Genomic DNA, 71573 nt, shown 5'->3' with positions numbered 1-71573 from the left:
ACAAGGTCTTGTCAGAGCACTTGCCATCATTCCTTTATTATTACCAGGACAGACTGGAGAGATATGGGGACAGGAGTGGAGTCTCCCACCTTTTTCTAGGGAAGTCAGCCTTGCATTCTGGTGCATACTACATATGCATTTCCATATAGCCTGTTGAGCCATAGCAATACCTCATTTTAAAAGAAATAAAACCCTGCAAAATCTTTGTTTTCTCCCTGTGCCTGAGCTGAAATAGCACATCCAGGTTTAGCTCTTGTCCATCTTTCCTGGAAGCTGAAAACTACACTTGCTGGTTTCCTCTTTGAGCTCTCTCCTGGCTCTAAAACCCACAAAATTTCTATTTGCAAAACGAGACCATGCAAACCTCCTTTTTGTAGGCCCCCTGCCTGAGTCATTTTCCCTAACAGATCTTTAGCCCAGCCTGGGATATGATTCTTTGCCCTGGAGTTGAAGGTATGTAGAGAAAATGTTACACTTGCTCTCCAAGACCCAGGGAATTGATTACTCTGTCTACAGGGTAATTGGTTCTATTTAGAGCCACTGACCCTCCTGAAGTCGCAAAGGGCTTTAAGTGATGTCAAGATAAGCAATTCTGTGAGAAAAATATGTTTAATGTTAGATGGTGATACAAAAAGTGCCTTAAACACTAATAAATTAGATATTTTGCATATTCACTAAAATTATCAGACCAGGAAGAGAGGAATTGGTTGGGTTTCTGCATAGGGTTTTTGAGTAAATATAGAATTACATTCTTCAAAGTTTGAAAAATGCCAAAAAACATCACTATTTTCAAGAAAATGAGGAAGCAGACTGGCTAGAATAGATAATATTTCTGTGCTATCACCATCTATCACACTGTGGCCAGATGATTTCTAGATCTCCGCTGCTTGGCACTGTTAAGAGTACATCCTAAAGTTTTACTGTTGATAATTATTGCACAGAAACAAATTGATTGTTAAAATTATTCTCTACCTTTAGCTTTTTTTTTTTTTTTTAAACTCCTCCAGTAAACCAAAGCTCCCTCCTACCTGATGTATCTTGAAGAGTCTTAGAAGTGGGAAACATTCCTAAGCCATAATGATAATCAGGCTGGCCTGACCAGTCCCTTTATGGTTAGATCTTAGAGTATCAGAGGGCTGGAGGGAACCTCACAGACATCCTTCTAGGGATGAGGAGCCTCACAATGTAGATCTATGTGGTCTTCTGACCTCAGGGACTTTCCTTCCACAACCATGCTTGCTTTCTTCTACTCCCAGTACATGCAAGTAGGATTGGGTCCTAAACCCCAGCTTACTTGATTAATCTACTCATCTATGGGCACTCGACAATGTTCTGTAGTAGGTGTAGAAAAATGCTTGGAGTTTGGAGAATTCACTGCTCTCCAGTGGAAATATCCAGATGGTCATTCCTTGACGCGTGCATGCCTGGAGACATGTAAGGGAGGTCGCCTTGTTTTTGCACAAGTGGTGATGCACTGTGGTTGTTGAGGAGTCTGGAGATGACTGGGCAGTGTTGCAGCCATTTCTCTCTACCCCCGCCAACTGCACTGACTTGGTTTTATCTAGTACTTCACTTGATTTCAACTGTGTTTGTCATCTGTCTTCCCCCCGCTACAGCACCGTGGGGCAATAAGGACTGGATTTTTTTCTTTACATCTCTCAGTCCTCTGCACAATTACCAGCACATTTGAATGAACACTTTTTTTTTTGGAACTGTGCATGCAGCCAAATATTTTCAGTGGTGTTCAAGAGGTGAAATTTGTCATTGAAATTTTTCTGTCTAGTGGCTGGGCAGTGAGTGTTCCAGAATGCTCAGATTGGTAAGAAAATGCAAATCCATGATGGGTTGCATGGTATTCCTTGACAGCAGGCTCCAGCTGTCTAAGTAGTGACTAATGATTCTTGCTACAGCCAGGAAATCTAAGCAGGAGGAGAGGTAGCTGAATGGAAGAAAACAAATGTGGAAGTTTGGGAACTATTTAGCATTTTTCTTACAGGCTGGGTGCTAGGGTGATTCAGAAAATTGTCGGTCATATGATGAGGCTGTTCTTGCATGGAAAGGCTTCATGACTTTTTAGAATAAATTGTACAAAAATCTATATCTCCCCAGGAACGGGTTAGGTTAAGCTTTATGATAGGTAAGATTGAGAGTAATTTATACAATCCATTTTATGCCAAATTCAGGTAAAAGGCAGCATATGAAAAGAGGCCAGAGGGACTTAGGAGTGGGAACATAGAGTTCTGGAAAAAGAAAATATGACTTAGCAGAACTTAAAAAACATCTGGCAGGGTATAGTTAGTCATGGAAAAATTGGCAGTCATGACTGTGCATTTTATGAAAATAATTATATACTAGTTCAACATTTAACATTTAGAACGAAATTAAATAATAGAGAGCCTGTACAATGAAATCTATTATCCTCGTCATCCAAAAATATTTCTATTAGCTGTCTAAAATAGTTTACAGGAAGCTTTACCATATAAGTTATCACAAAGCGCCAGTATTTTAAAAAGCACAATTTTAGAGAAAAAGTTTCCAGTTCAAACCTTAGGCAGAATTAGTATTTTCAGCTCAAAACTCTCTTTATAAACCTAAGGCTTATCAAACAGTCTATCAACTTCCAATATGATGGACAGTAAATATTATTCTTATTCTGTACATACAATGTTGACAAAATAGATAATCATAAACATAAGTTGTAGATATTCTTTTGGTAACTAAAAGTCATTTAAAATGAAAACTACTGTATGGTCTCATGAATATAACACATATAATTTTAAAGTTTTAATTTGGTATCATTTTATGTAAGCATCCCTTAATTCCCAATTTCTATAGCTCTTTATACTTGACATATGCACTAACTTGATGGACAGAAGTCCATTCATTCAGTAAATACTTGAATATCTAGAGTTCTCTCTAGACTTTGGATATACAGGATAAAACAAGGAGTCCCTTTGCTCTTAAATATATCAGCACCCTGACTTACTGTCCTGATTTTAATTGCTTGAATGACTTCCTGTCAGTGTTTTGCAATGTTATTTATTAATAAATTTTGTTCCATGCCCCCAAAAATATATATAAGGTTAGGCATATCATGGTCAGTCCATCAAACAGGTATCTTCAACCCAGAAAATTAAGCTTGTGATACATGCACTGTATCAGTTTGAAAGTAGGGGTGATCTTTCAAAGTTCAGCACATGGGAAAAAAGTGAATCCCAATACAGAAAGTCAACTCGAGGGAAAGGCGAAAGATAACTATGTGTGGGTTTCCTCAGATGAAAAGTAACTGCAAATTAGTGAAATAACCAGTTTAAGAGTACTTATACCTGGAGGCCTTATTTCCATTTTGGATGATTCATTTGTCGACATTTTATAAACCGGCTTGGTTCACAGATGCTCTCACATCGCAGCCCCTAAGCACGCCTTTCCCGGCTGATGCTCCATCCTGTGACGCCCGCGCCTCCTTCCAGCAGAGCCTGCAGGCTGGGGAGTGATTGCTGACTAAGGTGGTTGTGTCTGCCCCGGACGCATGTTTGTAACGTTGGCTGGTGGCGATCGCCACCGTGAACCAGCACCCTCCTCTCTGTACTGCGCTATCTCAGATCTGAATCAGCTGCCAACCGACCACGGAATGCCTCGGATTCCCTGGCGTCAGGGAGCGCAGCAGGACACACGCTACAGAGGGGGCTTGTGGGACCCTGCCAGGGACTGGGTTTTCCGAGTTTGGTACGCTTCATAGACAGCTGTTGAAATGTCCAGATCGAATTGGTCTCGAGCCTGGTCTTTGATTTTAAGAATAGCATTTGTCGGGATCCCTGGGTGGCGCAGCGGTTTGGCGCCTGCCTTTGGCCCAGGGCGCGATCCTGGAGACCCGGAATCGAATCCCACGTCGGGCTCCCGGTACATGGAGCCTGCTTCTCCCTCTGCCTGTGTCTCTGCCTCTCTCTCTCTCTGTCTCTCTGTTACTATCATAAATAAATAAAAATTAAAAAAAAAAAAAAAAAAAAAAAAAAAAGAATAGCATTTGTCTTACACCTCCTTGATGGATTTGTCACCAAGGTCTTGCCTTATACAGGCTAATAAACACGTCCTGAAGGCCAATGCGCCAGGCACTCTCGTAGGAGTCCTTTTGCTAAGATATCTTGCAGCTAGTCGGAGAGCTGAGCCCAGTGTGTCAGCTTCCACCAGAGGAGGCGGGGGTCAGTGAAGTGGGACATGTTGTCATGCGTCTCACTAGTAGTTTGAGAGCTCTGTGCCAGCAGAGGCTGCTTTATCTTTACTAATATCCCAGCCTGGCCCAGTGCCCGGCGCGTAGTGTGTCCTCCGCATCCACAAAGCTTTGTTTAAAGACAGAGAAGGGGGCAGCCCCAGTGGCACAGCGGTTTGGCGCTGCCTGCAGCCCGGGGTGTGATCCTGGGGACCCGGGATCGAGTCCCACATCGGGCTTCCTGCATGGAGCCTGCTTCTCCCTCTGCCTGTGTCTCTGCCTCTCTCTCGCTCTCTCTGAATGAATAAATAAATAAATCTTAAAAAAAAATAAAGATAGAGAAGGTATTTGGGACCCCCAAAGGGAGAACTTACTTTCCACGGGGGTGATGAGAGAAGGTTCCCTGGAGGAAAGCACTGTCTGAGCTGGACCACAGGGGAATGGCTGAGGAGAGGAAGGATGAGCCAAGGGCTGAGGCCTGTGTGAGCAGAGTGGAGGGTTTAGGGATCCTGCAGGTGACAAGTGTTGTCAGAAGCTAGAACAGTGGCTCATGAGCAGCTCTGTTGGCTCCACCAAGGAGTCTGGATTTGACTCAGCAGACAGTACCCTCAGAAGCTTATTCTTCTGGTCATGGTTCATCAGAAGAATTGAGTCAGGGGGCGCAACAGGAACCTAGGCCCCTCACCCGCAGAGTGGCTGAGGAATAGAAAGGACAGATGGCTGCGGGGAGCAGCGTGAAGGAAGAAGTTGCAGGACTCAGTGACTGACCGTGGGTGGGGGCAGGAAGGATGCAGAGGGCTGAGGTCTTGGGGGCAGAGAAAGGTGGCAGCCATAATGGAGCCTGGAAGAGAAAGTTGGCCATTCAGAAATTGAATTTTACACATGTTGAAGGTGAGGTGGCCATAGACCTCTAGGAAAAATGCCCAGCATGAAGAGTTGGAAACGAGGCGCCAAGGCTTGCCAAGAGATGAGGCTAGAGCGAGAAATTGGGAGATATTGGCCTTGAGGCTTGGTCAAAGATGTCAAAGTAGACAAGGTCTCCAATGGAAGGTCTAGAGTGATGAGAAATCCATAGTGACCTGGTCAGCCTAGCTCCAGTTGGAGGAGCGTGTATATGTTTATGAGTCTGGGAAGCTTGTAGTCCGGTGGAAGGGCCATAGAAACCAGGGCCTCTGAGACCAGCTCTCTCTTTTGCTCTTGCCTGCTCTTTCTCCCATGTCTCATGAAGCTGGTCTCCACTTGCATCTGTTCCTGGACTCTGTTTGCATTGTTTGGTTACAGCCAATGGCACCGAGTGACATTCCCTAGGCTCCATTGCTTTGGGGTCCAGCCATCATGCCGGAGAAGGACTTTGTCTCTGTTTGGGGCACTTGCCCTCTCGTTAGCCAATCCCCGTTGCCAGAGAAATACCAGGTCTGGCTGTGTGTCCGCTCCTGGGGCCAGGGAGTGCGTCTGCTCTTGGAGGGAGCAGATGGATCAAGTTAGCAGTCAGACAGAAACTGTGGCCACCAGTGGCCCTAGGACTGAGACTGGGACATCACTGGAGGAGGAAGATGATGTAGGGGAAAAAGTAGAGGAAGGTTCAGAGAGATGAGGGAGGACAAATGGGACCCTAACACTAAGGAGGAGAGCTTTAGTAAGAAAGAGAGCTTTAGGTCATGGCAGCCAAGAGTGAGCAGAAAACCAGTGATGCATGTCACTTTAATGGGTGCTACAACACCCAACCCCTAAAATTAACGTGGCTACCAATCTTGACAAGTTTCTCACTTCTTTGGTCGAAGCTAGAAAGATCTGTGCCGTTGAATAGGGAAGAGACACATTAGGTTTTCTCAGTCATGCAGATCAATCGAGCAAACATTTGTTGCTGCTCACTGCCTCCCTATCCCCGAATGTGCGAGGCATGATGTCAGGTGCTGGGAGATGTAGTCTTGCCCCGAAGATTATGAGATAAAGGACAACATGAGATAAACAATAAAGCACCATATGCGCTGTGTCCATTAACCCCATGAGCGTTTATGGTACGTGCTGGGTACCGGGGAGGCCCAGCCTTTCGCCTGGTCAGTGGCCAGAATCCCATCCTCCTCCTCCTACCACAGTCCTTGCCCCGGATTGAAGTGAATTGTGACGTCATTGTCTGCTCTGGTGAAGCATCATGCAGGCAGGAATGTGTCTGCCTTCTTGCCGCTCTGAAGGCCAGTGCCTCCAATGCTTCGATGCTACTGTCAGATATTTGCCAAATGTAGGAACAACCATCCATAGCCCTGACATCATGCCATTTTCTTTTTATTTTTTTAATTTAAATTCAATTAATTAACATAGAGTGTACTATTAGTTTCAGAGGTAGAGGGCAGTGATTCCTCAGTGTTATCTAACACCCAATGCTCATTACATCACATGCCCTCCTCAATGTCCATCACCCAGTTACCCCGTCCCCCCACCCCTCACCCCTATCAATCAGCAGTTTGTTTCCTGTGGTTAAGAGTCTGTTGTGGTTTGTTTCTCTCTCTCTGATTTTGTCTTATTTTATTTTTCTATCCCTTCCCTTAATGATCCTCTGTTTTGTTTCTTACATTCCACATACATGTGAGATCATATGATAATTGTCTTTCTCCGATTTTTTTCCACTTAGCATAATACCCTCTAGCTCCATCCACATCATTGCAAATGGCTAGGTTTTATTCTTTTTTGATGACTGAGTAATATTCCATGGGACATATCTATATATCCCACATCTTCTTTATCCATTCATCTATCAATGGACATCTGGGCTCTTTCCACAGTTTGGATATTGTGGACATTGCTGCTATAAACATTGGAGTACAGAGGTCCCTTCGGATCACTACATTTATGTCTTTGGGGTAAGTACCTAGTAGTGCAATTGCTTCGTCATGGGGTTGCTCTATTTTCCACTTTTTGAGGAACCTCCATACTGAGTGGCTGCCCCCGCTGACATTCCCACCAACAGTATACGAAGGGTTCCCCTTTCTCCAGACATGATGCCATTTTCTGAGAATCTAGGAAATCTGCAAAATAACTTGTTCTTTCTACATTTAGCCTTTTATTTCTTCTTAGCTGATGACATGCTGCCAGTGGAAAAGCGAAAGATCATTTGGGAGCATTCAGCAGCTTTCTGTAGCTATTTCTATTATTTGCAGCCTATAAAAATAAACAGAAAATACTATTCTAGCATTCTCTAGGTATTAACTTATTTCATCCTCACAACAATCCTGGGAGAGGTAGGTAGGATTTTGTGCACCTGTGTTAACCCAAAGCCCAGTGAGGTTAATTAACTCGCCCAGCGTTGCACAACTGGGAGGTGACAAAGCTGGGATTTGAACACAGGCAGTTAGCTCCAGGGTGCCCTCCACAACCACTCTACCACCGTGCCACCTCTCCACAGTGGTAGCGTTAAGGAGGTACATTTCCCACTGCACAGAGTCAAGCCCATTTCCTTTTTCCCCAGTGTTTCCTGCCTTGTGAAGCTGGACCTCTCTAAAGTTCCTGGCTTCGGAATAAGGGGAATTTCCAATAGAAGACCAAGCCAAAACCAGCCCTCAATTGAGAATAAAGGGCTCCTTCTTCTGCTTTGTTTCCAATTCATTAAATCCTTAATGTTATTTGACATCCAGACTTTTTCCTTACCACAGCAGGACAAAAAAAAAAAAGGACACCCTAGCCTACAAATGCCTCCCCCGCCAACATGAAACAAAGGCTCTTCCATATTCCTGTCTTTCACTAAGAAATAGAGGTCTCATAACCTAGAGTTTAGGCTCGGAGGGCCCTTCTGATTCGCTTCTTGCTTATGCCATAACCGAGCTGATGAACTGGTTTAATCTAGAATCACTTCCACTGCTCTGTAACTTTCCATATGCCTTCTCGCACGTGTGAATTTACATCCTATTTGTCGTCATGATACACGTGTCCAGGCTCAAGATGGAACTTGTCATAGAGTCACATTTCCCCTGGTCTGTGTGACGATAATCCTGGATGCCCAGAAGGGATGCTCAGGCAGTTGCGCTCCCTCCCACAGGATTCGGGGGCCACCTCCACCACTGACCCGGCTCCTCTGTGGCCCCTCACTTCCCCAAACCTGCTGCGGGTTGCCCCATGCCAACCTCCGAGCCTGCCTCTGGAAATGGGTCAGGTGGCATCAGTGCCTGGGTAACTGGGGCCTTTCTTAGCTGAACTACTATCTCTGTGCCTGTCCTACGCTACAGGACGTGGTCATCTCCACGCTACCTTTAAAAGCAGCTTGGGGAAAAAAATTTAAAAAAAAATAAAGCAGCTTGGAAAAATGTCAGTGGTATCTGAGGACCCATGACTGAAGCTGATCCCAGAAAAAATCATCACAGACTCTTCTCCCTCCCACTGGGGACATTTGTATCGTTTGACACTCAGGCTCCAGTAATCATTAAGGCGCCCACAGGACAGAAAAGCCACAGGGGCAGCCGGAGTGGAGTGAGACAGCGGGTGTGATGTCAGGAGTTACGTGGGAAGATAAAGAGAACTCTTGTTTTTTGTAAGAGGGAGGGGTCAATCTGACCGTGTGACCTGAACCACGGGGTCCCTGCTGCCACCTCTGACACTCCAGGAGGTACTTCGGGGGACAGGAGCGCCTGGTCCCCTACCCGAGGAAGCCACTTAGCCCCTTTCTACGCAGGAAGAAAGGTCATGTCATAACTGGAGCGGTCGCTCGGATGCTACCAGCAGTACCCACAGACTCTGAGCCCCTGTTGCTGGGCCCAGTGGTGTGGGGACAGTTGCCACCGCGTCGGTGGTGGGTGCCAGGGTCATGGGTGTGGGAAAGGTGCCGTTTCTGGGATTCTGTGGGTCCTTCATAGAGACGCCTGGCCACTCTGAATGACCCAAGAGAAGGGCTTCCTGCAGCCCGGCCTACTTTCTCCCGATAGCATCTGGTGCTTCTCCAGATAGCCTCCATTTATCTCTGCCTCTGCTCGGGTCTCTAACCATGATATGCTGGATCTGACATAGGTTCCACGAAAAATCTGGTCCCGGATCTCTGACCAGGAACTTTGTGTCGCTAAAGAAGTGTGCATGCGGGCCCCTTGCTTCCTTCTGAGCCTCTGACCTGTTGGACAGGGCACTAATTCTTTAAGTCAGCATTTCAAAGAGAAGATTAAGAACAAGTTAAGCCTTTAGCTCAAATAGTTCAGTTAATCCAAGAGCAAAGCACACTGGTTTTTGAGGCCATGTGAAAGAACCAAGTCTTAAAATCAACAGTGGTTGTGGAAAAGTGGCGCATGCGCCTTCCACTAAGAGGGAAAAGCTGATATGGTGAGTGTGTGTGTGTGTGCGCGCCCGTGTGCACAAGTCATTTGATTTTTCAGAGTTTTCATTTTCCTATCTGTAGAATGGGCACAATGAATCAGTGATCCAGATCTCAAATTCTTTGTTTTGCTGTCTTAGAGACAGACAGATGGACCAGAGCTTATTTTCATGGCTGCAATATGTTTGTTGTATCAAATACTTACTATTTCTAATTTTTATTTTTTTATTTAATTTTATTTTTAAAAGATTTATTTATTTATTCCTGAGAGACAGAGAGAGAGAGAGAGAGAGAGAGGCAGAGACATAGGCAGAGGGAGAAGCAAGCTCCTCGCAGGGAGCCCGATACAGGACTACATCCCTGGTCCTGGGATCACTCCCTGGGCCGAAGGCAGATGCTAAACCACTGAGCCACCCAGGTGTCCCCTATTTCCAGTTTTAAAATAAGTTTTAAATTGACATTTATCTTCTTCTAAGGATTATAATTTATAGTTTCTGTGAATATACCTCTGAAACTGACTTGGTTCAAAGCATCCAATGGTTCCAGACCCAAACTGGTTGTAAGAATTTGAGACCAAATTCAGACCCACCATTTCTTTGTCATTGGCAAGCACTTAGATATTAAGGACCATTTCCCTGTGGGTCTGCATGTTTTATTTTAGCACTGGCACATGTGATATTATGGCCATCACGGTCTTAGTGTTGTTCATTATTTACTGAGACCCAGATGTGCAATTGGTGCACAATGGATGCACAGCTCTTGGAGGAAAAACACTTAACCAGGTACACCGGTAGGGCACATCACTCCCTAGGGGAGGGCTTGGCGGCAGCTGACTGCATGACAAGCTCTGCACCTGCTCCTCAGTGTCCATCTCCTTCCAAGATCAGCGGGGAGGTGCTGAGAACTTGAGAGTGAGACAACAGAGCAATTTTCTGAGATTCTCCTACTTGCCTGCGAGACTGTTCTGGGCAAACTCCCTAGGTTCTCCCTTCAACTAAGAGCTCCTGAAACCCCAATCCTTCAAAGCCTTCTTGATGACACTGGACAAGTCAGTGGTTTCTGCCCAATACCCACTAAACACTCCCATCTTCACCAAGTGCCATCTGAATGAGTGGGTTTTCTTTTGCCTGAACACTTCATAGATAAGCAATTGCTTTACCAGCATTGATGAACTTTCTGCCTAGATCATCATGATTTAGCCACAAAACCTATGTACTAGGGTGATCTAATTTACTTCTGATGAAAATCCTGGAAAGCAGGTACTGTAGTTTCCCCCTTGAGAAAACAGAGGCTCAGCAAGGCTAAAGTAACTGGGTAGGATCACACACTGGGATGTGGCGGGACTGGGGCTCAAACTAGGTTGTTTAGTTCCAGAACCGATACATGACCCCTCCTGTGAGCACCCCATCCTGAGTACTCACTAGGCTCCAGCTCAGAGTCAAGACCTTCCCCCTGCCTTCAAGGGGGCCTAGGGAGGTGTAGGCAGCAATATGTGCTATAAGGTAGGAGACGCTGTGCTAAGTCTGTGACCCAGGAAGAAGAGAAAGTGCTGAGAAAGAGTCCTTGGTTCTCCGTGGGGAACTATTTTATCTTTTCAATCTCACCTGGCTAACTTGACTTCTTGTGTACCAAAAAGGATGACTCAGACTTTGAAAATTAGGAAAAGTACCTTTACTTGAAAACAGAGAAGAAAAAAGAAAGATTTTATGGCTTTAAATAAAATTCCTTCTTATTTGCAGCCCTTGGCGAGAGGCAGGCAGTTATGGATGCCCTTCTGTTTTTTTGTTTGTTTGTTTGATTTTTTGCTTGTATTATCTATTCTGCCCAAGGATGAGTTCAGCTTCCTCCAACAGCTAACATCATTGCTTCCCAAGGCATTAACCTTGATATAAAATGTTCTAATTAACGCTGAGGAGGAAGGACAAGCTCTAAAGCCATCCGTGCCCTCCCAGACCTGTTCAACTACTCCCACAGCTCTCATCAGCAAGCCAGAGAAGCAAAACAGACTGAAAATCCGCCCCAGCCTTCAGGTTTATCCCCAAACAGTTGTGGGATTAATGTATAATGTGGACAGGGTGGCTCTAGCCAATGACAGCAGTGACACGGGTTTGAGCTTACAGACCAAGCCTAAAACTTCAGCCATGTGTCCAGGTGTTGAAAGTAACAAAACCCCTCACTTGAGTGTCATGATTAAGATGCTACTTAGGACCGGGTCTGAGCGAACGAGGCAGCAGGGAGCCGTGGGTGGGGTGGTTGCAGGTCTGCCCTGGGTCAGAACGGAGAAGGGTGCTTCAGGGGCAACCCAGCTGAGGGCCAGACTGCAAGTTCGGGTGAGGGTGGGGGGTAGGCAAGCAGCCCCCCACCCCCACGCCTGTGGCTGGGTCTCCGGCAGCCCTTAACCTTTCTGGAAAACACAAACAGATTGAGGGCGCAGTTCACATTGCTACATAATACCCGACATCCTGTGGTTGACTAAACTCCGCATGGCCAGCTAAGGCCTTGATTATGTTTAAAAAATTAACTTGTCAAGGCAAACACATATTGAGGGAAGCTGAGAACTAAATTAGATCACCCTAGTACATAGGTTTTGTGGCTAAATCATCTTTCCGATGAAACAGAAGCTTTTAAGATAACAACAGTACTGTTCCAGGAGAGCATAAACCCAGGAGAAACGAGAATCTTAAATAACAAATGGAGTCTTTGTTTTTGCTTATCAGTTCAGAGGAACACATTAAAGCAAAACAAAAGATTTTGCAAAGTAAGAAATCTTGTTCATTTATATTTTCCCCCTAATTATTAATAAATCAAAAAAATAAATTATAGTACTGGACTAGTTCAATTACTTAGGTGCATTATTGCCAGGCATTTATATAAAAGGAGGAAATTAGACTCAGATATACTGGCCTCCTTGCTCTGCTCCAGATGGCAAGAGGAGGACTGAGGCTTTCCCAGCCCCTGTCTCCTGTGTGTCTGGCTTGTTCCAGGGAATTTACTCAGCTGCTTTCCTGCCTGAAACTCTTCCTTCTTTTTAGTCATTTTTATTTTTTTAAGAATATATTTATTTATTCATGAGAGACACAGAGAGAGAAAGAGGCAGAGACACAGCAGAGGGAGAAGCAGGCTCCACGCGGGGAGTCCGACGTGGGACTTGATCCTGGGTCTCCAGGATCACGCCCTGGGTTGAAGGCGGCGGTGCTAAACCACTGAGCCACCCGGGCTGCCCCTTTTTAGTCATTTTTTAAAAATGAAGACTATTTTTCTTTAAGAGCAGTTTTAGGTTCACAGCAAAATTGAGCAGAGGGTACAGAAATTTCCCCGGTACCCCGGGCCCCCCACAAAGGCATAGTACTCCCTACCCCCGTCATCAGTCCCCCACGAGGGTGCTACCTTTCTGACAACAGGTGGAGCTCCACTGACACACCATTAGCAGCCAAAGTCCGGAGTTGATGGTACGGTCCACTCCCGGTGCTGTACATCCTCCGGGTTTGGACGACGGTGTGAGGACACCCATCCAGTATCCCGGTTTCGTGAAGGGTATTTCATTCCCTTAATATCCTCTGTGTTCAATCTGGTCACAAAAATAGGAACTGCTTCATGAGTTTGCATGTCATCCTTTGCCCCGGGGCCATGCCAATCTCCTCTGGCTGGTGATAGCTTCACTATATGTGCTGCCGAGGAGAGCACTGAACGTCTCACCAAGCAAAATCCAGAAGGTTCTCCCTGGTGGAGATTCAGCCTCAGTGGCGAGAGGGCTGCACGATGGCTCGGGTCAGCTTTGCGTCGCCCTGACCGTGATCACCACCACTTTGCCACCACTTTGCCCTGGTGGGGAAACCAATCTCCACCCTCTACGTGAATCTGTAGAGGACTACGGTCTCTGGCAGCATTTGATATTGCATGGATTTGCCACTCTTATCATACGGAGGGCAGGGGCAGTGCTTTCTAACAAATGTTGTGTTGAACTGAATAAATTCGAATCCAGGGGGAGATATCACTGTTCTTTAGAGGAGGATCTCTGTTGGTGGGGCTGGTGTGTCCCTACTGCTTATGTCAGTGCCATGAATCTGTCTAGCAGGGCCGGGAGCAGGAGTTTCGGGCTCTCTGTGACCATATCCTGCCAGGACACCCTCCCGTCCCTCTCCTCTGGACGGAGTGGACGGTCCCACTCTGGCCGTGTGGAGGCCCGGGGTGTTCCCTCCGTCTGTGTCCCGTCTAGATCCGGGTGCACTGCAGGTGTCCAGTGAATTTCTACAGACGAATGAATAAATCACGGGGTGCTGGCCCCGGGGTTGGGAGGGCCTTGGCCCTGCAGCCCTGGACGTAGGTAGACCTTGGGGGTCCAGACGTGCTGCTGTCCACCTGTGCTGGAGGGTGTCCGTCCTGTCCCGTTGTTGGCTCCGCAGTCGGCTGCTGCTTTCCATCTCAAGCCTTCTAGACCAGCTTTATTATAATGAGTTTCGTCTACAAGGAGTTGGTTCTGTGCTGTTTCTAAATCTTCTATTTTGCAACACAAGCATGCATTATTCTTTAATACTCCCTTGGAATTCATGCTTTTAGCCTGTTCATATGGCCCCCTTCCTCACTTGCCTGAAAATGCTTTAATATATTGGATAATCATTCTTGCTGGGAATTGGGGGGGAGGGTCCTCAGGTGCTCCTAATCCTCTTTATCAGTGACCGGCGGTAATACTCTCAATGTCTCCTTTCCCCACCCATCGCACCCATTGCCCATCTGCAGCCTAGTCACCACCACATTGTTGACTTCCGCATGGATCCCGAAGCCGTCCTTCTCCTTCCAACCCTGTCTGTATGGAGGTATGTTTCCCAGGCTCCCTTCTAGCATCTTAGCTCAGTCATTGGGTGCAGCTGGTAGAGGACCGAGGGTGAGAGGAGGGGACGAGCCAGGGTGTTTCTTTCCTTCCCCAGCCCCCACTTTGGTCCGCAGCGTGTGCCCTGCTGGCTGCGCCTCCTCCATGGACTCAGCCAGGCAGTCCTCCCCCTGGGATCTAGTACCACCACCCATTGTCCCTCCATCCCTAGGGATGGTAGCAGATGCCTGCTATTGTTCCTCTTGAGATTGCTTTCCTATGTCCTCTTTGGTTTCTCAGCTCTTCTGTGACCTTTGTAACCAGCTCCCTGTATCAAATCCACTCTGTTCAAGAAACCTAGAGTGGTTTCTGGTCTTGGACTAGACTGGAATAGATAGCAGCATGCCAATACTACTGCTGATTTGTGTGGGCTCCTCACTGTCCGTTCTGTGGAGTGAAGCACACAGCTCACAAGTTATTGTCATAGTAAGTTGTTTGTGGAAGATCTCAGAGATCTCAGAGTGGCTGGTAAATTATAAGTAAGTGCAGCATGTCATTAATTAGCATTCATTCAAATATTTTCTGCTTGCTCAAGAAGGTTAATTTTTATTCTTACTGGAGTAACTTGAAAGGTCCCTGGTTGAAGAGGCTTGAGCATTCCGTTGATAATGGTTTTGCTTGGCTTCTAAGCCTGGAGACAGCTGTGGTACCTGACTTATCACTCACTCAATGCAGGGTCACCTTATACCTGTCCCAAAGGCATTTATCCTCTCAGCTTTGGATGCCAGTGGGCACCCAAACCTGTATTTAGGGTAGCTGTCCCAAGATATCTGGCAAATGACTTGGGGCTACAGGTTTGGGGTTGAACATGGCTTTTAGGACCAGATACACCTGGATTTGAATTCCAGCTTTGCATCCCCTGAGATGTGTAGGTTTAGAAAAATTACATACTTCTTTAACCTAATTTTTTTTCTAATGTCAAATGAAGAGAAGAAAGTTTTACATCAGGCTCTACATTAGATGGTTGTCTCAAAGAAAAAGATCTACCTTAAGGCCCCAACCAAAGTTTATAAATCTTTAGACTTGGCTACTGAGAGCTGACTCTTCTCCTTTCCCATCAAGGCAGTATGTAAAGTACTACATGTTCTGTAGGGTCTACCAAAAACCCAAAGCCTATCCATAACCAGATAGGCTCAGAAGTAACCTAGAACCTAAGCCTTTTTAAAAAATATAATAATTCTGTTTCTTTTAAAACCAGCCTCCTTAATTTATTTCTTTTCTATGTTTATTCGCCTTGCCTATTTATTAAACACATTCCATTGCTTATTCTTTGCAAGTAGTATATGAAAGGAAGAGATAAGGAGTATTTATATAGCTCTGATTTCAGACCCGGTAAATATTGGATGGTGTTGACAGGAATGCAGGTCCTGAATGTCTGACCTTGAAAGACTAGACAGGAGTCTTGGGTGATGAGATGTAGTCTAAGCTCTGGCTTGACCAAACTGTAAGCTGGAGGGCATCATCTAAGAGTCATGCTCTTGGGCAGCCCGGGTGGCTCGGCGGTTTAGTGCTGCCTTTGGCCGGGGGTGTGATCCTGGAGACCCCGGATCGAGTGGAGTCCCACCTGGGGTTGAGCTCCCTGCATGGGGAAAAAAAAAAAGAGTCATGCTTTTGTCTTGAGCTCTCTTGAAAGGAGTCGATTTCTGTTTCTTGAGAGAATGGGCAAAATACCTCACTAACTTAATTTTCCTTAATAACTCTGTCAAATGTTTTCAGCCAGTGCTTTCACTATTTAAAAGGGAAAATGTAAGCCAGTCAACTCATGTTATGATCTAAAGAGCAAACTTGGGTAGATGAAGGGGAACGTGGAGGAGGAGGTATGCGGCGTTGCACACCACCCTACCCAGCGCTGATTTGCATAGATTTGAAAGGCTCGGCTGGGAAGGAATCTGGGGCACAGCTTTGTCAATGAGGTATCACGATCTAAGGACTGAGATGTTCTCAGATTAAGAGGCACATAACTTCAGCCTCATCAAAGAGGGGTTTTTGCCATGGGAGGTGATCAAGGGACTTTCGGGGCAGCTAAAGAAGCCTTTCTGTTTTCCTTCCCTTTGAGAAGGGAAGGGAGGGGAGGGTGGGCGAGGGGGTGTGAGGAACTGCTGGTTTGTGAGAAAGCACATTGATAAACAGCAGCAGAGCCAAAGTACTTCTGAGACAATAATTCAATAAGCAGCACATACGTGAGGATGGATCCTAAAGAAGTTCCTAATGAGAATACAGTGAAAGCCCAAGTGAAAGTGCCCTTATGTAGGATAGATGTGCTGAATATACTTTGCTTCTCTTTTCAGCTTTCTTCCCTAATCTGTAGGTTTTGCAAGTGAACTTTTGAAGAACGTATGTGGTCACGTGCTCACTCTCATAAGCCTGAACCAGACAGCATCCACTGTTCTGCCTTTTTAGTTCTGCAATCTCCTTTCCCGTTTCGACTGTTATTTTAAAAATGTAAACAATGCTTAATGCTTCCTAAAATACTATATATTTTTAAATTTGTTAATTGATCGTCTTTTTCCTGCCCACCCTCCTGGACTCTAATTTCCTTGGGAATAGATATCTTTGTGTGTGTTATTTGCTGACATACATCCCAGCACTTAGAATGGTTCTTGAAACATAGCAGATCTTCAAATAAATATTTGTTGATTGCCTGAAATGAATAAATCACAATCATGGTTTTATATTTTTAACATATCAAAATACTAATAATAGAGACTTAGACTTGAAAAACATTCAAGAGTTGTCTTGGGGTAAGTAAAAATTCAGCTCAGTGTCTGTTCCGTCTCTAAACCTGTAGTCTACACAGCTGTCCATAATGTGGAGCTATGGTCACCTGCTTGGACCTGCAAATTCCAAGTTGGGCATCTTAGCCAGATTGGAACATGATTCTTTGTGCTTACTGCTGAGGATTGTACTGGAAGGCAGTGGAATTCAGGAACACAGAGAGCTCTCAATAGGAAGGATACACTAGCTGGACTTAGTGAATTTGCCCCTTGAGAAGTCTTATAGATTCAGAAACACAATTCATTTATGTGCTTCATTACATAAATGAACTCCATGCTTAAAAATTCATAAGAGACTACTCTCTCCAATCATAAATTCAATTAACTTACCAGGCTGGAAAAACATAACTCAGGCAGACAAGATAATCCAGCCAAGCTCACTAGCATGGTCTCTCCCATTGGAAAGCTGCCTGGGAAGGCAATGATCAGCTTAGTGATGCTGGATTCAGAATCAGGGAACTTAGTCCTAGGACTCAGATGTTGGGTAGCCCACACTCTGACAGCCAATGTGTCTTTTTCTCCAGAGCTGGACACCCTATGACCCATTGACCTCCTTTCCACCTCCAGTTAGGGTACCTTCTGGTCTCTTCGCTTCGTGTGAATGGGCCAACCAAATTTGTTTCTGAAACTCCCCCTTTTCTGTGCTTCTGTGGGTGATTAACACATTCCTCCATGAAATATGTTAATGTTTCAGTCAAGTCTAGATCTGGCCTAGGAATCATTCTGTCTCACGATCTCTAAGATTAAACATGCATGCAGATCATAAATTCATTCCAAGCTAACCAGTCCAAATGGCTTTTCCCTGAACCATTGGGTGATTTGACTTTACAGGTTAACTCTTCAGAGGTTGTCCATCCTGTCATTTCCAAATGTTTGGGATACCCATTTATCTCTCCTATTCACTGTCTTTGCCTATTAAGTAAGCTCCAAATACTGATGGATTTGTCCTCCTGAGCAGCCTCTTCCACAGAGCAAAGCAAAGTGACTCTCTGACCCAAGTGTGTTGATCCTTGATGATTAGTTTCTTCCTATAAATCAGTAATTTATCTATTTTAGAGAGAGAAAGACAGGCGGGGTGGGAGGGGGGCGCAGAGGGAGATGGAGAGAGAGTCTTAAGCAGACTCTGCACTGAGCACAGAGCCCAATATGGGGCTCAATCTCATGAACCTGAAATCACGACCTGAGCTGAAACCAAGAGTCAGACACTTAACTGACTGAGCCACTCAAGTGCCCCCAGTAAGTTGTCTTTTGAGTGTGTATCACCACCAGTGAGGTAGACTCCCTTCTAGCGAGTTCAACTTGCTCCTCTAAAGCTTGATCATTCCGAGGACATTGGTAAGTCACCATAGGATTAAGAGAGATGTGGCCTGAGGATAGTTCACATTAGTGGCTGTCTCCGTGTGGGTTCTCCACCCCATTCCCACACCACAGCCTCTCTTGCATAAATCCACCTACCTTTAGAACCTCTAAGCCCCTTTGCAGTGAATCCACCCTGTAGTTTTCATTGCCCTGCCTGAGTTTGGGGCCCAACCCATGACATATATACCTTTGGGAGCTGAAAAGCTGAATTAGCAAGATGGACAGATAGAATGATCCAGAAAAGCCTGTCCTGGGAAGTCACAGTTCTCATACCAACTCTTGAGAAATGTGTCACTATGATCTCGGCCCAGAAACCTATCAAATTCATGTTCTGAACCTGTGAAGTTAAGGACCCCAAGCCAAGGGCCCCTCCAAGGGCAGAGCCAGTGTGGGAGAACCGTTTTTACCATCTTCATGACCATGGAGCCACTGAGTCATGTTTAGAATAAAGCTTTGATGATGCAGAGTAACTGACACACTCACCACATTAATGAAAGTAAATTTAATAACATTAGTTGTACTTTGCATAATTTTGTTTATTAAAGCTGGAAAACAGACAATACATTTGGAGAAATCAAGTCTCGAAATAACAAAGGATTTCTTTGTATAATTTAGTTTATCATACCATTGCTGTCTAATAGAAATATAATGCGAGCCGCAAATGTGATTTAAAATTTTTTAGTAGGCACATTAAAAAAAAAGTTAACAAATTTCCCTACCTTATTTTGTTATATGTTGTAGTAAAAAATAAGATATGAAAAAAGTAAAAAGAAATAGGGGAAATTAATTTCAAGAGTATATGTTTCCAGTCCTGAGCAGAACTTTCCTCCTCCCTTTGTGGAGATAAACCTTCGTCTTAATATCTGGATTCCATGGGCCCGACGGCAAGTCTCGTCTACGTTCATAAGTGACAGAAGGGGATATTCAGGCCCCTATCCCAGCAGAAGGAATGGTAAGCAAGCCGTGGAGACCAGAGGTAGCAGAAGGAAAAGAGCCTGCAATCAAAACTTCTGACTTCATTTGGAAAATGTGGTCCTAACTCAAAAGCAAGATTACTTTCCTTTATCATTGCTTTGCCAAATTAACTCCTCTGAGAATAGAGCCACATTATTCTTTTTATTGCAACTTGTCTAGAGGTTGCTGTGGGAATGACCATACATAGTAAGACAAACTGGATCATGATAATTCTAAGAGCAGCTTGCCAACAGCTTGGCATTCATGGCCTTCTTTTGGATATAAGATCAAGCATTTGCAAAGCACATGTTGTGTGACTAACAGCGTGTACTGGGCCCTGTAATGTATAAGGAAAAAAACAAGGCCCTTGTCATTTTGAAGCTAGACTTCTGTTAGAAGACAATATAATATCTAACAGAATGCTAGTTGTGTGACATAACGCTATACTGTAATCAGGGTTTCGAGGAGAGAGAAAAAAAGTATGCTTACTTAACCCAATATAAGCAAAACATTATCATTTTAGTGTGTAATGATATAAAAATTATTAATGAGATATCTTACATTCTGGTTTTGAGTTTTTTTTTTTTTTAATACCAAGTCTTTGAAACTCAGTATAATCTATGCTTATAGAACATCTCCATTCAGACGAGCTGTATTGCAAGTTCGATAGCCGCATGTGGCTGGTGGCTGCTACGTCAGGCAGTGTAGTAATAAGACTATTCCATCCCACAAACTCTCCGATGAGTTGAGATTCCATGGTTTGAATTCCATCTCAAGGAAGGCATTATTAACTCACCTTGGCCTGGGCTTCCTGGTGTGGGTGATGAAGCTCATGTTAACAATGTGCTAATGATCTACTACCCTGGTGTGGTCCCCGGAGCATTCCTGCTTCCACTCTATTTTGCACACACAGCCAGAGTGATCCCTATAAAGGGATCTAAGTTAGATACGATCACTTCTCTGCTCAAAACCTTTCTACCATTTCCCATCTCAGTCTTTCATGGCCTTCAAGGCCCCACACAATCTGGCCCCTGCCTGCATCTCTGTCTCATTTCCTACCATTCTGTTCCTTATTTGCTCAGCCACACAACTTTGTTGCTGGTTCCTTGACCATGCCAATAACACTCCCGCCCCAGAGACTTTGCACTTGCTTCTCTCCTTCTGCTTGGAGTGCTTTCCCCCACATCTTCCCAGGGCTTACCAGGCACTTTCTGTGCAAATGTCACTAATCAGAGGAGCCTTCCTTGACCATTCTATATAATAGCCCTTAAGGAAGGGTTCTCTTGAGGCCCCCTTCTTATCACTCTGCATCCTCACCCACTTATTATTTGCCCTATTGCTTTTCACTGCATTTGATAGTTTCTTAGTTGATTTTCTGTCTTCCCTAGCCCCCCCCTACTAGATAGACTTCTTCCTGTGTTTCCTTTGGAGGCACTGAAGTCCCAGGAGCGATAATATCCAGCATGGAGTAGGCATTTAACAAATACTGGTGAATGAATAAAAGGAGTCCAACTTGATAAGAAATGCTTATAGGAATTACAGGCTCTCACAACAATGATAGATTTATATTTAAGATCCTTATTTGAGTTTAGTCTTGCAACCAAGCGATTGTTTCCTGCAGTGGTAAATAAGTCCTCTGAACGGAAATGCAACAGCCTCTCATCCAGGTCATCTCACCCCAGTTGGGATCTCTCTCCCTGACTCCCTTATTGCTCTTCTTATGGCTTCTCAGCTGTTACAGGTCCAGGCTAGATATACGTTGTTTTTCTTTGCTGGATCATAAATCAGTAGCCACCTAACAGTCCTAGATGTGCTGCTTTGCCAGTGTTGCCGGCTCCTAGCATCTCAGATTGCTTAGCAACAATCTCAGACAAAGGCATCCTGTTCCTTGACTACTGGATTGTCCTTCTCTTAGTATTTACATACATTCCCTCCAGGAATGCAAAGGGCGGGTGTGTGTGTGTGTGTGTGTGTGTGTGTGTGTGTGTGGTGGGGGATGCTGCACATTTGTTTTTTAGGTCTCTGGAATTCACAGTTATTTTCCTGTCTGGCTTGGATGTGCACAGACACACCACCAGCAGCTCCCTCGTGCTTCTCCAGCTTATGAGTTTCCTTTGTCCTGCTTCTGAGCAGACTGGGGGAGCTGCTTCACAATGAACCATTTAGCTGGCTTTCTAAAAGCCCTCCGGTATTAACACTGTGAGGTTGTGTAATATCTACCCTAATTAGTCTACACTCTCGGGGGGGCCCCTCCCAGAGCCTACAGTGTAGAGCCAGGAAGTTGCTGGTCAGAGGTGGAGTAAACCAGTGACCATGGGACTGACAAGGTCACCGGGATCCAACCTGAGCATCCCCCACATGTGCCACAGACACCATGTTCTAACAACTGTGGAACCTAGTGGGCCTCTGATGTGTGGGCTGTGGGACTGGACCAGTGTGAGCCCACAACGGTCTGCATGCCTGGAACTACCCAGAGGGATCACTATCATTAGGAAACACAGCCACAAGTACTGCCACTCACCCCAGTTGCAATGAAGGACAAAGCATGTGGTCCAGGGAGGTGAAGAAGAGAGCGTCCTCTCCTTGGTAAGCGTTCTTACTTTACATTGACAGCATACAGTAAACACAGTGAATTCTCACTAGTGTAGGGCAACTTAAAAAATCCTTTTTTTTTTTTTATAAGGACAAAGAAAAGTATAATGGCCACAGGACATTGGAAACAGCCTGTCAGAATTAAGCAAATTATTTAGAATTTATTAGAAGCTGTAAGATCCATTTCTGCTTTGCACAGCTGAGTCACGGTTTAAACGTCAGGCATTCTGTGACCACACTGTGCAAAATTTTCCCTGTTGTTCTCTATCCTGTAGAGATGTTTGTTTGTTTGTTTGTTTCTTGAATAGTAGTAGTTATACATTTATTTGTTTTTTTGTTTCTTACCAGTATCTCTGACAAGACTATAAAGCCCATTAGGGCACGTATGTATTTTATTCACCCCTGTATACCGAGGAACAAGTACTCTACCTACCTAGCACACAGGAGTATGTAAAAATAATATTGACTACTACTAATATTGATTGAATGAAAATCAGTGACAGTCTTTCAACAAAACTCCTAAGTCAAGATAAAACATTTTCTACAGGTCATTGTTACTGGTGTCAACTTCAAAAGCTTAAACTATTTTTGAACGAGATAATCAACTAATTCAATCCAGGAGTTAAACCATGTTAATTCTCGAGAAGTTATTCTAACCAGGCAAACAGTAATTTGTGTTCCAGAATTTTATATTCATGTAATGCAGGTGTCCTCTGCCATTAGAGAGTGGGACGTTCCTATGAAAATTTCATCAGCCCGATGGCATAAAGCCAAGTGTATCTGCCACTAGTAGGGGTCTTTCCTAAAACTGAGTGGTACAATGCAAACTTTCAGAAGGCAGAGGATACCTGTATTGATTTATTAAAGTTCATAAACGTTGTCATATTTTACCCAGAGAACCAGGGCATGAGGACACTGGCTTTACAAGATCCAGGAATGGGAGTTAAGGTTGGACTAGAGCTCAGTAATGAATGGCTTTACGTGCCACATTAGGACTTAAACTCCATTTGCTTCTTGTCCACAGATATTTATCGGTGACGTAGAGTGCTCCAGGTAGCATAATATGAATTAGATGTGGTTCTTGTATTCAACGGACCCATAGCCTATCAGAGGGAGACAAACTTGACTATGTTGATAAGCACACAAATAGAAATATGGTCCCTGTGCTTTAGTCACTCAGAAGAGAGGCGGCCTGTTTCCCTGGTGTGCTGGGGACTCTTCACATACGAGGTGCCCTAACCCTTCCCCTGAAGGTCCCATGTTAGAGCCCTGGTACCTGCTATTCCCACTCCCAGAAGAGACCCTGGCCCCAGATTCTCCAGACCACCTCAGATAACCCCCTTGGGCACCATTTCTCTGTTTTCTTCTTGGCACTTAACATACTTGAAATTATCTTGGTTTATTGATTTACTTGTTTGGTGTCTGTCTTATCCTTCAAGTACAGAAGCCCTGTGGGAGCAAGAACCTGGCTTTCACTGTACGTTAATGTATGCACGGTGGCTAAAAAAGCCGTCTGAGACATAGTAGAAAGCCAGTAAATGCTTGTGGATGATCCTGAAGAGCTTAGCAGCACCAAGAAGCCATTGGAACATCTTGATTGTGAAGTGACAGTATGACATTATTCTGGAAAAACCATTTTGGCAGTGGGTTTAGAACAAATTGTATGGGACACAGACTTGGGGCAGGAACGACGAGAAGATTCCAGCAGTAAGTTAGATGTGAGCACCACGGGTCAGGACAGGGGTGGTGGCAGGAGGCATGGAAGGGCACAGTGAATCCAAGACATATGTTAAAAGACTCCACTCACACTGGCCTCCCTACTCATCTTGCAGGCCCAGCTCATTCCCACCTCAGCTCTGTAGTCGTCCTCTCTTGTACAACGCTCCTTCCCCAGATCTTTGCATTTTATTTAGGTTTCCATTCATCCGTTAGATGTTCTTTAATTAGAGAGTTCTTTCCTGAACTTACCTAAAAGCATCCCGACCCTATCCCCTGGCACACTCATTCCCTGCCATTACCTTATATATACTACCTGACATTACACATTACATGGAAATTCCTTGAGGCCAGGAGAGCAAAAATTCCTTCTGCCTTATTTACCACTGTATCTCCAATGGATGATGCATAACAGGAGCTCAACACATGTTTGCTGAGTGAATAAATAGATTAGATTAAGTATGATGGAGGTTAAAGAGCCGATTAAGAGAGACCTGAGTCATTAGGAAATTAAAGTAACAGAAATAGCTTTTCATTAAGATGGACTCTGCTAAGCCTATCTTTTGCAGCATCAAATAGTACCTGACACGTAATAGTTCCACACAATAGATTGATTTAAAGTGGATGAAAGAACACTTTATTTGTTCTTTTAGTCACAGTGTGTTGAGAAATCAATAAAAATGATGTCCTCAGTGAAGAACTTCCTTTCTTCAGAGATTTTACTAATTCACACTGGTTCGAGCACTGTTTTATAAATACCAGTAAAGCTTTGCTGGATTTTTTTTTTTTTCAGCTTTGCTGGATTTAACGAAACCATCTGTACCACTGATTCTTTCAAGTTGTTTTCTTAATGGTTTTCCTGGGAATTACAATGAATATCTTATAACATTCTAGTGTGAATGAATAAACTTACTTTTAAAAGTAAGTAAAAATTTTGCTCCTTTATAGCTTCATTCTCTCCCCACTCTTTCACTATTATTGTCATAAAAATTACATCTTTATACATTGTGTGTCTATCAACACAGATTTATAGTTATTATTTTATGTAGTTGTCTTTTAAATCATGTAGGAGAAGGAGCGCCTGGGAAGCTCAGTTGGTTAAGCATCTGACTCTTGGTTTCAGCTCAGGTCGTGATCTTGGGGTCCTGAAATCGATCCCTGCATCAGGCTTGGTCCTGGGTGCTCAGCAGAGAGTCTTCTTGGGATTCTCTCTCTCCCTCTCCCTCTGCCTCTGCCTCTGCCCCCCCCACTCACTCACACACACTCTTTCTCTCAAGTAAATAAAGAAATATTTTAAAAAGATCAAATAGGAGAAAACAAGTTATAAACAAGAAATATATTTATACTGTCTTTCATATTTACGATGTAGTTATCTTTACCAGTGCTTTTTATTTCTCCATATGGATTCAAATTATTGTCTAGAGTACTTTCACTAAAGCCTGAAGGAAGGACTCCCTTTAATATGTTTTGTAGGTCTGGTTTACTAGTGACAAATTCAGTTTTTATCTGGGAATGTCCTATTTCTTAAAGGATAATTTTGTTGGACATAGAATTCTTATGACGGCCTTTCTTTCAGTACCCTGAATATGTCATCCCTGAGTATGGCATCCCTCACTGCCTGCTGGCCTCCATGGTCATCGATGAGTAATCAACTGTTAATCTTATCAAGATTCCCTTGCACACGATGAGTCCCTTTTCTTTTGCTGACTTCAAGGTTCTCTTTGCTTTAGAGTTTAACAATTTGAGTATGATCTAAGTGTTAATCTCTTTCAGCTTATCCTACTTGGAGGATTTTTGTTCTTTCTTGCTTGTTTGCTTACTTACTTGCTTCTTGGATGTATAGATGATGCTTATCATGAAATTTAGAAACTTTTCAGTAATGATTTCTTCAAATATTTTCCCCATCCCTCTCTGTTCTCTTCTTCTGGGTCTATCATTATGCATATCTTGGTATGCTAGATGGTGTCCCACAGGTGGCTGAGGGCTCTGTTAATCTTTCTTTATTCTTTTTGTTTTCTCCTTTCCTCTGACTATATAACCTCAGTTGACATATCTTAAACTTCATTGCTTCTTTCTTCTGCCAGCTTAAATATGCTGTTGAATTCCTCTAGTGAATTTTTACATTTCAATTGTTGTGCTTTTTAACTTCAGAGTTCCTATCTGGTTCTTTTCTATGATTTCTATCTATTTGGTGAGACATCCCTTTCATACTTGCCTTTAGTTCCTTGAATATATTTACAATAGCTGGCTTAAAGTCTTTGTCTAGTAAGTCCAGCATAAGTTCTGTGTATTTGGGAGCACATCTTCAACATTCAGGCAGTTTCCAACCTTTTTTTTTGCAGCGGAAGTGGGTAGAGGGAGAAGGAAAGAATCGTAAGCAGGCTCTGCACCCAGCACAGAACCTGACATGGGGTTTGATCTTATGACCCTGAAATCATGACCTGAGCTGAAATCAAGAGCCAGACACTTAACTGACAGAGCCACTCATGCACCCTAGCAGTTTCTAACTCTCAGCCTTCACTTCCTGCTTGTGCAGAGTCTCAAGGTCAGCTAGAGGTGAGAATTTAGGCCCTTCTCAGGTCTTTTGCGAGCATGTTCATGACCCCGGGCATGCATGAAGCCTTCTAGATTCCCAGGAATATATGAAAGCTTTTCAAAGCTCCCTATAGATGTCTCATTCCTCACCTTTTTCTTTTAAGCTTTTTGGTTAGCCTGTTGTTTGACCCAGCTGTTATCTGCCACCCAAGGCAGCTGTAGTGTTTCAAGTTATGGTTCTAGGAAAAGGCTCTTCATAGGAGGTAAGTTTCAAGTCAATCCAAGTAAAGACAGCTTTGTGAGCAGGGTCTTTTAAGAACCACCAGATGGATCAAATAATGACAATTCTCTGAGAACAGAGCTTTGAAGGAACCCCAGATCCATTCTGCTCCCTCCAGTGGTTACTATGCTGCTGATTTTGCTGTGCTTGAAGGGGCATTGGTTATCAAGTCTGCTTTTGGGTTGGGGAGGAGAAATGGAGATAGAGCAAGTGAAAATGTCACAAAGCTTGCTGGTCTTCCTGAGGTTGAGCTTTTCTTCTTGAATAAACTCTTCTCAGATTGCCATAAACCTTTGCTTAATTTCCAGAGTTCTGAAAAAGTTGATTCTGACAATTTTTGCAAGTGTTCTCACTGCTTTTATGGAGATTTTCTGAGGTCCATTCTCTGCTACTTTTGCTAATGTCCCTCCACAGATTCTTTCCATGGAATTTTGTTCTTTCCTTGACATAAACTATTATTTTTCTAAACATTGATCACCTGAAGTCTCAAATAGTTTAGATTTATTCTGAATTTTCAGGAAATGAGTTTTCTGAGACAAATGTTTGTTATTATAAAACTACCAAGGGAACAAGGCAATTAAAAGATATACAAATAGATAAGCCACAGAGAAAAGATAAACTGTTCATGGCTGTCTACAGCTTTCACCATTATTTATGTCTTCTTACTTTTTGTTTTAGCATGGACTTGCTTAACTTGAAAATACCCAGTTAAGGTTCAACTGTTTTAGTTCCCATCTTCTGCCTGGGCCCGGGTAAGCTTGGAACAGAATGAGACTGAGATAGTCTTCAGCAGCTCCCTCACTTTGGCCATGTTGGTTGTGTTAGGTTGCCCTGCCATAGCAAAATACTAGGTGGCTTAAATAATAGAAATTTATTTTCTCACAGTTCTGGAAGTTTGAAGTTCAAGATCAACATGCCAACATGTTTGGTTTCTCCTGAAGTCTCTCTTCGGCTTGCAGATGGCTACCTTCTTGTCTTATCCTATGGCTTTTCCTCTGTTCAGAAGGAACATGTTCCTGTTGCATCTTCTCCTACTTATAAGGACACTAGCCCTATTGGATTAGGGGCTCATACTTGTGACTCCATTTAATATTAATTACCCCCGCAAGGCCCCATGTCCAAATACAATTACACCAGGGATTAGTGTTTCAACATATGAATGATTACGGGGCGGGGGGGGGGGGGGTGCACCATTCAGTCTATAACAAATGCCTAACACACAATAAGTAGGTTCTCTATAAACATTTCTATTGATGATATGCATCCTCTTTTGTCCCTTGTCCTTTATGCTTGTGCACCATCTTTACTCCTCTGTATTGCCTCTCAAACTAGGCACAGTGTGTTCTGGTCTATTGGGAGAGCAGCATTGAGTGGAGCTTCCAGAGTAATCTCAATGCCAGAGTCCAAATCCCCACTCTGACACCAACTAGTTGTGTGACCTTGAGCAAGTCAGTTAACTCACTGATTTTCTCTAGCCTTTGTTTTCTTTCATTTCTCTCTACCTTCTAAGCTCTGGCTTTGTCACCAACCCCTATGACTAAAACATCCTTACTTCAGCCTCTAGACAGCACATCTAGGAGTCCATTAGTAAAATATATCCCAGTTAACGTACTGACTAAACAGTTGTGAGTAGTCCCTCTCTGCCTGGGTAATATATGTGTTTCCAGAGATGCTGTCCTGCTCTTGCTGCTCAGGCGAGAGTGGCATTAGTATTGTTGGCCAATGTAGTTCAGGAAGGAAGGGAAGGTGCAGTGCCAGACAGGGCTAGCAGGGAGGTAATGAGGGGTAGACCAGAAGCTGAGAGTCCTCTTACACGTATTTACTTAACCAGCTTTTTACCAAGAATCTGCTCTGTCCTGAGCACTGTGCAAAGTGATGGGCCGGAGCTCCTATCAGAGACTTCTGTGGCCAAAGGACTGGACTTGGCATGCACTACAAGGCTGTAGGGGGGAAATGGCCTGAATTTAAGTCTTGGGTTTGTTGTTTATTTCTCTCTGACCATCAACAGGCAACTTAGCTTCTCAGAGTCTTAGTTATTCCATTTTTAAAAGAAAGGACAGGGACGTCTGGGTGACTCAGTGGTTGAACATCTGCCTTCCATCAGGGTGTGATCCTGGGGTCCTGGGATTGAGTCCCGCATTGGGCTCCCTGCATGGAGCCTGCTTCTCCCTCTGCCTGTGTCTCTGCCTCTCTCTCTGTCTCTCATAAATAAATAAATAAATAAATAAAATCTTAAAAAAAAAAGGCTAGATCAGGTGCTCTACATAGTTGTACCATCTTGGCTCTCATCTTCTAGAATTCTTCACTGAGAGTGAAGTATATATTCTGCCTAAGGAAGAATCCTTAGGAGGAATTTTAAATGTTGGTTTTAGCACAAGGCTGCTCTCGTTGTGAAGATGGGAGGAGAGAGATACATACATGGGGTGCACGTTTGGGAGGAAAAACTTGGAAATGAACCTTAAAGGAACCAAATATTTGCATTCTTGCATGTTGTCTTTTGGTGTTATTCATGAATACATCACATACGGTAAGAAAGAACTCACTTTAGCAGTTTAGACAAAGAGGGGTCCATTGTGGGTTTTTAATCCTAAAGAGATTCAGAACAAAAGCAGAGTCAAGGGACACGACCCTCATTTGCCCAGTGGCACAGATGCAGTAGTCCCATGTTAATGTGTTCTGATGCGGGAGCCACATTTTGTTAACTTCTCTATTCCTAGCACCAGACAGCACAGAATAGACATGTGATGGACATAACAGTCCTTATTCTCCAAATGGAAGTTTCTTCATGTTACCTGAAAAAGAAAGACAAAATCAAGACCCTTAAATCATTGGAGAACAAGATTGCATTATTTTCAACAAATTCACTGGAAATCGTCCTCAACTTTGGAGTTAAGCCTTTGTCCCTCCAGAGCCTAGTGTTCAGGCTAACTGCCTTGGTGTCAGCCTTACATGGACAGCTTGTAGGTATGAGGGAGGCAGCAGATAACAAGACAATGGAGGCCTCTGTCACTTACAATCTTGTAACTTTGGCAAAATGTTAACCTCTTGAAGCCCAGTTTTCTCATCTGTAAAATGGGGATGATACTATTACCCACCTCACAGTCATTGTGAAGATCAATTCTTAAAATGCATAAAAGTACACAGTGGTTGGCACAAAAGTTAAAAACACAGAAAATGTTAGTGTGAAGAACTGACAGTTATGGGCAGGAAGAACTTCCTATTTTATTTTTTCATGATATACACACCCTACTACTACTACTACTACTACTACTATTATTATTATTATTATTATTATTATGTTTTTGTAATTATTTGTAATATTATGACTATTTTTATAATGATTTAAAATATTATTGTCACTTTTATGTACTTTAAGCCTTTGTACTTGAACATAATCAGGAGACTTGGATGCTTATGAAGCATGAGTACTTGAACAACCCAAGAAGTCATTAATTTGTCTTTTAGATGGCCTTTTAGAAAGTCTCATATACCAGCATCTCTCATGATTGGAGGGCTTACAAAGTTTGGGAAAAAAAAAAACAATTCAAAAGTTGGATGCAGTCAAAGAAGGTCAGGGAAAAATATAATTAAAAGTCATAATTCTTTTTAAAAATATTTGTTCTAGTCTCATACATTTGTGTTTATAAACAGTAGCATTTTCTTTATGAAATGGTGCTTAAAATCCTTGAGGATTTACATGTAATTTCTTCAAAGCCTTCCCAAGACATAAACATAAATAAGTTCTCAATACTGATATAAATATTTTAAAAGTCTTTCCAAACTAGTGAATCTAAACACTTGACTTCCTTGTATTTTCCCAGCCTTCCTCCTTCAAATGAGGACTCTTGTTATCTTTAGATCCCAAAGGCACTTTGAATTGATATACTGATGATCAGAGAGTCAAATTTTAAGAGTCTTCTCTCTAAAATATTTAGGAATACAGTCGTCTCCCTTATCTATGGGGAATATGTTCCAAGACCCCCAGTGGATGCCTGAAAGCCCAGATAGTGATAGCACTGAACCCCATATATAGACTATGTTTCTTCCTGTATGTACATACCTATGATAAGGCTTAATTTATATATTAGGCACAGTAAGAGATTAACAATGAAAAGTAATAGTAAAATAGAACAATTATAATAATATAACTGTAATAAAAGTTATGTGAATGTCGGTGTCTCTCTCTCTCAAAATACCTTATTGCATTGCATTCACCTTCTTCTTCTTGAGATAATGAGAGATGATAAAATGCCTATGTGAGGAGATGAAGCGAGGTGAATGACGTCGGTGTTGTAACGCAGTGTTAGGCTACTGCTGATCTGACGATACATCGGGTGGATTATCTAGTTCCAGACCACAGGTAACTGAAACCGCAGGGGAGGGGAGACTAGTGCATTTTAAACCATTGCACCCAGATGAAGAGAGACAGCCTGAAAATACCTAGCTTTGCCTTGAATTATTGGAAACCTAACGAGCAGTTAGTATTTTAGAACCCCCAAAGTAGTCTTAAGCAGGGTAATTGAAATCTTGGAGATGGGATAAAAATCTGAGCTACATGCTAGAGAAGGCTTTTGGTCAGAAGACTTAAAAACTGGAAGGTTAATCTGCCAGGGCCTGACTTAAACCTCCTTGGATCAAATACACAGCTCATAATCTCATTTTTTCTTGAGAACTTCTGGGATAAAAATGGCCTGATACCCACACTTGCTGAGATGCCAGAGACTGAAATCACAATAATCTGGGTTGACTGAGTTATCCTACCTATTCTGAGATATTTATGGAGGAATTTTACAGTGACCAGAGGCTTCTCTGAAGTTGACATACAGGTACAACTTGTGTCCACTCCCTGCAGACCCAAGGCTCTCCCTCGATTTCTGGGACTCCGAATCTTAACCTTTCTGTTAACAATAACACTCACGATTTTTCCTGAGCCAGGGGATGGGGGCAATGAAAGCATTGCAGAACAAAGCCGACGTCTAAGCAAACGAAATGGTCCCCTCTTTTCTTTCCCTGTGCTGGCACAAAATCCCTGGAGTATCTCACTCCAGCATGGCATCGTTTTCTAAAAACTTCCTAAGCCAGACAATAACCTTTGACTCGCAGTGTATGGACCAAATGCCCACCAGTAATAGAATGACTAATCTGAGTCGCAGTCAGCACGGTGGGATGCATCACCTTGGGTTAGAAGGAGCTGCCTGCTGGGGCACCTGGGTGGCTCAGGGGTGAGCAGACGGCCCACGGCGTGATCCTGGGGTCCTGGGATCGAGTCCCACGTCGGGCTCCCTGCAGGGAGCCTGCTTCTCCCTCTACCTGTGTCTCTGCCTCTCTCTGTGTCTCTCATGAATAAATAAGTAGATCTTAAAAAAAAAAAAAAAAAAAGGAGCCTCCTGCTGCCCCTGCCACAGTATGGGGACCTCCCATACACACGGTGTCAAGTGAAAGAAGCCAGGCACACAGGGTGTACGCTGTTTACTTTCCCTTATATAAACCACAGAAACAGGCAAACCAATCAGGTAGTCTCCCTCTGGGGAAGGAGGTCTTGGAGGTCTTCTGGGGCTGCTGGTGATACTCTGGGTTTTTGTAGTTGTTGTTGTTATAGTTCTGAGTGCTGGTCGCACAGCTGTGTTCTTTGTGAAAATTCGTTAGCCTCTACGCTAATAGAACGTACCCTTTCTGTTTATTTCATTTCATTAAAAAGCTTTTAAAAATGCTTTATGGAGAGCAAGTGGGTCTCAATCCCTTGGCCAAAATCAATCTTTCTTTTTTCTTTCTTTCTTTCTTTCTTTCTTTCTTTCTTTCTTTCTTTCTTTCTTTCTTTCTTTCTTTCTTTCTTCTTTCTTCTTTCTTTCTTTCTTTCTTTCTTTCTTTTTCTTTCTTTCTTTCTTTCTTTCTCTTTTTTTTCTTTCTTCTTTCTTTTTAAAGACATTATTTATTTATTACACACACACACACACACACACACACACAGAGAATGAGAGAGAGAGAGAGGCAGCGACACAGGCAGAGGGAGAAGCAGGCTCCCTGCAGAGAGCCTGATGTGGGACTTGATCTTGGGGATCGCGACCTGAGCCAAAGGGAGATGCTCAACCACTGAGCCACCAGGTGCCCGGCCAAAATCTTTTCTAATTTCAGTCTGATACCCCTCACTTAGGCTTTGGCCTTTTCTGTATGTAAAACCTCCATCTGGAAAAAGCCCTCCCAGACTTTTTCAAAACCTTCCACGAGGGTGTCCCTGGTAATCACAGCCAGGGGTTTGTGATTTCTGGAGACCTAACGGTTTGCAGATTTCTGTATCAGGGATCTTGGACACTGTTGACAGGCAAGTAATTATGAACTTTTGAAGTTACTTTTGCTGGACTCCTGTGAGCTGTCAGCTAAACCCTTTCTTTAGTTCGCAAAGATTTCAGAAAGATGCAGATTATTTTATGGTGAGATTGCAGAGGTGATTATCAGCTAGTGTGGCTTTTGTGTACTCTACTTAGCCACGTGAGGTTTCTCAGAGTCGCCTAATTTTAGAGGGCAGCCAGAGTAGCTCAGATGTGAGGATGCTGGGATGCAGGTCACAAAGAGGCCTTTTGAGCACTGAAATGCTAGTGGTTTTCAAAGTGCTCTGTTTGTTCTTTGTTTTTTTTTTACTGATTGGTTGATGATCAGTGTTGTCCCCTGATTTTTAATAAGCAAGCACAAAAAGCAAATACATTCACTGACTTTGATGCTTGTTCAATGAAAGAACAATATTGGCTTAAAAATTGTTTTCTGCCAGTAATGATGTGGGAATCTGGACATATCTTGGGTTCATCAGAAGGAAATCTTAAGGCAGTTCTAAAATGCTTGAATCTTTAAAAAATGTGAAAAAGGAAGTTAGCTGTATATTTTTTTCTTGGTTGAAAATTATGTTTAAGCTTGGGTGGCTCAGTTGGTTAAGCATCTAACTCTTGATTTTGGCTCAGGTCATGATCTCAGGGTCGTGAGACTGAGCTCCATCATCAAGCTCCATGCATGAAGTCTGCTTAAGATTTACTCTCTCCTCCTCCCACTTTTCCTCTCCCTGCCCTCCCTGCTCACACGTGCTCTTTCTCTGTCTCAAAAAAAAATTATGTTTAAAGAAAAAAATGAATCCCCCTGTGTTTTTTTTTTTTACTGATGTTGAAAGTTACTGAAACATAATTTGAGACACTCATAAACATCCAAGCAACTTAGTAAAGCTTTAAAGAATGCCTTTTCAAAATCCCTTCAAAAAAAACCAACAACTATATTTTGACAAGAAGGCATTTGTGTATAATCTTAAATTCTTAAACAGATGCCTGTGGTACAGATTCTTCATATGTCAGATCTCATGTTCCGAAGTATAGGAGCTAAGAAGCGGCTTGATGCCAGTCTCTCTCTGGCCTCATTTAATGATGGGTTAGCAGCCCAAACAGGTAATCCTTCCTCCTATATTTTAATACAACTGTTATCTGCTTTACCTTTAGCTTCAGCTTCTGTAATGTGCTATTAGACACTGTGTGTAATAGGGATAGGAGAATTCAGTTGCATAGCCCTGGACTTTAAATCCAGATTCAAATACTAATTCTACTCTGGACTAGATATGAGATAGTTGGGGTTCAGTACATGCCACACCCCAATACAATACCTTTGGGTACCAGATACAATAACATATGCCAGGGCACATTGAGTAGTTTAAGCTGAAGGAGTATTGAGTAGTTTAAGCAGATGTGGGAAGGTCTCTGTGACTTTCCTCTGCTTTTCTCCTCTGAAGCAGGTCATGAAAACCCTCGTGGGAGACGTGCCGTCCCTACACCCAGAGGATAACATCCTTATCCTCAAGATGGAGGGACACCAAGAAAAACCCGGACAAACAGGCCTTGCTACGTTTCCCCCAATTTGCCACACTTACCCTTTGTCTTATCATATTTCTCTCCACGATCGTCTGCTCTTCATCAAACCTAGCAGAGAAAGAAAGCTCTCGGCTGGAACAGTTTCTTCAGGTTCTCATTGCCATGTGGAGGCCCCCATGTCACACCAAACTTACGTTAAATAGAGCTGTATGCTTTGCTCCTGTGCATCTGTCTCTGCCAGTTTAATGTTCAGACCTCGCCAGGGACCCTGAGAGAGTTAGGAAAACATTTTTTTCTGCCCCCTCTGGTCTCTCTGAGCCTCTATTTCCAAATCTGCAAAAACAGATGAAGAATTCTTGCTCTGGAAAAATCACAGGGCTATGGTATCTCCTAATGTACTGTGAACTATGAATAGTTTGAAAAGTATTTTTTTTTGACATTTAGGTTTGAAAGTTGTTACTGATTATTTAAGACAACAGAAACAATAAGACAATCATAAAATAATAAAACCTCTAAATGAAAGGCCCTTAGGTTTCAGAAAGAGTTGGCTTTTCAAAGTGGTGGACCTTCTGGTTATTGAGCTTTGCCAGGCAGAGGCAAGCTCCTCTCTTGAGCCAGCTTGCGTGCCACGCCGCTGCCTCTTCCCCATGCAGGACGGTCCCTGTGGCATCAGGGACTCTCAGTCCCTCCGACAGTGATGGTCCATTACAATGGCCTCATCTCTCTCTTTTGCTAAGAAGCATGCGATACTGTGATTTATAATAAGAAATTTATATTTTGGTCTTCACCTGCACTTTCTGGCTCGCAGTTCCCAAATCTTCTGTATTGCCTAACTGATTAGAGCAGGAGAGGCAACTTCTGTTAAAATATTTGGCTTTTGTCCTCAGTTCTTGTAAATAGCTTCAGAGCGACAAATGTGATAAATACATCTCTTCTGTTATTCATAACAAACCCGTTAACCACTTCTGAGTTTATGTTAATAGAATGACTTTTGGAAAGCCCCCAGGTCACCACTGGATGGGGGCTGGTTGCCAAGAGGATCAGTCATGATTTAGGGTTAAAACTTCAAGTCTCTCCCCTCCCACTTGTGGGAAGGGTTGCGGAATGGAGGTCGAATTAATCACCGATGGCTAATGATTTAATCAATCATGCCTAGGGAAGGAAGCCTCCACAATAATCCCAGAGGACATGGTTTGGAGAGCTTCTGTTGGTGAACATCCGGAGGTGCTAGGAGGGTGGTGCGCTGGGAGAGAGCATGGAAACTCCGAGCCCTTTCCCACCCACTTCGACCTGTGCATCTCTTCCATCTGGCTTTCCTGAGTTCTAGCCTTGTACAATAGATTGGCAAAATCGTAAGTAAAATGTTTTCCTGAGTTCTGGGAGCTGCTCTAGCAAATGATTGAACCCAAGGAGAGGGCTGTGGGAAACTGATTTACAGCCAGTTTGCCAGAAGCATGGTGTGAGATAATAGAAAAAAAATTATTTATTGGTCTCTGCTATGAGTTCATGGCACAGAGCTCCTACTAAAACCCTTGTAATTTCTTCCTAAGTGATAAGAAGACAGGAAATACCTTTTGTTCAAATATTTGGTCTTTGACCTGGGTTCTGACTGACATAGAGCACCTACATTTTATGGAATTTCCTCAGTAGTAGGGGTGTCCTTTTAGTCTAATGAGGTGACTCTAAGTGGGCCCCAGGTGGGAGCTGGTCACTGGAAGGACCACATCACGATTGGAACTTGGGAGTTTCCGCCCCACATCCCACCTCCACCCCATTCTCCACAGAGGAGGGAGGGCTGGAAATACAGTTAATGACTGATCAGGCCTACGTGATGAAGCCCCTATAAACACCCCCAGAGTTTGGAGAGCTTCCAGGTTGGCGAAGAGGTGGAGGTGTTGGGTGTGTGGTGAGCTCAGAGAGGGCATGGAAGCTCCTCGCACCTTCCCACATACCTTGTCCTTCCCGTGTCTTCCATCTGGGTGTTCATCTTTATCCTGTCTTTTCATAATAAACCATTAGATTGTAACTAAACTCTTCTCCTGAGTTCTGTGAACTACTCTAGCAAATGGATTGAACCCAAGAAGAGAGTCGTGGTGGCCTCTGATTTAGAGCCTATTGGTCAGAAGATGAGGTCAGAACCTGGACTCAGGACTGGCGTCTGAAGAGGCCGACCCTTCACCTGAGGGAGCTGATGCTATCTCCGGGTGCAGGAAGTCAGAACTGGGGTAAACCGTAGGACCCCCAGCTGGTGTCTGAGAAGATCTTGGTGCGGAAAACCCACGCGCATTTGGTGACCAGAAGCCAAGTGTTCTGAGAGTCGAAGTGAGGTACGGAGAGCGGAGCGCTGACAGGACAAACGCAGGGTTTCTCTCTTACGAGGCACAAAGCTCCTCTTTCTGGGGTCCGGCTGAGGATGGGGGGAGGGCCGGGACCGTTCCTATTCCTAAAAGCAAATAGTAAATAGTCGCGGGCCTGCCTTCAGGCTCACCTGCCTCTGCCGTCATTCATGGTCTTCTGCCTCCAGAAGCCTTTGAAGCTACTCAGTGAGGAAGTGCCGGTTTCTTCAGACGTTCATTCCTTCGGCCTTAGGGAAAATTGGACTGTTAGGGCCTCACTGCTTGGGGCTTCTGACCTACCGAAGCGATGGGAATCTGGGCCAGGGCTGGGGGAGTCCGCGGTGCGGCCCCCAACGTGCAGGCGCCCAGACGGCTCTGCGAGGCCTGCGCCTGCCCACAGTCCCCGGGTCCTGGGCGGAGGCTCTGACTCCCCTGTCACCCCCACCCCTGAGAGGCGCAGGAACCCCCTTCCGTCCTGGGGGCAGCACGGCCTGAGACTTAGAAAGGCTTAAAAGGAGGAAAAAAAAAAAAAAAAGAGTCCTGCGCTTTCCCTGCCAAGCACGGACAGAGGCCCGCCTGTGCAGCCTGCCTTGGGTGGCCCTGCCTCTGTTCCAGAATAATTCGGCCCACGAAGAGCGGGCAGGGGGCCCCAAGCTGCAGCTCCCCTCTCTCCAGCCCCACAGCTGTCCTTCCATCCCGGTGGCAACTCCCATCAGAGGAGTGTCCCCGGTTCACCTCCGAATAAAACCCCTTTCCGGAAGAAGTGTCCAGAACAATAGTCCTGATGAGCGAGGTGGCATTGCTGGTGGGAAGGGGGATGGTCCCAAAGATGAATTCCCGCTGTCGCTTGCCAACCCTCTCCAGCCCCGCCGGAAAGGCCCGGCCAGGCTCCCGGTCTCTGCGGTTACCAGCCCCGGCTCTGGGCGGCCGCGGGCCCGCGGGTGTCCCCGGCCTGCTCTAGGGCAGTGCGGCTGCGGCGCCGGCGACAAGCCAGCGGGGCCGATCCTGGGCGCAGCAGCTCGCGGCGAATCTCCACAGGGTCACACCGGGATGAGCTGGGTCTTCGCGGGGGTGAGGGCCCCCCTCCTGCGCCCCTCCCCAGTCCGCTGGGCAGCAGCAACCCCCAGGCCCCTGCAGCTCAAATCCCTACCCGGCCTCGGCCTGAAGGCGCTGCTCATCCTCCCAGGCCCTCCCCGGGGAGCCCGGTCTCGAGCGCTCGGGGGGCTGTGGTGGGCGCCACAGGCCCGGCCCAGGTCCCCCAATCAGAGGTCCGCCCGGCTGCCCAAGTCACAGCCCACCCTGGGGGCCCCAACCAAAGATTAATGGGTGCAGAGTGTGACTTTCTCTCAGCCTGACTGAGAGGCCTAGAAAGCCACCAGCGCTTACTGTGGGGGCGGAGACTGTCACCAGCCCCCGGTGGCCGCTGGACACCTCCCCTACCCCTCCTGCATCCTCCCCCGCCTCTCCCAAGGGCACCCCGCATGCTCAGCCCTGTCTCAGAGTCTGCCCCCCGGGGGGTCAACCGCCACATTCTCCCTTACCTTCTCCGGATGTGACCGTCCTGCCCTTGGGACTGAGCTCCTCTAGGGCGCGAGCTGAGTTTGTTTCCAAGCCCACCGAGCCCAGGTCCAGCGTACAGTAGGGCCTCAGGAGATGTCTGAGGAATGAATAAATACAGTCACTTACAAAGTACTGTGACATGAGGGGACATGAAAGGCAGGATGCCTGCGGAGAGGGCACCTCCCTCGGTGCCTTTTGGTGACCACTGCCTTCCCAGAAGAGTACGGGTTTCTTTTATTCTCCACCCACCCCCCACCTTCCCACAGGCAACTCCACTCTCCATCTGGGACTTGGCTGGACTCCTTCCTCTTCCCCCCAAACTCCATCTATCTTTCGGGACTAAAAACTGGGCTCTGGGATGCGGTCTCTCTGGAGCTACAGAAGAGTAGCCAGGAGCAGAAGCTGAGTCCGCAGCGGAGCCAGTGTGTGGCTGGAGGCTGCTTATTCCAGAATAACAACCCTGTGCTCTGCAGCTCCTTCCACATGTAGAAATTTTTCTTTTAGTTGATTGCTAGTGATTTTTAACCTTTGAACTTTTCACTAAATGGCCTGTTTCCAGTGAGGTCAATGTGCTGCCCACACCAGGTCAGTCCCAGGGCCTATATGGCGATGGCAGCCATAGCACTGGCCCAGAGGGAGGAATGGCATCTCGAGTTGGGACACAGTTAGCTATCAAGGTGGGGAGCTTGGGAAGAGCAGCAATTTCTTCCATGTTCCTTGGAGGTGGTTCAGAGGCAGGGGTTCGCATCTCCATCACACCCATGGAAGAGGGGAATGGCCATTCCTCTGAGAGGGAAAGCTCTGATAATCTGGACATGAGGGACCCCAGTGGGCACACCCCAGCTTCATGGGTCTCATGTCATAACCCCTGCGGACCTTGGGACTACGACGTTAGGGGCTTTAGTGTTATTGCCCGGGTCTATTTTTGAATAGTCTGGGCCCAGCCACCACTGGCTCTAGAGGCTCCTTGCTGGGCCTCCTTGAGGACTGGAAGAAAATTGGCCGACAGGAAAAATCGACAGAGAGTCTTGGCCCCTTATGAAGGACTTGCCTCCTCTCCTAAGCAGGCCAGGCCCATTCCCTGTGTCATCTCAAGCCCAAAGTGGCTCCCTCTGATGTGACACTGGGGGCTCTCCTGAGGGAGGACATGCCTCTGATTTGTGGCCATGCGACTATGTGTGTGGACATCAACCCATAAACAAGGGCTGCCTGTGCTGGCCAACAGATGCATAAGGCAATCAGAATGCAATTTTATGTGTAGTCTCTCTGCATTCCTGATGATCTCTAATATTGCTGATCCTTCCCTGCCCCTGCAAGAGCTCCAGTGGGCCTCCAAGATGTTCTTGCTTATTTTAGGTAACAGATGATCCTAGAGTCATTTCAGGCTCCAAGTGCTGACTCCACCTGGCAATGAGCCTGTTGAGTCCCCAGGAGCAGTCAACATTCTGAACCCGATAAGGGGCCCGACTCCGTCTCCTTCCCCAGTGGCCGCTGTGGACCAGAAACCAGCATTTGGGAACTGGGTGGCGGTCCAGTTGACCTCTCAGTCTCTCTGGGGCTGGCCCCCAGGTGGTGGGGCACGGGGGGAGGAAGAGGAAGAAGGTGTGGAAAAGCCTCGCTTCATAGATGGGATCGTCATAAACTGGCCTCACCTCTCAGGGCCAGCCAGTCATCTAAAGGCAGCTCTCCATCTCTTGGGGTGCTTTCATGAGCAAGCTGAGGTTCTCTCAAGCTCCCCTCCCTGACAGTGCCCGTGGGCCCCCACGCCAGGGCATTTCTCTTTCGACGGATTACTGACACTCCTTCTTCAGCTTTCAGCTGTTTACTTCCATTTTAGGGACATCTGGGTGGCTCTGTCCGTTAAGTGTTTGACTCCTGACTTGGGCTCAGGCCATGATCTCCGGGTCCAAGTCGGGCTCACGCTCTGCATGGAATCTGCTGGATATTCTCTCTCCCTCTGCGCCGCCCCACCCCGCTTGCTCCCTTTAAATAAATAATGTTTTTAAAAAGAACATTTTTAAAAGTGCTTTCTCATTTAGCATTCCAAGTAATTCTGTGACTTTGGTAGTTTTTATACAAAGCAAGCAAGGCTCAGAAATGTCTCAGATAGACTTAGATTTAGATGCAAGTGACAGAAAAATCCAAAATAATGACTTAAATAGGATAGATGTGTATTTCTCGCTCATCTGAAAGAAGTCCGCAGATAGACAATCCAGACCTTACAAGGTTAGTGTTAGAACCCGCGCTTCCTCTATCTTGTTGCTTTGCCATCCTCAGCATTAGCTTCCGCTTTATGGCGTAATATGGCTGCTCAAAGCTTCAGCCAGCAGAAAGCAAGAAGGGCCAAAGAGGTACACCCTCTTCCTTTAAAGACATTTTCTGGAATTTGCACACGTGCTACTTTGCCTTACAGTTCATTGGCTAAAGCTTAGTCACATGGCTAGACCTAGCCACAAAGGAGACTGGGAAATGCAGTCTTTATTCTAGGGAACCATTTAAAAATCAGAGCTTCTGTTACCAAGGGAGTAAAGAATGGATATTGGGCTAAACAATGAGCAATTTCTGCTATGGATATTAAATAATTTGCCCAGCGTTTTCCAGTTGAACTCTGTCTACAGAAGATGTTGGTGACACCAGAGGGGAGAGGAGGTAAGGGCACGGGAATGTGAGGAGGTGGGAGCTTAGGGTGATGTCTGCCCTGCGTCCTGGGAGATGGCTCCAGGGGCTCCTGTCTGCTCTGCTGAAAGTCTGGTGGCTTTGCCGTGAGTCTGGTGGACTAGCTAACCACCTGAGTCTTCACTGCCGCGTGGCTCTGGCCATTGGGCCCGGGGGCTAAGGCTGGCAAGGCAGAGCAGAGAGGAAGAGTGCCAAAGTCAGTGTTGAAAGGGTGGGAAGGGGGAAAGAGTAGAGCAGGTTTCATTTCCTTCCAGCTTCCTGCACTCTCGCTTCTCTTCAAGTTGGGTGGACTCGTGGCTCCATTCCACTTGAGCTAATACCTGGTGAGCTTTCACCCCATGGAAGATCGCAGACAGGCCCTGGGGAGATTGTTGGGGAAGGTCATTGCAAAGATGTGACTGCCGGTTGACCTGTGAACTGAACCTGGGCAATCTGAGGCTGAGTAGCAAGAAGACCTGGAATCTGAATCCTGATATTTTGACCCCACATCACAAACAATCAAGATGAATGAAAACAAACCTAAGCAAACCCAGCTCTCTCCAGGGTAGAGACCCCTAATGCCAACACCAGACGTGGGTACCACACCTTACAGTTTACAGAATATCCTCAGTCTCTTTTCCAGGCAATGATCCAGGGCCACTAATGGCTAACGGAGGCATCTCAACCACCAGACCCACTGAGGGCAGGGGCAAACAGCCAGCATGCTTCGGGTAACCCCAGGGGGCAAGGCAGAGCTCAGAATGGTCTCATAGCAAAGGTTTTCATACCAATGGCCTTAAGTTGGCAAGGCGAAAAGGATCTGACCCTCATTGCTCTCTAGGGTACACAAGATTTTGAGGAAATAAAAAATGTTTAACATAGGGATGCCTGGATGACTGTGGTTGAACGTCTGCCTTCGGCTCGGGTTGTGATCCCGGGGTCCTGGGATCGAGTCCCACATCAGGCTACCCATGGGGAGCCTGCTTCTCCTTCTGCCTATGTCTCTGCTTCTCTCTCTGTGTCTCCTATGAATAAATAAAATCCTTAAAAACAACATTTAACACAGATATTTAAGCAAGAGTAAATCATTTAGAGCACTTGTAAGTTTTCAGTAACGTGAAGAGTCATTGACTCTGGCAGGTGGGGCAGGCAGGTTCTAAGGAGAAGGGATCCCCCAGAATGTCCTACCACGAAGTTAAGTGCCCGGAACGCTGTGGTGGGCGAGCACTGGGGTTTAGTAGCGTATGCCAATTCCCATACCTTTCATCAGGACAGGAAGAAGGGAATGAGTTTCCAGAAGCCCTCTCAGAAGCTACACTGATGTACCGTTTCCATTCTTTTTGACAGGATTGTTAAGCATCTCTGGGCAGGGCTGTGCTACTGTTTCAGCATTAACAGCCCTTGAAGGGCTCCTGACACCTCTGGGGAGCGGCTGTGGGCTACATCAGCACTATGTGGGTCTGAGCTCTAAAAGGGTGTCTTCTGACCCTAATCCCAACCCCCATCTGGATTTATGGGCTCCCACCTCTGCACAGGGGGCAGGTGGAGGGGTTACTCAGGTTCATCAGCGGGATGATCAGCCTCTGGCTGGAGCTGCTGTTACATAAGTTGGGACTCTGCTTAAAGCCCCAGGTCTGTGAGAGTCCCCCGTTTTGCACAACCCTAGGGCAGAAGCCACATCCTCATTGTGTAAATTCGGTTTTGACCGCAGACCAACCAACCAGCCAGTGCTTTGCTAGACAAGGAGGCAAGGAGGGGCCTGACCCACTGAGGAGTGCTTTCTTTTAATAAAGAGGGAGTTTTTTTTTTTTTTTTTTTTTTTTGAGAGTGGGGATCAAGGGCCTCAGGATTTCAGATTAGAACACTGTGTGAGAGATTTCGTCTTGCAAGCTGTTAGGTCACTGTTTCAACAGGTGATGAAAATGAACAACTGGTTAAAATGCTGGTGCAATGCTATTATAAACATTTTAGTTTGGACACATCCTTAGAAAAACTCATCCTTAGAAAAATTGGCAAAACAATTTATGGAAACAACTCACGGTTGGCCAGTGAATTGAATTAATACACATAAAACCTGGGGGGGAAATTCTAAGAGCTGAGTTGAGAGAACAGTGGATGGTAGAAATAAACCTTTTTTTTTTTTTTTAATCTTGAAGCTATAATAAAAGTGAATTCAATAAATAGGCTACAGGATTCATGGAATTGAGTCATAAGAAAAACAAACACAAAATCCTGTGGTTCAGGCTACATAAAGATAAGCAATTCAGAGTCTGTTTCTTTAATTACAGGCTCTTTCCTGTTTATACAAAGAGTATGTCAAGGAATTGATGCAAATATGCTTCTGCCCTCTATTCTCTTATTTCCCCTTTCTCGCTAAAATTACTTGCTGCAGCAGTTGTAGGAATTGAATGAGATTCTTTAAAAAAAAGGTCGGGGGGACACCTGGGTGGCTCAGTGGTTGAGTGTCTGCCTTTGGCTCAGGTCGCAATCCTGGGGTCCTGGGATTGAGTTCTCCATTCAGGCTCCCTACGGGGAGCCTGCTTCTCTGCCTATGTCTCTGTCTTTCTCTGTGTCTCTCATGAATAAATAAATGAAATCTTTTTTTTAAAAAAAAGAATGAGATACTATGTGTCACTAAGCTTCATGGGAAAGAAAAACTAAATAAATGCAGTTAAATTGAAATGAATAGCACTTTTTTTGTTCTTTCTTCTCCTTTTTCCATCCTCCTCTGCCTTGTTGGTTCTTCTTGAGAACTACATCCCTGGGCCAGTGCTCTTGTAGCCCTGCTTTCCAGGAACTTTGCTCATTTGTATACTCAGTCAATATTTATTCAGTTCCTATGATGTATCAGGCTCTCTCCAGGGCCCTGGAGACTCCATGTTTAAGGATGACAAAGTCCCTGCTTACATTTGAGGGTAATAATCGAACAGATGAATAATTCTGTGGTATAATTTCAAGTCCTGTAAAGTGCTATGAAGAAAGAAGAGGAGAGTAATGGGATAGAGACCAGCAGGTGGGGGATATTTTATGTGGAAAGACCAGGGTACCCTCTCTAGACAAGACAGAGCAGTGTCCTGAATGAGGTAAGGAGTAAATCCACAGGAGGATCTGGGCAAAGTACATGGCAGAGGCAAAAGAAATAGCAGGTGCAAAGGCCCGGAGGTGGGACACAAAATTGGTGTGATCTTACGAAAACAAAAAGGCCAGTGTGGCTGGAGTGGAGTAAGCTGGGGAGAAGGTTGTTGGTGAGGAGCCTAGAGGCATGGCCAGGGGCCAGGCCACATAGGGCCTCGTGGGGCATGCTAAGGAGTTTGTTCAGAGTGTGTTTTAGGGGACTAAAGGTTATTGTAGGGTTTGAGTCACAATACTGTTTATATGTTTTAAAAGGATCAGTCTGTCTACTGGAGAATACAAAAGGGCAAAATAGAAGCAGAAAGGCCACTTAGGGTGTTAATGAAGAGAAGGAGAAGCAGTGTAACATAGTGGTAAGACTCTGGAGCCAGACTGCTGGGGTTTGAGGCATGCCTATGCCATTAAGGAGCAGTGTGAACATAGCCAAGTTAAATAACTCCTCTGTGCCTCAGTTTCCTGATATGTAAAATGGAGATGATAATAGTAAGGTGTGCTACCTTGCGCAACTCCAGGTGGAATCAGCCCCTGGAGCCCAGTGAACACATTGTGAATGTTACCACTTGGAGTTGTGCAACACAGTGGTCTTAGTAATGATTTCTATCTTGGGTTAAATAGTCAAACACAGAAAAAGTGCCTAGGACAATGCCTGGCACCCCAGAAGAGCTTATTAGCTACTATTTGTGGTCGTGGTGAGAGACAATGGTAGCGTGAATGTAAGTGGCAACAGCAGTGGTGCTAAGTGCTCAAGTTTGAAATAAAATGTAAGGAAGAGCCTGTGCTAGGTCCCAGGGGCACACCGGCCCTGATGATGACACTCAGGGGTACATCTTTGCCAAGACTTCTAGGTGGGTTTTTTCAGTCTGATTCATTTTGGAGCTGGGTTTTTTTTAGCATCTTCCCCACCAGTATGTTTCCCACCTAAATTGATGAATGTATGCAATATGTAATTGATAGAGTGAATGTGAGAGTTAAGCAAGACACTGCATGTAAGTCCCCCACCATAGTGCCCAGTGTATTTTATGTTGCTTTTTTTAAAAAAAAAAAAAATTTATTTATTCATGAAAGACACACACACACACACTCAGAGAGAGAGAGAGAGAGAGAGAGAGAGAGAGAGAGAGAGGCAGAGACATAGGCAGAGGGAGGGAGCAGGCTTCCTGCAAGGAGCCCAATGTGAGACTCGATCCCAGCTTCTGGGATCACACCCTGAGCGGAAGGCAGATGCTCAACTGCTGAGCCACCCAGGTATCCCACATTTTACGTTTTAATCAATGTAAGCTGTCATCATCACCATCATCACCACATCGCCATCTGAGTGCTCAGTGTTCCTACAGAACCCACGTACATACACCTCTATCTCCACAGGAGAGACCTCAGTGGTTTTCCCCTGTTGTGACGATAGTTAAAGAGTGCAGAGCCTTCAGGAATTACTGTCTTGAGGCCACAGTGTCCCTGAGGTCTTTTCGGTAGTTCCTGAGATGCCTGTCCTTGTCCTGATGCCTTGACCTTTCATGGCCCCCAAAGGGCTCAAATAAGAACCAGTCCAACCAGGAAAAGAAGCACCAGAACACGTAGAAAAGCATATGATATGATTCATTTTTATTTCATGGATCTCACCAATCCTGGAACCCAAGTCAACCATTTGAGAATAAGAAATTTGTTTAGGTTCTATTCTTTTTTCTCACCCACTTGGCCCCAGTGAATCTCAGACACGAGTGTTGGAGGTGGCAGGGGCAGCCAGCAGGCCCTAGAGCGCAGACGCCTAACTCCTCCAGGTGTCCCTCAGCCCCCAGCACGGCGGCCTTGGGGTAGGGAGCGTGGGCAGCTCTAGGTGGCCGCTCTTCCCCTTCAGCCCTTAGGTTCCAGTCATATTGCTGTCTGATTGCTCATGCATGAGGTAATCTCCCCATTTTATTTGTTCTTGGAGGTGTGAGCTATATTAATTCCTTCTCAAAAGTCATAAAGATGAGGCCCCAGCTAATAACTCAACATAAAAAGAGGCACCATTCTGTCGTTCTCGGGCTTGCCGTGGGCCGCTCATCATGGGAATGACGCAGCCTCTGGCTCCTGTGTTAGTCAGCTTTGACTGTCCTTGGTCTTGACTCAACACTGGCTGGGACAACACAGGAGTGATAGGGGCTGTATCCAAATGTGTTAGCGGGTAACCGTTTCCTTGACCTACCCGGGTACTCTGCGCACTCTCGGCGTCCTCCCCGGCCCTTCCTGTCCTCTCTCTCTCCCTCTTTCTCTGGGTGTGTCTGTCCCTTCCTGTCCTAGTCCCTTCCTGCTCACCTGCCTGCTTCTCTCCGCTCTCTTTTGGATCCCTTTCCTAATCCCTCTCTTCCTCTTGCTCCCCTTCTCTCCTGCCTCAGCCCCTATGGTGATTCACCGAGAGTGTGCAGGGTCAGGTGAGAGCTCCAGCGGTGACGGGACTGAGCCAACCAACTTCATGTCTGTATCTGCCGGGTCAGGATGATTCTAGTGACTTTGGCCATGCATTTGGCCAGGCGTTCCTTGAATGTTAAAGGTTCACTTGAAATTGGCCAAGAGGGTATTTGGAAAACAGTAAGTGCTCACTAAGCCTTGCCCAAAGCAGGATGCTGAGAGCTGGGGAGGAAACGGGAACTGGATGTGGCCCTTCCAGGAGCTTCCAGTCTAGGTAGCCAGGGAGTTGAGGGACCACATGTGGTCTCCCGGGAAATAGGAGACTAAAGACAGGCAGACAGTGCCAGACAAGCATATGATATGATAAGACAGTGCAGGTGGTGCCAGCTGGTGCATTCCAGAAGGCATCAGCTGCTGTTACCTTTGGAGTTTGGCCTGGATGGAACTCTGGCAGCCAGACAGAAGAGGAGACCAGGGATCCAGCTGCAGAAGGGGGAACATCTGCCCATGGCCATGAGGTTCCTCGGGCCGCTTGGGCTGGAGCTTAATGAGGAGCCCCTTCTTTTGTTGAACCCCTGCACTGGCACCCCTCTCTGCCCCCTCTCCAAGACTGAGGAAGGGACCCCAAATCAATGCGTGCAGATTTCCTGAGGCACGGAGTTAGCACTGATGAGCCGGACCTTCTGCTGCAAAGCCTCATGAAGCCACAGTGTCCTACAGCTGGGTGACCCACTCTCCATCCTCAACAGGGACAGTGACTCAGTAAAGTCGGTCCTGCTAGTTTCTTTCTTTTTAAAGAAACACACAGAGAGAGACAGAGACACAGGCAGAAGGAGAAGCAGGCGCCCTGCGGGGAGCCCGATGCGGGACTCCATCTCAGGACCCCGGGATCACACCCTGGGTCAAAGGCAGAGGCTCAACCACTGAGCCATCCAGGCGCCCCGCTCTCTCTAGTTCTTAATACTTATCAGCTGAATTGGCTTAGCTGCTCAGAAGCCGATTACTGAAACCTGCAGCATCAGCTCCTTTCCCCCCAGGCTGAGGACATCACACACGTTAGCGTCCGATGCTCCGGGGGCACGAGGTGAGGTGGCCGGCTGGAGGCAAGTGGAGAAGGAAGGGGGTTGGTCCGTGCCCGTGTGTCCACCCCAGGCAGGTGGCGATCCACCCAGATGAACACTGTTTATGCTGCGTGGACATGGAATTCCTTGTGTCACTGCTTTTATGAGAAGGATGGGCCAGGATCTTTCTGGGGAATGGCTGGGAGACTCCCGTGGGTTCCTAAGGTGGGTCCTTGTGGTTCTGCAACTTGGTGAGGGCAGAGGACGGAGACAGTCTTTCCTGAGCCCTGGCATTTCTAGATGTTCTTCGGGGAAGGAAAGCAAGGAGGGTGGCAGTCCTGAGGAGAGCCAGTCCGCTTCCCCCAGGAGGCCAACTGTTGGTGCACAGAGGGGAAGACCAAGGGGTTGGCAGAAAGGACTTAGTGTGGCATTTGCCGAAGCAACTCTCGACTTCCTTCAGGAAGAAAGCCCCCATGTTATAATCTTGATGACTTCCGTCCCCTCCCCCCAACAACTTTGCACAAAGTATCCCCCGAAAATATGCTCACGGAGGCTTGTTCGCTTAGTCACGTCTTCCTTATGGGTGATGGTCTCCCTATTTCGTTTCACTTCCTTTGATGACTCACAGGTTGCCTTGAAAGTTGCACTTTTGCACCTTGGAAGATAATTTTATAACACCACAGCTGTTCCCCGGCCTGTGTGCTGTGTGACTTAGTGTTATAAGTGTGATAACAATGTCTGAAACCAAAGTTCATGGCCCAGATTAGTGGATATTTAGGACGGAGTTCCTGGTTCCATTTCCAGATTTCCCTCTCCCTCAATTGGGTATTTAGAAAATGTCTAAATAGCAATGTAATCATAATCATAATCATAATCATAATCGGGATGCCTGGGTGGCTCAGTGGTTGAGCGTCTGCCTTCGGCCCAGGGCATGATCCTGGAGTCCTGGGATCAAGTCCCATATAGGGCCCCCTGCATGGAGCCTGCTTCTCCCTCTACCTGTGTCTCTGCCTCTGTCTCTCATGAATAAATAAATAAAATCCTAAAAAAAATAATTAATAATACTAATAAGACTAACTTGATTTACTTCTGTTTCTACTACTAAAAAAAAAAAGAGAGAGAGAGAGAGATTTTCCAGGTTCCACATTTCAATAGCAATAAAGTAACACAATGAGTCCTGGAAGCAAGGGAGAGAGGGGGGTAAGTGTTTCTAATATTTAATGACTATCTGTGATGTGCCAGGCACCATGAAGGCTTTGCATACATTTTAACCCTCACAGGAATGGGGTGTTAAAAAGTGTGATGGGTCTCATTTCACAGTTGAAGAAAGTAGGGCTCAGAAAGATTAAGTGCTATGTACAAGTTCTCACGGGCAACAGAAGATGCAGCCAAGACCATGGTCTGCATCTGCATGGCCAGGCTCCTTCCCAGCACAACAGACTGTCCACAAAACCCAGCATGACTTCCTCTGCCACTGGAGTCTCCCTTGACCTTCTAGCTATACGGGCAATGGCCACTGCCTTTCTTGTAGTGTCGATGCAACCTATCTCTATTCTTGTCTGTGGAAAAGCAGAATTATCTACTTAATGATAAAAAAACTTTTTAGATATAATGGTTTTATGATTTATAGACTTTTGAATCCATGTGACTTACTTTTTACCACAACCCTGTATGATAGGTATCATCGTTTGGGATTATGGTAAACACCTGTGGTATTTGACGGCTGGTGTCCATTTTTTTTTTTTTCTTTTTTCTGGCATCTCTCTTCTTTCACCAAAGTCCATGTGTTTTGTCTGAGGCTGCACCACCCACTGGTCTAGACCCCAACCTAGCCAATGAGGGCACATCATCTCTGATTGGTTTAGAGGTGAGCACATCAGATGAGCACACTGGGCCAATCAGAGCAAATGGGAGTCAGCTCCAGAACTTTGGTGAGGCCCATGCTCAAGTGGTACTCTTTTTGTGGTGGTGCCGCTGATTGTCTTTGCCTGATTTGGGAAAGCCTGGGCTGAGAATGGAACTGAGACAGGGGAAAGTAGAGCTGAAGAAGAGGCAGGGAACAGGTTTTGATGACAGTATTTGGGCCCCCAGGTCCAGTGGTGCTCTAAGTCCCAGGAACCTGGACTTTTCAATGTATTATGCTGAGAAATTTGCTTTTGCTTAATCTACTTTGGATTGGATTGGTTTTCTTTTTTAAGATTTTATTTATTTATTCATGAAAGACACACACAGAGAGGCAGAGACATAAGCAGAGGGAGAAGCAGGCTCCCTGAAGGGAGCCCGATGTGGGACTCGATCCCGGGACTCCAGGATCACACCCTGAGCTGAAGGCAGACGTGTAACTGCTGAGCCACCCACCCAGGTGTCCTTGGATTGGGTTTTTATCATTTTATTATATATTATTCAAGCTCTTGTTCCCCATCATCAAAGGAAATTTGATTGAGGTCATTGTCTTCATCATCGTCAACCTTATTGACTGCTGTGGAATCTGGGAACAAAAGCATCTAGCCTCAGAGATTTCATATCTGTTATGGGGTGACAGGGTGTGGAGAGGGAGTGGGTGCTGATAATAGCATAAGGTATTACGGACTACAGATTGCACTTAAATCCACCCTCCCATTATGCTGAGTGAAGTAAGTCAATCGGAGAAGGACAAACATTATATGGTCTCCTTCATTCAGGGAATATAAAAAATAGTGAAAGGGATTAAAGGGGAAAGGAGAGAAAATGAGTGGGAAATATCAGAGAGGGAGACAGAACATGAGAGACTCCCAACTCTGGGAAATGAATAAAGGGTAGTGGAAGGGGAGATGGGCCGGGGGATGGGGTGACTGGGTGATGGGCACTGAGGAGGGCATTTGACGGGATGAGCACTGGGTGATATGCTATCTGTTGGCAAATTGAACTCCAATAAAAAAATATACCCCCTCCTACAAAAAAAAAAAAAGGAAGGGAGAAAAAAATAAATCCACCCTCCCTCTTTCCCTTCCTTCTTCCTTCTCCTTGATTTCTCCCTCATTGGAAAGGATAAGAAGGAGCCCAGAGAACTGACAGAACAGGAGAGGTAGAAGGGAGAAGTGGTGTTTGGGGACATTGTTGAAAAGGAAATAGGACCTCCATGTGAAATGCACATTAGGCAATATCAGATGTAACACAAAATAGTTGGTGAGAGATCGGATATGAAAACACACCTTTCGGTGGCATGCACAGAGGTGAAAGATGTCCAAAGCCTATGCAAGGAAGGTAACGCAGGGCACTAGCACTGAGACATAGAAAACACGATGAGTTAGCACCAGGATCATTCAAGGGAAAGCTCCCGTAGACAAGTTTACTTTAGAACACAGAGTAGGTGTGTCTTCAAATACATATATCGATTTTCAGAAAATGCAGACTCTTGCTAAGGTAATAAAATGTAGTATTTCCTGCATCACTCATTAATTTCTTTGGCAGCTGAAGAACATGTGAGTATTTAGGACAAAATGCCTTCAGCAATTTTGAAAATAATTTCAGAATGTCAGAGAATTACTCTACTTTTCATATGTAATTTTGTATGGACTAAATTTGGAATGAAAACAAAACAAAATGCCCACTCAAGTGATAAGACTGTGGTATTATTGTAGAGCAGAGCCTCGTGTAAATCAAGAGTCTTTTAATTATTACTTAATTAGTTGATTATTTTGAGAAGCCTGTAGCCTTGAAAGTATATCACATGAGAAGATAGTACACTGACTAGAACTGTTACTGGAAATTTGTATGTATGGATTTTGTTTTTTCCTGGTTTCATGGAGCCAACCCTTATTTATCTAGAAAAAGAGAGAGAAGAAACAGGGGGGCATATCACATTCCTAAATTTATAAATTAATTTATAAAATTAATTTATTTAATTTATAAATTAAATGCTGGTCTCCTGGACAATTGTAGTAGAGCAAGAGTCATGTTTTCAAGGCCACTTGATTTTCACTGCATTTCCCTACTTTCCCCTGGGTAAACGCCCTGCCTCCGTGTCACAGGCTCTCTGTACACATTTATTGAGGATGAGGCTGATGATGGCATCAGTCCTTTTCCAACAAAGTCCCCTGAAGATAAAACTCAGGTTGGCTGTGCAGAGTTCCAGCCTGGATCCAGAGCGGAGCACAACTCTGAGGGCCGGGACCCACACAGGAGTGCACTTGACATCTGAGATGCTACTTTTCTCACAGTGCAGAGCTGTCCCCTCACTGCAGGATGTTTAGCATCCCTGGCCCATTCACTAAATGCTGGCAATACTCCCCCACCCCCATCACTCTATCACCACCATATCACCACCGCATTTCCAAGGGCCCTCCAAGAAGTACTATTCCTCTTTCTTAGTTGATAACTGCCAGGGGATCACCTCTTTGGATCTGAAGATGTTAGCTCTGGGGAACTCAGAGGGTTAAGTGTTAAAAGATAAACTGAGGCATAGATCAAAATTTTAAAGAGTTTATTTGAGCAAAAATTGATTTCCAAGAGGCAGCGCCAAACCAGAAGTTGTCAAAAGTGCTTCGAGGACAGGAACTGAGGGTATATGTACTTGGGGAGACTTATATAAAAAAGTAGAGGAGCAAAGATAGGAAATTACGTGTTTGTAGCTTAAAGTCTAGTTGGCTGTTTGTGGTTGGTTGTCCTTAGGGTTTGATTTCATAATCTTGAGGCACTTTCAGGCTTAGATTTGGGTAGCTCTCCATAGGCTGTCATGACATTAGAGCCTCCCCCCAGTCTAACGGCCTCCTCCTTTAATTAACCTAAGAGACCTACATGCCTAACCCAACCTTAGGCCACCATCCATTTCTGCTATGGACATGTTCCTTTCATCTCTTTGGTTGTCAGGCAGAAATAGCAGGTATATTAGGATCTCATTCAAGACCACTGTCCATCTGACTTTCCTTCTACATTATATACAAATACTGTAGACCTTCTGCATTAGAATTAAGACTTTGGAGTTATTCCCCGAGATGGAAAAGTTCCAGAGATGCAGAAGCCTAGGAAGTGGTATGGAGCTAAAAAGATATAGGGAGCAGTAGCCCTTTCTTGGAGCAACACACAGCTTATGAAACCCTTCTTGCAGTGGAGGTGTGCTGAGATGCACCCACTTTGCACTTACCCTGACTCTGCGACTTTCCAGGCGTGCTGCTTTATTTCCTGGTGATCCTGAGGTCTGGGGCCCGTAAAGTGCAGAAACTGTCATTAGCTATGCTATTGTATTACTGAGAAAAGATATTTGAAGGATTTTTTTTGGGGGGTGGGGGTAACAGAACTTGGCTTTAGTGGTGGGATACATGGGATGTCCAGGTCTGCTATCCTAAGAGTATTAAGCTGTGGTTTCCACAATCTTTGCAAGGCCACAAGGCTGGCCATCCCACTGTCAAGTATACTGGATCAAAATGCCAATCTGGGCAGTTGCTTTAAGGTGCCTTATAACTGCTTCCTTAGATATAATAATTTATCTTAAAAGATATAATAACTTATTTAGAATGGAGCAACCACTCGGCCCCCAGGAATATAATTATTTGGACCACCAAAAGCAGTGTAGAGGATTGTTGATGGTCTCTAGAAACTTGGAGAATGTAATGTAATGATAAAGAGGAGAACAGTCATTGGCATTCTGGATTCAAGTCGTAGGTTTACCCTCCCGGCTGTGTGACCTTGGGAAAGTTATTTAACCTCTCCTATCCTACCATTCTCAGGTGTAAAATAAGAACGGTAATAATACAATGAGGATTAGGACAGGGCGTTGTTGAGAGGATTACGTGAAATAAAGTACATGAAGAATTTTGTCCATTCCTGGCATGTATTTATTACTCAATACTTTGCAGTTATTACGATATTCCCTACAGAAAGAAGAATGGGCACTTGAGAAAGTAAAGCTTTTGTGGGAGAGAGAAAGTAAGGGGAAAAGGGAGGTGAGGCCAAAGAAGTAAAAACCCTTTCTATACATTACATTACAAATGTATTTTATTAATGTTAACAAAATATTGTTACATTTTGTCATACAGTTTCAGAGAAAAATAGGAGCATAGGAAAAAAGCAAAAACTTGTGGTGATGTGTATGGAGTTATTCAAAGAACTAGCTTTAAGAAGCAAGAATTCGAAAGCCTTTGAGTTAAGATGCTAGTATTTATAGCAGGTCAACTTGCCCATCAAGAAGCCCCATTAATCCAGATTCTTTAGAGATCTGAGGGATTTCTTACATTCCTCTAGGGGCGGCTGCATGAGCCCCACTTAAGGGCAGAGACTCCAAGGCCCCAGATTGCATCGAGGATAACAAAGCCACCTTCTGGACAGCCACAAGGAGATCAGAGATTGCGTCTCTCAAAAAGCAGGAGATGGCTGCTCACGGGGCAGCGCTGTGTAGGGTTAATACCCAAAGAAATACATGTGGGCTGAACTTGATTTTAACTTGAAAACAAGAAAAACCTGCTGACAGTTGTATTTCCGATTAGAAAGCCCTGTGGGAGGGTGGGTCTAAGGAGTTTCTAGGAATGAATGACAGACAAGAGATATGCCACATGTCTGGCAGTAAGGAAGGAAGGTCTCAGATTGGCACTTACCTACCATCCACTGAGACCCATTTCTCCTTCAGGGCCCTTGCCAGTCTCCTCTCTTCCGAGAAGCATTTATTAATGCTGCCCATGCTGAAAATGATGATGAGAGCATATTAATAGTAACTAGTCATTACCATTCATTTCAAACCCACCAGGTGCTAGGCACCATGCTAGGAGCTTACCACATAATATCTATTTCTTAACAATCCAATCCTAGAAACAGTCTAACATGCTTTACACGTATCCTCTCTAATTCTTACAACAAGCAAAATAAGTTTATCATCTTTTGCAGACGAAGAGGTATACGTAGAGAGGCTGTAGTATGCCTAGGGCCCCACGGCCTGCTGCAGCTGGAGCTGGCATGTGGACCCTGGCCTTCCCGAGGGCAAGGGTGTATTATATCCACACAACATGACCCCATAGCCCATTGTTCTGCAGGAGATCCTCCGCAAATGTTGATTTATTAAATGATTCAAATTAATATTTGCCATCTATACCCAGGGATAGTACTCTATGACGTGCCTTTGTGGGTACCTCCTGGGAGTGGCAAAAAAAAGAATGTGGACGTGGTCTTTGAGAGTGCTCCGGGCACCAGCACCCATTTGCCCTGTGCTGCCAGCAGCCGACCCTCTCTCACATCTCAGAGGATGCCAGGATTTAGAGCTGGAACTGTCCTCACAGACTATCTGGCCCTACCCTCCTCATTTTATAGATGTAGCCATCCATTAATCTATAGGTCTATGGCCTTTATGAGTGAGGCCCAAAGAGGCTGAGTGAGTCGACTAAGGTCACACAGCTAGTGAGTGGCCAGGAGGGACCATGAATGTAGGTCACCTCCCAGACCCACATCTAGGCCCTTTTCCATTATACAACAGCAAGATAGGGTGTGAGGGAACGTTAGAGCAGAAGGGGTCTGGTCTTTCCTAGCTGATGACAGTGAGGCTGTGTGTCCTGCCGTGGAGCTGAGCTAGAGTAACACAGAGCACTTACTTGCCCACCACGGTCTGCCCAGGAAGCACTTAGCAGCAGCCCAAGGTGCATCTTTGGGGCACGGAGATGCCTGTCTGGACCATTTTGTCTGCCAAGAGTCAGGCCTCAGGCAAAGGTTTATTTTCTGAAAGTATAATTGTGCATGCTTTCCTAAAGACCTGTTGTGATGTTCACCCAAACAGGCTAGATTATTTCTGGCTTGCTTTGCTTATTTCAGCTTTCAACTATTATCCTCGTTTAAACATTCCAGGACAAACCATAGTTGTGGACATCTAGGTTAATTATTTTATTTTTCAAATTAAAAAAAAATTTTATTGGAGTTTTATTTGCCAACATATAGCATAACACCCAGTGCTCATCCCGCCAAGTGCCCCCCTCAGTGCCTGTCACCCAATCACCCCTCCCCTTCCATTACCCCTTGTTTGTTTCCCAGAGTTAAGTGTCTCTCATGTCCTGTCACCCTCTCTGATATTTCCCATTCATTTTCTCCTTTCCCCTTTAATCCTTTTCACTATTTTTTATATTCCCCCGAATGAATGAGACCATATAATGTTTGTCCTTCTCCGATTGAGTTGCTTCACTCAGCATAATACCCTCCAGTTCTATCCATGTCGAAGCAAATGGTGGGTATTTGTCTTTTCTAATGGCTGAGTGATATTCCATCGTGTATATAAGACGATATCTTCTTTATTCATTCATCTGTCGATGGACACCGAGGCTCCTTTCACAGTTTGGCTACTGTGGACATTGCTGCTATAAACCCTGGGGTGCAGGTGTCCTGCTGTTTCACTGCATCTGTATCTTTGGGGAAAATCCCCAGCAGTGCAATTGCTGGGTCATAGGGCAGATCTGTTTAACTCTTTGAAGAACCTCCACAGTTTTCCAGAGTGGCTGCACCAGTTCACATTCCCACCAACAGTGCAGGAGGGTTCCCCTTTCTCCACATCCTCTCCAACATTTGTTGGTTCCTGTCTTGTTAATTTTCCCCATTCTCACTGGTGTGAGGTGGGATCTCATTGTGGTTTTGATTTCTATTTCCCTGATGGCCAGTGATGCGGAGCATTTTCTCATGTGCTTGTTGGCCATGTCTAGGTCTTCCTCTGTGAAATTTCTGTTCATGTCTTCTGCCCATTTCATGTTAGATTGTTTGTTTCTTTGCTGTTAAGTTTAGTAAGTTCTTCATAGATCTTGGATACTAGCCCTTTATCTGATATGTCATTTGCAAATATCTTCTCCCATTCTGTAGGTTGTCTTTTACTTTTGTTGATGGTTTCTTTTGCTGTGCAGAAGCTTTTTATCTTGATTAAGTCCCAATAGTTAATTTTTGCTTTTGTTTCTCTTGCCTTCATAGATGTATCTTGCAAGAAGTTGCTGTGGCCAAGTTCCCAAAAAGGGTGTTGCCTGTGTTCTCCTCTAGGATTTTGATGGATTCTTGTCTCACAGTTAGATCTTTCATCCATTTTGATGAAAAGTTTATCTTTGAGTTTATCTTTGTGTATGCTGTAAGAGAATGGTCTAGTTTCATTCTTCTGCACCTGGCTGTCCAATTTTCCTAGCACCACATATTGAAGAGACTGTCCTTTTTCCAGTGGATAGGTTAATTATTTTAAAATATGAAACTGAAAATCATTTTATTGGACAAAGTGTCTTTTTCACAACCTGTACCAAGTTTCATGGCTTTTTCTTTCCAGAAGGAAATGGTCCTATACAATAGAAGATCAAAGATCAACACATTCGAGGCTGTGTGTTATTTGCAAGGCGTGTGGAAAACAGCTAAGGCTGTGAGAATGAGCTTCTGCCCTCAAGGGATGTACAGTTTAGTTGGGGAAAAATAACAGTGGCTGGCAGTATTGAATACTTCACAGGGGCCAAGTCCAGAGGGGACTGGGTCCCTCCTGGGGCAAATCATCTGTGACATTTAATTTTTTTTTTTAAATTTTTATTTATTTATGATAGTCACAGAGAGAGAGAGAGAGGCAGAGACACAGGCAGAGGGAGAAGCAGGCTCCATGCACCGGGAGCCCGACGTGGGATTCGATCCCTGGTCTCCAGGATCGTGCCCCGGGCCAAAGGCAGGCGCCAAACCGCTGCGCCACCCAGGGATCCCCATCTGTGACATTTAAAGCCATTTCCTAGCAAACTTTTCGTGCCTGGGCAGAGGGGCCTGATTAACCTCCTCCCCTCTCCCATTCCATTTGGTGCTTCCTTTTCCAAAAACACAAGGGTGCTACCTGTGTGAGTTGGCCAGGCTGCTCTGGGGAGAGAATCTGGCCAGAAAATCTGGAGCCTGGCTAGATCCCAACAACACCACACCCAGGTCTGGGCACCTTCCCCATTTCTCCACATTGCTCGGGGAGGAGAGGTGAGCTTGCCTGATGTGACTCAGGCCAAGGAAGTGAAAGGCCCAGACACAGTGGTTCATCAGTTTCTCCCAGGTCTTAACCCATGCTTACTAACCTGGGAGCATGGATAGACTCTGAGACCTCGAGGCAGTGACTGGGAGTCTCTGGGGACCAGGAGTCTGAGACCTGTGGGTGACAAATATCACTTGATTTCATTTCAAGTGCCAGCACTTTTTTTTCTCTTCTTTTTCCTTCTTTTACTATTTAGGAATTATTCAGTTAGGGTTATAAGAAACAGCACTCCTCGAGCTTATTCCCAAGCTTAGCTCTACCCAAGATGTTTCAACATCTTCCTGGTTCCCTGCCCTCTAATTATGTGCGATAAATAAATGCCATGACCAAATATTATCACATTGTGGGAGCCGTGCCCCGGGTGGGCTCTGTAGAAACAGCATGTGAAGAGCCCCGTCCATCCTGTTTGGTTAGAGGGTCAGGGCAATGTGCAGTCTACGGCCCTGCCTTCTGCCCTGGAGTGCAGGCCCAGCTCCCCGCTTCTCCCCTGGATATTGCCTCACCATTCTTACATAAGGGAGGAGTCCTGTGTCAGCTCGGGAGCCCTGCAGTGAAAGTTGACTCCTCCAGGGCCAGAGAAAAATGGGATGGCGCGACGCCCAACTGTTGCTCCTTAGTGGCTTCAGAAGGATAGAAAGTCAAAGAGATGTTCTCTTTCATGGGGTGGGGGAGTCTTTGAAGAGCCCCTTTCCACGGAGCTTCCCTGGGGTGATCTCTGCCTTGTTCAACGTTTACTGAGAACCTATAAGTGTCATACCTGTGCCAGGCACCACAGAAAGAAGGATGAGGGTGCCACAGTTGTGTCCCCAGTGGCCCCAAGCCCTGTGGTTGCTGAGACTGATGTAATTACTAACCCAAGAAGAGCCCACTTCGTCAGGGACTGCTTTTCTCGTGGATTTAGCCTTGATGGAATCCTAAAGGAGGCACTGTCTCTTGGATGTTCCCTCTTTCTAATGCTGCTCAGCCACCGTGGTTTAAGGGCGCTGATAAGGGAAGGAAGGAAGGAAGGAAGGAAGGAAGGAAGGAAGGAAGGAAGGAAGGAAGGAAAAGAAGGAAGCACATTCAAAATGCATTGAGCGAGTAGGTCAATGTCCCCAGGCTGAGGATGTCCGGGAGATGGTGTGGAGGTTGCCTGGATCCCCCCGCCCCCCTACATCCACAGGGCCAGGAGGCTGGGGAGGTGTGCCTGCCAATTCTCTCCATCACTGGTGGAGGGCACGAACTCCCAGCAAGTGTGGGCTGGCCTGCTGGGGGCCGAGCACCTCGCTGCAGACAGAGAAACCCCCGGGCAGAGTCACAGAGCACGCAGGCCCGAGGAAGGGGGTACGCAGCTGGGGGGGGGGGGGGCGGTGCATCACCATGACCGCCTCCTCCATGAGCGGGGAAGTGCTCAGGCAAATGGGCTCCAAGGAGCCTCACACATCCCCAGTGGTCTTCTCCGGGCACCAGTGGCCTGAGTACGAGCTCAGAGCGTCACCTGTGCACGTCTCCCGCCAACTTAGCGCCCGGCTCTGGGGGCGCGGGTGCAGGGCCGGGCAGGGATGTCAGCGTGCTGCCTGCTTTCATCATCACGCAAGCGTTCTCGGAGCCTGGGGCTGATCTTGGACCTTCTGGAAGCTGCCGCATATCTGAGTGTCAGGGAGGGCGCCTTGCTCCTGCGCGTCTGTCAGGGGGAAGTGTCCATGACTGAGGTATATGACTGCGGGGTGGCCCCGTGGCCCCCCTGAGCCAGCCTTCTGCCGTCTCAGGCCACCGCGCTCCACGGTGGCTCCACCCTGACTCGGCCGGGGCCTAGCCTTGGCCCACGTTCACTCCCGAAGTCACTCTGCCCGCTTCCAGGTGCCACGGAGCGTATTTGTGTTTAGGAGCTGCTCATTAGCATTGAAGGCAAGAGCCCAGACCCTGGCGGGAAGGGAGGCCTGGGAGGGTGGCCGTCCCCTCCCAGGGCACCAGCTCTTGTTGGTCTCCAAGGCTGGGGCCGGGCCAGCCTCCTCCCGGGGCTGGGGTGCCCGGGCGCGCCCCCACCCAGGTTCGGAATGCGGGGGAGGGAACCTGCAGGGCTGGGCCCCCTTCATCCTCACACTGAGGGTAGATTGAAACCACCTGGTGTCTTTTCAACTCTTGTCTTCAATTGCATCACACCTGAGTTTTTTAATCAGGTGCACTTACGGGGCAAAGGCAAGGTGGGTCTTCCCTGCGGAGCACGCCGTCCCCTGTGGCTGGGCCACCATTCCTGGGGCGGGTGGAGGAGCCCAGGGTCCTTTCTCGGCTCAGAGATCACTAGCGGTTACTTCCAGCCCGGCCTGCAGAGCCTGTGATGCTCCTACTTGCTCTTCATCAGGCCACCAGAGCCTCTTGGGTTGAGAAGGGAGTAGCCGCTGGCGGGGAGAAATGGTCACTCTCTAAAGATCCTGGCTCAGGGGTGCCTGGGTGGCTCAGTCGGTTAAGCATCTACCTTGGGCCCAGGTCATAATCCTAGAGTCCTGGGATGGAGCCCTGCACCAGGCTCCCTGCTCAGTGGGGAGTCTGTCCCTCCCCCCGTTTGTGGGCTCTCTCTCTCAAATAAATAAAATCTTTAAAAAAAAATTAAAAGATCCTGCCTGAGAGGAAAGCAGTCAGAGCTAGACCCTAAATTCTGTATCAGATCAAGGAGACCACTCCCAGCAGAGCCAAAGCTTTCTCCTCCTCTGCTGGGAATTCGGGCCCCTCTGGTGCTGTCTGGGCTGCCGGATAGTGGTCTATCTTTAAGGGGGTATAGGGACCTTCTGGAGAACTCATTCCAGGGAGACAGCCGGGCACAGTGAGCCACGCTGAGCAGAGCGTCAGGTGTTTAGGGCTAGGAACGCTTCTGACTTCAGCCTGCATCTGTCCTCAGCCTGGCTCCTCAGTCACGTCACTGGGCCACAGGGAGAAGAGCTGGGAGTAAAACATACGAATAAAATCACATTAAAAAAAAAATTTCCAGCTCTGTCCCACCACTCACTGAGTGACTTTGTGTGGCTTTCAAAGCTGCTCCCCCTATCAAGTAGCCATCCATGTGTGGTTCCTAGCTCAGAGGGTTGCTATGAGGTCATGTGGGTTAATGTTTGGAAACCGCTTAGAATATTAGAAGTGCAAAGCGTTGGTTAAATGAAACCCAGAGCACCTGTAAGACTTAAGGACACAAGTGCATGACTCTGAGACCCTTTATGGGTGCTCCCCTTTCCGCAGACCACTCCCGTCTCCAGGGCGTTAGAGAGCTGCACTTGTAACAGTAACTGCACATCCAGGCATACCCTCCCAGGGGAGCACCCTCAGCTACTTGGGACTCAGAGGTGGTTACTGGGAGAAAGCCCGGTAGGAGCAGGTGAGAGGGTACAAGTGGGTACACATTACTGCTCATTGGCCTCACCTACACCGGGTACGCAGGGAGGCCTGAGGAGCTGGGTCACAGGCAGAGGCCCTAGTGTGGCTCTGCCCAGAGCCAAAGTCAGTCCCTGAGCAGCTGGAGGCTCAGAGAATGGGAAGGGCTGTTTCCTGAGAAGTGCCTCAGGCTCATAGGCTTTGCTTCTGTCCACCCAGATACTAATTTACTGTATTTAGTAAAACTCTTGGATTCTTTTCTATTTCTACTTCTGCAGGGCTGAAATCTAACTCTTAGAGTCCTGACCCAGAGAGCCGTGTTTCAGGTCCTCCGTCTTAATAGGGTGGTGGTTGTTAAAACCAACCAAGAAGATTTCTAGAGAAGGCATCATCAAAAGATGGGATTTTTGGAAGGCAGCTGGAATGGGAAGCTACATGGACAAGTGGAGGCCCCTGCTGTACCAGACAACAGAGCGTTAGGAGCCCCTCATTCTATAGAAGGGCCAGACCACGACTGCCTGCAGCCTTCCCCCCACTCCGTTCTGCAATAGCAGCAGAGCCCCGGGAAGGGGGGGAAGAGGATGAATTCTGACCAGGCGGTGGTCACAGGGGCAGGTGACTTCCTCCCCAGAGTGAGGTGGAGAGCTGGCTGTGCCCTACGACGGAGGGGGCCAGCTGAATGGAGCAGAATGTGGCAGGACTGGGAAAGTTCTTGGGGGGCACAAGTTGTGTTCCTGTCGTTCAGAGGCACCCATGAAACTTTGAGGCCCAGACCTGGAGATATCTGAAGGCAGGAAGCCTGTGGGAACTGCCTGGGCCGAGGCCTGAGAGGCTGCTCCATAGTTGCTGGCAACAAGCCAACTGGCCAGGTGAGGCAAGACCCACCCAGGGGAGAGGTTAAGGGCACAGGCTAATGCTGACCAGAGAGCTACGACTGCCTCAGCCCCCCACCCCCCCTTCAGGGATTTCTCAGGGACAGAGGGAAGGTGAGATTTAAACTGGACCTGAGATTGGAATTTGACCCAGACTGGGCTGGATGGGCAAGGGTGGGGACTGGGGAAAGTGCACTTTATTATACCGGTTGCCCTCATAGTTGAGACTCCTCAAACTGGTTTTGCAGCCATGAGTTCTAGGAGCTTTATTTTTCCCCTTGAGACGCAAGATCTGGAGAAACCAGAAAATGAAGCAAGAGTCATTGTCTTTTTGAAGCAGAGTTTGAAGACTCTGGAACATTTGTCAATACCCAGAGGGCTGTTTCTTGAATGGTTAATACTAGTGCATTCATTCCTTAGGGCCGCGGTAACGAATTACCACAGACTCGGCTTCTATGACGCCACTTCATCATGTTACAGAGCCGGAGGCCGCAAGTCCAACATGGGTCTCATGGGGCGAAAATCAGGATGTCCACAGGGTTACGCTGGGTCTTCCCAGTGCATCACTTCAACCTCTGGCCTTGCCTCCCTCTTCCCTGTTAGGCACCCTTGGTATTTATGAGGCTCACCTGGAGAATCCAGGCTAAACTCCCAGTCTTAAGGCCAGTTGGTCAGCAACTTAATTTCATCTGGAATCTTGATTCCCCTTTGCCATGCAACCTAACATAGTCGCAGTTTAGGGGATGAGGACATGGACACCTTGAGGAGGGGTGGGTGGGTGGTGGTGGTGATGGTGGTGGTGGTGGTGGAGGGATGATTCCCCTAACACACATGGCTTATATGTCATCAAATTCAATTTAATTAGACAAAAATGCATGTGATCCTCAGGATACCCAAGCCAAGGTTCAGACTTGCCTCCCGGGGGTAGTGGGAGGCTTGCTGTGATTGGAGAGACGGTAGCCAAGAGACTGTTGGACTTGCATCATGTCTGCGAGGTCACATACAAGCCATCCGATCCCACTTAGGCCCCAAGCAGGGGCGACTGGAGGAACATGTGCCCCACACTCACCCCCAGTGGTGAGGGGGCCCTGAATCCCCGAGCTGCCACTCGTGGGCGCTCACTGCTCTGCTGACACCAGGACTTATTCTTTCCACTCATAGGCATCTTCTGCTGCAAAGGCCCAAATTTCAAAATCCCAGGCAGCTTTTCATGGTGCCTGAGATGCTGCTGACTTTGGGGACAAGGAAGGTGGTGAATGCTGTCACCAGCGTTCCTGAGCGCTGAGGCCCACCATTCTCAGAGGGTGGAATTTTCTGGTTAAAAGTTTTCTGGTTAAAAGCTGCATTTGTACAGCTGCCACAGCCTGCGGATGGGGAGAGAGAGCTGGAGCCAACCCCTCCAGATCTGGAAGGGCTCCGCAGAGATTGGGGTGCTTGTGGGGACGGGGAAGCATGCAGGATTTGCATAACATTTCTGTGTACCCTGACACTGGTGTCTCATTCATCCTCCACCTCTCAGCCTGGGAGGCACCAGCAGTTCTTGTCCACTCACTAGACACAGAAACAGGAATCGGCCCTGGGCTAGGACTAGGCTCCTGGGGCCCTGCAGGTGTCCTGGGGGTACAGAGAAGTGCGAAAAGGAAGGTGCAGCTTCACTTCCTCGCACTTGCCGGGTCCCTGGGGTACCTGCCCTCACTAGGGGCCCCCACAGCTTAAGTGGGCCCTGGGGCAGGGGGGCAGGCACAGGTCCAGCCATGCCCCTCGGACAACAGAACGTTTCCACCAGTGCTCTCTCCCCAGCCCTGTCCCATCCCATCTCTCGGCACTTTGAGGCCAGCAAACCTCCCTTCAGATCACCTCAGTGTCAGGGTGTCAGGGTCGGGTGAGCCCCTCTGCCTGGAGCGCTGCCCCCACCCCAGCTCTTGGGCACAATGACTCTCATTGTCTTCCGTGTCTCTTATGCAATAAGGCTTAACAGCTTGTTGGAAAGGACAGGATGGCCTGTTAAACTGAAAAATCAAGCCCTTAGGAACATAAAAACTTATTTACTCTCCTGGAGAGTGGAAAGAGCCCCGTCCTCTCTTAGAAACATAAAACCGCTGGGACCTTGACACACAGCTCTTTTCCAGGAGCATTCATTCCTTTAAGATGAGGTCACTCTTTCTCAAGAAAGGACCAAAGCCTTTTCTTCACAAACACAAAAATCCAAGAATCGACTCTCAAAACACATTTTCTGGGATGAGCATTATTACTCTCATAATGGAAAAAAGAATCACTCGTATTTCTGAATGTTTGAGTAGCAAGGCCTTGCAGATCGAAGCCACGGGCGACCACGTTTCCAGGTTGGTAGGAGCAGTTTCTCGTGTTTGGATGTGAAGCCCTAGCCTGACACAATGATTCTATCACAATTATTTGCAGGATGAAAAATAGGACATTTCTTACCCCAGAAAGAGCTCTGGGCGGAGTCCGAAGACCTGGTTGATGATTCTGGCTCTTTTGCTGACTTGAACTGGAGCCTCTATTTCTTTTGTCAGGAAAGGAAACCTGCCTGCCTGCCTGCCTGCCTGCGAGGAGCCAGGCCGCGGGCGGCGGAGGTTCCACCTGCCAGGCATCAGCGCTAGGTGGCCTCGGAGAGGAAGTGGTGGCCAGTCCCTGCGATTTTGGTGATTCTATAGGCAAGGGTAGCAGAACGAGTCCTGCTTGAAACTCCTGCCATCCCCCAGCCCAGCGTGGGAAGGGCGCCTTCCGAAGGGAGTAAGACCGCAGCCACAGGGCGCCCGGGCGGCTCAGTGGCTGAGCACTTACTTGCCTTGGGCCCAGGGCTTGATCCTGGGGTCCCGGGATCGAGTCCCACATCAGGCTCCCTACAGGGAACCTGCTTTTCCCTCTGCCTGTGTCTCTGCCTCGCTCTCTGTGTCTCTCATGAATAAATAAATAAAATCTTAAAGGGGCGGGGGGCAGCAGCCAGAATGAGTCCTCTAAGAAGCAGGGGCCAGGAGGGGGGGGGGGGGCGCTGACGGAGGTCAGATTTGCTGTAACTTCCTTTTTTTAAAAAATTTTTTTAATTTATTTATGATAGTCACACACACACCCACACACACAGAGAGAGAGAGAGAGAGGCAGAGACAGAAGCAGGCTCCATGCACCGGGAGCCCGATGTGGGATTCGATCCCGGGTCTCCAGGATCGCACCCTGGGCCAAAGGCAGGCGCTAAACCGCTGCGCCACCCAGGGATCCCCCTGCTGTAACTTCCTTTGTGGCATCCGTGGGAGAGCTGCCCACCTGGCAGTGAGGCCAGGAGGAGTGATTTAAGAAACCTCACAGCTCGGATTCTCCCCCTTCTCAGCATGTCCCCAGGCCCGTGGGAGACATGTTCCACCGCCAGCCACAGAAGCTGTCATATCCCTTTACTCTAGGACTTCCCCTCTAATCCTGCTCCTTTAAAAAAAAAAAAAAAGATTTTATTTTTTAGGTAATCTCTATAGCCAATGTGGGGCTTGAACTTACAACCCAAGATCAAGAGTCACATGCTCTACCAACTGAGCCAGCAGGTGCTCCTAAGGCTGCTCCTTAAAGATGAGAAGTGTGTGTCTTTCCCCCTCTTCAGTAAGGCTTACTGGGGTCTGGGTGGCAGATTGTTGCTGTCCTAAAGAGCTGCTTTCACTGGATTCTGTCTTAGTGTGTGATGTCGTAGGCTCCTGTCGAAAGTGCCAGGAGAAACTATTTGTGCCCACACAACTTTCTGCAACATAAGCATTTTCCTATATCAGAAAACATTTATCGAGAAGATTAAAGTTGCAAATAACTGCTCACCACAGGAACTTCCTCCTCAAAACCATTTAAACATTTAAACAAATACTTGATGGTTCAACCGGTCAATAATTAACACCAAACAATTGTTTACTTCCCATGACTCCCTGCAACCTTCACCTCAGTGAGAACCCTCTCCTGTGTTCACCAGTCTTTATTATACTGTATGCCTTACTCAATTCTAATCAAGGGCCTGCAGAGAAAATCTTGCCTTATACTGGACCTCAAAACCCCCAAACCCCTCACCTACTGAGACTCTGTCAAGTTTGTGACCTCATTTATCATGATAAAGCTGGCAACTCAGTTTTCCCTTTCCAAAAAATAGTTTTGGAGGTATTTTTGGAGATCTAGTGTTTGACAAAGGATAGAAAAAAGCATCCGTTGTCTGCATTGATTAGAAGGATATTCTTCGCCTTAGCAGAAAGACTTCTATTCATTTACCTTGACCTAATTCATGGCATTATTATACGTTTTTTTTGTTTGTTTGTTTGTTTTTTAATTTTTTTTAAAAATTTATTTATGATAGTCACAGAGAGAGAGAGAGAGGCAGAGACACAGGCAGAGGGAGAAGCAGGCTCCATGCACCGGGAGCCCGACGTGGGATTCGATCCCGGGTCTCCAGGATCGCGCCCTGGGCCAAAGGCAGGCGCCAAACCGCTGCGCCACCCAGGGATCCCTATTATACGTTTTGTACACCATCTCCAGTGTGTGGAAGGAGGAAGGTATTTTTTTAAATCTTTTTTTTTTTTTTTTTTTTTCCTGAGAGAGAGAGGGATAGAGAGAGCATGGAGGTGGTAAGTGTTTGCACTTCCTGAAAAAACTGTTTCCACTGAATCTTTGTCTCAGGATCTGTTTCTGGGAGAGCCCAAACTAAAAGAGGTACAAGCAAACAAAAATGAATAGAAACCAATAAAGTGCCTGACATATTATAAATATTCAAATACATGTTGGTTATATTACAGAGACAACCATGGCACAAAGTATATTCTCAATGTTTAGCTCAGAGCTGAGCACATAGTAGATACTCAGCAAATGCTTGGAGAGGGAGAAAACAGCCTAGTCAAGCACAGGTTGGGTAATCACCTAGTGGGGATCCCACTGAGAGGTTGAAGAATCATCAGGTAAGATAGCCTTTGAATATCCACAGATTCAGAGTTCTATGGGTGTGACTGTTGCCACAGTTGTGGGGAGACTTCTAGGTGCTAAGAGTGGGGTTAGCCTGGGATTTTCACTTAACCTCTCATTTTCCATTGAATTTCCCACAAGATTTATCTTAAACAGCTTTGTTAAGGTGTAATTATATATCATAATTTTTACCACCTTCAGAGTTGTACGACTATTACTACTATTCAGTTCCAGAATATTTGCATCACTAACCATTTCCTCAAAAACTTGTAGCATGAATCAGCACTTCATTCTTTTTGATTGCCAAATAATATTCCATTGCGTGCATATACCATATTTTGTTATCCATTCCTTAGTTGATGAGTATTGGGCTATTTCCACTTCCTGGCTATTATGAATAATACTGCTAACAACAGTCATGTACATGTTTTTGTGCATTCAAATGTTTTCATACATGTATGTACACACACACCCCCTAGGAGTAGAAATGCTAGATCATGTGGTAACTCTGTGTTGAACTTTTTGAACACTATTTTGCATACCTACCAGTAATGAAGGAGGGTTCCAATTTCTCCTTATCCTCACTATTCTTGTTATTACCTCTTTTTTTTTTTAAGACTTTATTTATTTATTCATGAGAGATACAAAGTGAGAGTGAGAGAGGCAGAGACACAGGCAGAGGGAGAAGCAGACTCCATGCCGGGATCCTGATGTGCAACTAGATCTTGGTACTCCAGGATCATGCTGAGCTGAAGGCGGACGTGCTTAACCACTGAGCCACCCAGACATCCCACCCCCCCTTTTTTTATAGCCATCCTAGTGAGTATAAAGTGGCATCTTATAGTTTTGATTTATAATTTCCTAATGACCAATGATGTTGAACATATTTTCATGTGCTTATTAAACATTTGTATATCTTATTATGAGAAATGTTGATTCAAATCCTTTACCATTTTTAAATTGTGTTTTTTGGTCTTTATTTGGTATAGTTTAATATATTTTAATAGCAAACTTACAGTAACAGCACAGAAGACAGACAACATTAAAAACATGTACTTGCATGTAGGACAACTCAGAAAAGTATAAAGAATGTGTTGTCTCTTTATTCTTGGCTTGTTAAGTGATCTTTATATATTCTGGATATTGAACCTGTATCAGATACATAATTTGCAAATGTTTTCTCCCATTCTGTGGCTTGTCTTTTTACTTTCTTCATAGAGTCTTTGAAGCACAAAATTTTTCAATTTTGATGAAATCCAACCTATATTTTGCCTTTGGTCACCTGCGCTTTTGGTGGCACAGGTAAGAAACTGTTGCCCGTCTAAAGGTCATGAAGATTAACACCTCTATTTTCTTCTAAGAGTTTTATAGTGTTAGTTCTTATATTTAGGTCTTTGATCCATTTGAGTTAATTTTGGTACATGGTGTGAGCTAGTAGTCCAACTTCATTTTTTTGTTTCGTTTTGTTTTAAAGGTTTTATATATTTATTCATGAGAGAGAGAGACAGAGAGAGAGGCAGAGACACAGGCAGAGGGAGAAGCAGGCTCCATGCAGGGAGCCCGACGTGGGACTCCATCCTGGGACTCCAGGATCTCACCCTGAGCCAAAGGCAGGCACTAAACTGCTGAGACACCCAGGGATCCCCCAACTTCATCCTTTTGTATGTGGATATCCACTTGTCCCAGAACCATCTGTTACGAAGACTACTCTTTCCCTCATCAGATTGTCTGAATACCCTTGTCAAAATCAATTGACCATAAATGTAAGACTTTCTTTCTGCACTCTCAATTCTACTCTACTTATCTGTATATCTATCATTATCTCAGTGTTACAATGTTTTGATTACTACACTTTGCAATTTTGAAATCAGGGTGAATACGTCTTCTAACTTTATTCTTTTTCAATATCATTTTAGCTATTCTGGGTCCCTTGCATTTCCACATACATTTTAATATCAGTTTGTCAATTTCTGTAGAAAAAAACAGCCAGGATGTTGATAGGGATTGTGTGTGATCTGTGAATCAATTTAGGGAGTGTGGCTATCTTAACAATATTAAGTCCTTCAGTCTACAAAAATGGGCCATCTCTCCATGTATTTTTTTTCTTCGGTTGTCTACAAGGTTTTTTTTTTTTTTTTTTTTTTTTAATTTTCAGGGTACCAGTATTGCACTTCTTTTGTTAAATTTGTTCTGAAATATTTTCTTCCTTTTGATGCTATTGTAAATGAAATTCTTAATTTCATTTTTGATTTTTCATGGTTAGTATATAAAAATGCAGTTTTATGATCCCACAAAATTGTAAAAATCTGTATCTTTCCTTTTAAAATCGAGAGTTGTCATTTCCAAGGAATATTTTGTCCATCTTAAGGCATGGGATTCTTTGAAGCCTGCCACGGAGCACCAAAAGCTGGCTGCTGTCCTTGAGAAATTCTTGGCATGGGGAAGTAAAGTGTGTGATTTACATAGTCCAGATAAGGCAGGTTTACACAGACATGCACTTTAAGAAATGAGAAGTCCCTGAGCAAAGAATACAGATCTAGGGGTACTACAAACAGCTTACAAAATGAAATATTAAACTCAAAGAGCTGAAGTATGATGGGAACAGGAGAAGTGCCTCTTAAGAAAAAAACTCATGAGAACCCACCCAGGGAAAATAGGGTATGCATGCTAGTACCAACTTTGGACATTGGCTACAAAATTTAGAGCTTTAAGGGATCATGGGATCATCTAGGCTGCTCCCCCGAATTTACAGATGAGAACACTAGGTCTAGAAAGGGAAGTGGTAGGATGTGCTACACAGGAGAAAAAGCAAAGGATTTAAAAAACAAATGCCTGGGTCATCACTACCAGGAGACTTTGGGAGAGGGTCCTTAGTTGCTGGCAGCCTCAGTTCTTTCTCTGTAAAAGGAGAAAAATGCTGTGTGCCTTGTAGGGTGGTCATTAAGGAATCAGTGATTCAATGAGTCACCAGTCTTTCTTGGCACCATGTGCCAGGCACTGTGCTCAGTGCTGGGGACAGAGTGGGGAACAAAAGCGACACAGTGCATGACCACAGAAGAGTGGATTTAGGGCAAAGCTTAAATGACACAGGCTCAACTCTGTGTTTCTCGGGCTCAATTTAAGTTTCAATTAAATTTCCTGTGGGCAGGGACCTATTGCATTTACTTCTAAGCCTTGAGTGCCTGACACATGCCTGGCACCTTTTAGATACTCAAAATAAGTCCATTGAACTAGACAAATTTTCTTTTCTTACCCCAAGACAAAGGAGCACTTTAGACCCTGAAGGGAAGAACAGGGTTTGTCCCGCAAGAATAGAACATTTCAGGAGGAGGTGATGACCAGTGTGGGACCTGGCAGGAGACCAGGTTTGGGCCAAAGGAAAAGGCACATCATCAGTTGAGCTAGGATTTATTTTATTTTATTTTATTTTATTATTTTATTTTATTTTATTTTATTTTATTTTATTTTATTTTATTTTATTTTATTTTTAAAAGAAAGATATCCTATGATAAATTTAAAACAAACAAACCTTTCTGGTCCCTTTTCCCTTCCAGTGACATCTACATATGAATGTATTTTCTCATCAAAGGAGTCAGTTATTCATAGCCATGTAAGCTAAGTTTTAAAAAAGTTAAAAATAGACCTGCCCTACGACCCAGCAATTGCACTGTTGGGGATTTACCCCAAAGATACAGATGCAATGAAACGCCGGGACACCTGCACCCCGATGTTTCTAGCAGCAATGTCCACAATAGCCAAGCTGTGGAAGGAGCCTCGGTGTCCATCGAAAGATGAATGGGTAAAGAAGATGTGGTTTATGTATACAATGGAATATTACTCAACCGTTAGAAACGACAAACACCCACCATTTGCTTCAACGTGGATGGAACTGGAGGGTATTATGCTGAGTGAAGTAAGTCAGTCGAAGGACAAACATTATATGGTCTCATTCATTTGGGGAATATAAATAATAGTGAAAGGCAATAGAAGGGAAGGGAGAAGAAAAGGGTAGGAAATATTAGAAAGGGAGACAGAACTTAAAGACTCCTAACTCTGGGAAACGAACTAGGGGTGGTGGAAGGGGAGGAGGGCGGGAGGTAGGGGTGAATGGGTGACGGGCACTGAGGGGGGCACTTGACGGGATGAGCCCTGGGTGTTATTCTGTATGTTGGCAAATTGAACACCAATAAAAATAAATTTATTATTAAAAAAAAAGAAGAAGTAAATGTAATGTGTGTCAGCATCACTCTGAGAAAAACATAAAAGCAGTTCTGTGCATATTCTCACAAGCCTGAGCCCATCCAAACTGGGATAATAAGAATTCTGAAGGTAACATGACTATGGCGAAAAGGGAATAACATCAGGATCTGGGTCAGGAGTCCAGGCCTCTGTGAATCACTGTAGATTTCTTCATGGGCAGGACCCTCACCCTCCTTGCTGGGTTCACAATAGCTTGAGGCAAGCAGTCCTGTTGGGAGGGCGCAGAGGGAGCAAGAGCCAGGCTGGGAGCCCTGGACAGCAGATTACCAGGGGCCACATGGCAAGCATTACACAGCGCCAGCCAGGTTCCCTGGCCCTCCTGGCCTCATGAAATCAGCCCTCTGTAGACGTTATGAATGAGAGCAGAAAAGAGTGGATTTCGACAGCAATTCTCAGGTGAGAATCTAGATGCTTGGGTTCGAGGTCTGGCTGTTTCTCAGTGGCAGTGTGACCTTGATGGAGTCACCCCAATTCCCTGAGTATCAGCTCCCTCACTTGTAAGATGAGAAGCTGGAACTGGGTCAGACATAACAACATAACATCCAAGGGGCATGCCTGGCTCCTGTGTCTCGTCCACGGTGGACATCAGTAGTCTGTCATCCTTTGCTTCCGTCCCACTTGGCTGCCCGAGGGACCCCTTTACATACCGGAGCCACATG

The 71573-nt window shown here is 45.7% G+C and overlaps 2 long non-coding RNA genes and 1 other non-coding gene across 4 annotated transcripts; 1 reads left to right on the top strand and 2 right to left on the bottom strand.

The window, feature by feature from the left end:
* Positions 1-13070: 13070 nt before the first annotated feature.
* LOC112641152 (U6 spliceosomal RNA) lies at positions 13071-13178 on the bottom strand. The gene has a single exon (XR_003124538.1). It is a non-coding gene; the product is annotated as a U6 spliceosomal RNA (small nuclear RNA).
* A 12925-nt stretch (positions 13179-26103) lies between these two features.
* Positions 26104-40678, bottom strand: LOC118355054 (uncharacterized). Its single transcript, XR_004816699.2, has 4 exons — positions 40524-40678; positions 38287-38402; positions 34469-36993; positions 26104-29363 (listed from the first exon to the last, which is right to left on the bottom strand). It is a non-coding gene; the product is annotated as an uncharacterized LOC118355054 (long non-coding RNA).
* Positions 40679-40738: 60 nt separating this feature from the next.
* On the top strand, positions 40739-70819 carry LOC112640831 (uncharacterized). 2 transcript variants are annotated; one of them, XR_007411477.1, is made up of 5 exons: positions 40739-40954; positions 67272-67473; positions 67873-67956; positions 68129-68417; positions 70209-70819. It is a non-coding gene; the product is annotated as an uncharacterized LOC112640831 (long non-coding RNA). The 2 variants fall into 2 exon arrangements; XR_003124284.3 differs by lacking the exon at positions 67272-67473 and having other exon boundaries at positions 40750-40954; positions 70209-70809.
* The last annotated feature ends 754 nt before the right edge of the window (positions 70820-71573 follow it).

This window comes from Canis lupus, chromosome 6 (genome assembly GCF_003254725.2).
Source record: "Canis lupus dingo isolate Sandy chromosome 6, ASM325472v2, whole genome shotgun sequence".
Classification (NCBI taxonomy): domain Eukaryota; kingdom Metazoa; phylum Chordata; class Mammalia; order Carnivora; family Canidae; genus Canis; species Canis lupus.
Note: the sequence above shows the minus strand (reverse complement) of the source record. Positions and strands in the feature narration are given on the sequence as shown.